A 72089-nucleotide genomic window follows, 5' to 3' on the forward strand; every position below is an offset into this window, starting at 1 on the left:
GCCATTTCCTCCTTCAGGGAACCTTCCTGACCCAGGGATCGAACCCACATCTCTTGTGTCTCCTGCATTGGCAGGTGGGTTCTTTTCCACTAGCGCCACCTGGAAAGCCCCATTATTATTAGCAGCAACTGCAAATAATTGCTGAGAGAGCAGTATGTGCAGTCACTGCCCACAGATCAAGACCCATAAAGATAAACAAGATTAGTACCTTATTGTCAAGGAGGGGAAATAAACAAGCTCCCTGGTCACCCTACTGTGCCTCTCTCTCCATGGGCTCCATGGCCAAGATCTTCAAAGAGAGTATCTCCACTGGCCCAGCAAGAGAGCATGCATAGGCTAATTTAGGGCACCCCATTCCAGCACTCTTACCTGGAAAATCCCATGGATGGAGGAGCCTGGTGGGCTACAGTCCATGGGGTCGCTGAGAGTCAGACACGACTGAGTGACTTCACTTTCACTTTTCACTTTCATGCACTGGAGAAGGAAATGGCAACCCACTCCAGTGTTCTTGCCTGGAGAATCCCAGGGACAGGGGAGCCTGGTGGGCTGCCGTCTATGGGGTCGCACAGAGTTGGACACAACTGAAGTGACTTAGCAGCAGCAGCAGCAGCAACCTATGCATAGGTTAGTTACAGAGGTATTTGTACAGAATTCTCTGTGATCATCCTTTCCCATCCCCAACTCCAAACCTACCCAGGGGCAAAAACAAACAAACAAAAAATATCTTATTCATCTTAGTTCCCCCCAACCCAGTTCCTAGTATGTGTGTCCCAGAGTACTAAATGAGTATTTGTTCCATGGCCCTAAGTTAGTCAAAGCAAGAGACTGATTGATGGGAACAATCCAGAAAGTTCAGTTCAGTTCAGTCGCTCAGTCCTGTCTGACTCTTTGCGACCCCATGAATCACAGCACGCCAGGCCTCCCTGTCCATCACCAGCTCCCAGAGTTTACTCAAACTCATGTCCATCGAGTTGGTGATGCCATCCAACCATCTCATCCTCTGTGGTCCCCTTTTCCTACTGCCCCCAATCCCTCCCAGCATCAGGGTCTTTTCCAATGAGTCAACTCTTGGCATCAGGTGGCCAAAGTATTGGAGTTTCAGCTTTAGCATCAGTCCTTCCAATGAACACCCACGGCTGATCTCCTTTAGGATGGACTGGTTGGATCTCCTTGCAGTCCAACGGACTCTCAAGAGTCTTCTCCAACACCACAGTTCAAAAGCATCAATTCTTCGGCACTCAGCTTTCTTCACAGTCCAACTCTCACATCCATACATGACCACAGGAAAAACCATAGCCTTGACTAGACGGACCTTTGTTGACAAAGTAATATCTTTGCTTTTGAATATGCTATCTAGGTTGGTCATAACTTTCCTTCCAAGGAGTAAGCATCTTTTAATTTCATGGCTGCAATCAACATCTGCAGTGATCTTGGAGCCCCCCAAAATAAAGTCTGACACTGTTTCCACTGTTTCCCCATCTATTTGCCATGGTTGGTAAAGAGGGCTCTGATCTCAGTAACTCACAATGCAAACAGCAGGAAATCCCATGAACCTGAAGGAGTTGTAGACTGACCATGGGCTCAGAGGTTCTGATTCTACAGGCCCCAAAACTACCCCCAAATAAAGAGGCCAGAAGCAGGTCCTTATTTAAACTATCAGGCTTTATGTCTTATGGTCCCTTCCATCCTGGCTCTGACGTACTGAAGTTGGGAATTGGTGACCAAGCCTTCATTTAGGGTCTCCAGTTAAGGCATCAGTGTTTCCAGGAAAAGATGAAGAAATGACCCATTTCCTCCCCAGCTCTTGAATTCCCATCTTTCCCTAGCCTTAGTCTTATAGCTGTTGGCTTGTATGATACAGCAAGAACAGTGATGTCTTCCTACTGGAGTCTCCTCAGTTCTGTGATTTTTCTGATTGCATGGGGAATATTTTATCTTTGCTCTCTCATCGTTTTCTTGGAGTCCAACTTCATTTTTTAAACTAAGGAGGATAGCACACCAAAAAAATTGGCAGTAGATTGACATCATTTTATACCTAGGTTCAGTTTCTTATGATCATGCTTCATCTTTAGAATGTTCTTTTTATTTGGGTAAGAAAGATTTAAAAGACTCTGCGAGAAATTGAATGTGCAAAAAATTTGTGATTCTGTGCATTACACAGAGTGCAACAGAACACCATTTCCTTTGAGTTCATTTTAGAGCCAGGCTTGAGATTGAACATGATCACATCCTTCACGTCTCTGGGTGGCATACTTCATTCAGACCTTTATCACACAGTACAGTATCAATGTCTCCTGATTTTCCAGCACCCCCGCTGATTAAACAGCAAGGATCATTTTTCTTGGCCCTGTAATGATTTTGCAGTAAAGGGCGGAATTGATTTCAGAGCTATGACTCAGGGCCTGGTAAAAAAAATATTGGCCAAGAAGTGGGTATAAGCGGCCACTGGCACTCTGGGGACTTCTATACCTTCAACAGAAATCTAAAAATATGCATGCAATCAAAGCTGCTAATTGAAGGAAAACCATCTAAGTTATTTGACAACTATAGCTTTTTTCTTGGGAATCTTTAAAGGATTAAGTAGCTTGCTGTATTAATACTCTTTCTTCAGCCATTTTGTGGGGAGGAAAGTGGGCTGGTATACAAAATAAGACCTTTTTCTTGCAAGCCTACTATGCACCTGTCACCAAATGGGGGTAAACAAAAGAAGCAAAAGAACCAATTCGTGCCTTCCAGGAGTTTATATCTAGTTCGGGGGAGCTGAAATCAGTTCATTCATGAAGCAGAAGACCCTAAGGTAGTGGTCAAAGAGGCCAGTGTTGATGGGGCTCAAGAATGAAGGTGCTTGTGTTCCTGGAGTGGGGGCACGTAGTGGAGAAGGGGCTTCGCAGAAGCTGAGCACAGGCCATGCTGGGTCACCCAGACCACGGGGTCTTCAGCCATGGGCCTCAAGAGATAGAAGGGAGGCTTGAGAGGGAGGGGTGCTTGAGAGAGCTTCTTCTTTTTAAAAAATTGAAATAAATTGCTTTACAATGTGGTGTCAGTTTCTGCTATACAATGATGTGAATCTGCCATATGCATACATACATCCCCTCCCTCCCCTCTCCCATCCCACCCCTCTAGGTCGTCACAGGGCACCGAGCTGAGCTTCCTATGCTTTGCAGCAGGTTCCCACTAGCTATCCGCTTTCTCCCTGGTAGTATATATGTCAGTCCTGCTCTCCCAGCTGGTCCCACTCTCCCCTCCCCCCCACCATGTCCACAAATCCATCCTCTGCGTCTGCATCCCTACTCCTGCCTTGGAGATAGGTTCATCTATACCATTTCTCTAGATTCCACATATATGTGTTGCTGTGCAATATTTGTTTTGCTCTTTCTCACTTCTTGCTCCGAGTCTCGAGCTTCCAGCTCCAGCTTTCTCCAATCACGTGAAAGGAGCAGATGCTCTTCCACTTTGGGCGGCAACACTGGCTATAACGCAGGTGCCACAAACTGTTCCTCCCCCACATCTCACTGCCCACAGGTGAGGCCCGAGGCATAGCACCCCACAGCCTAGCTCCGGGCTCCCTGCCTAGGGTTCTTTCCGATAGCAATCCCTCTCCATCTTTGCACACTTCAAAACCTGATTCTTGAAACCTAACGTGTCCTTTCTTAAAGATTTATTCATTTATTTTTTTGGCTGTGCTGGGTCTTCATTGCTGTGGGAGGGTTTTCTCTAGTTGCTGCAAGTGGGGGCCACTCTCTAATTGCGGTACACAGGCTTCTTCTTGTGGGGGCTTCTCTTGTTGGGCAGCTTGGGCTCTTGGGTGCATGGGCTCAGTAGCCGCAACATGTGAGTTCAGTAGTTAGGACTCACCAGCTCTAGAGCACAGGCTCAGAAGTTGCTCTGCGGCAGGTGCAATGTTCCCCACCCAGGGATCAAACCCATTTTTTCTGCATTGGCAGGTGGATTCTTTACCACTGAGCCACCAGGGAAGCCTCTAATAATAATGTGCATTCTTAACCCCATGCTTTCACACACACTGTCCCCTCTAGCACCAAGAGAAGTCTTCCTTGTCATCTTTCCTCTTTGAAATCATACCTAGCCTTAAGACTAAGTTTCCATATTCTTCATTTACAAAATCTTCCCTGATTCAACCCCTAAGCCACTGACTGCTGGGCTGAAAATAATCTCACTCCACCAGTGCTTGTAATACCATTTTGTTTGTAGTTTTTATCACGCTCTTCACATTATACCTTGACCTGAATTCTCTGTGAACATCCTTTGGGCCCCACCAAACTCTTGGAGGGGCAAGACAAATGCCTCTTTCATCTCTGCCCGGACCCCAGTTTCCTTGCCTGTTTCTCCTATAGAGCCCCAAATGAACACGTGTTGTATGAAAGTGAAAGTGCTAGTCGCTCAGGCGTGTCCAGTTCTTTGCAACCCCATGGTCTGTAGGCCACCAGGCTCCTCTGTCCATGGGATTTTCCAGGCAAGAATACTGGAGTGGTTTGCCATTTCCTTCTCCAGGGGATCTTCCGGACCAGGAATCGAACCCAGGTCTCCCTCATTGCAGGCAAATTCTTTACTATCTGAACCACCAGGGAAGCTCCAAATATGGGTTGCATGTCCCTAAAGTTAGTCAAGTCAAAAGACTGAGCAGCAGAAAAACAATCCAGAAAGAAGTGGTCAAGGAGGCTCTGATCTTCAGCAAAATATTCAGAAGTGGCCATGCTAAGGTTTCAGGGATTCAGTCTAATCCAAGATGGCTCCCTGCCAGTGATTCTTTTATATAAACAAATGGTGGTTAAATGTAAACAGGGCTTTGAACATACTTTGATTTTTCATTTGAAATTAAATGTTCAACTATCTGGTTTAATGTGGTCCTTCCCCTAGAATGTTACCCCTCTCCTAGGCAGCATGCTCCAGCTCATCTCTGTGCAGACCCAAGCTTGGTGGTGACTCCAACGGGCAGGAAGAAGGCTCTGGTGCCTGTATCTTTCCCCGACCCTGCCAGTTAACTGCTTGATTTAAGTTGTAAAGACAGTTAAAAGAGTTATTTTTTAAGATAGGAGTTTTTTTTTTAAAGGCAAAATGTACGTAGAGTGATTTTTAAGGAATATATAGTAAGATCAGAAAACCTTGCAAGGAATTAATAGAGCAGACTATTTTAGGATACAGCAGTACATTTCAAAAGAAAATTTTAGCTACCTTAGGTGGCACTTTTTCTAAAATTAATCATAAGCTGCTTTCTAAGGCAGAGCACATGGAACTGAATTTAACCTCCTTTGTAAATGACCCATTATCATCACTGAGAACATCAGTGCAACTAGCTAACTGTGCAGAGCGGACCAAAGCAGGCCAGCTTCTTTGACTTCTCATGCAGTGGTCTCAGGGCAGCTGTGATTGGAGCTTTGGAACCCACTGCTAGTTTTTATGATTCTTTTTAGACTCTCAGAGTTCTTGCCATTACTTTTTACTGCTCCTAGTAAGGGCTTTCCTGGTGGCTCAGTGGTAAAGAATTTGCTCACCAGTGCAGGAGATATGGGTTCAATCCCTGGGACAAGAAGGTCCCCTGGAGAAAGAAATGGCAACCCACTCCAGTATTCTTGCCTGGGAAATCCCATGGATAGAGGAGCCTGGCAGGCTACAGTTAATAGGGTTGCAAAAAGAGTCAGACACAACTTAGTGACTAAACAACAATTCCTAGTAAGTCTGCCTGAAATAGGTCTAACTCTCAGGTCTTTCTCTGATCTCACCCCATATGACTGTCTCTGATTGCTTTGTTAGAATGATGTCTGTAATAACCAGAAAGAGGCCGACTGAACGGTTCTTCATTAATCCAAGACACTTTGCAGCGAAACTCTTGGCTACCCTGATATCTTTGTCTGCTTATTGCTTGATGTTCAGCTGTGTTCTCAAGAGATAGGAATTCTAAATAACTGGGTTATAGATAGGAAAATCTTGCTTTGACATCACTAGTCAGTGTAACGTATCTCAGAATAGATAAGAAAGGAAATCCTTTCTCTTCAATAATTTTTGAAGAAATTCATTCAGTACTGGGAAATCTCTTTTCAAAGAAAAATAAAAAAGAGTTTATATGCTGTTCCCTCTGCCTGAAAGTGTCTTCCCTCCTTTTCTACCTAGGAAAATCTTAATTATCTGTTAAGCCTACCTGTCCCCTTATTTTCCAGGGAGAATCAGGGAAGCTTTTCCTTGGTAAAATTATCTTTTCTGCCTTTCATACTCCCAAAGAGTGGAAGCATTTGACCACATAGACTATGAGTTATTTGAGATCAGGAATCATTAATATACTTTGTTCATCTTTGGATGTCCGGATCCTAATGTGGACACTGACATTTAGAGCTTAAAATTATTTGTAAATAAATGTATGTATTTTAGATTATACCATTCCATTTTGTGGCTACCTTAAGGTGTGAGAAAGAGGTGTAGAGAGTTGAGGATGGTGCCAGGAAAAAACAGGTGTGTGAAAGGAACAGGTAAGAAAGTCTGGGAAAGGAGAAGGAGAGAAAAGAAAGAGAATTTATGAATGATGGAGAGGGATATGTTGAAAAGGAGGACATGAGAAGGAAGACAAGACTTGATAGGTTCTTGAGTGTTGGAAAACCCACTTTTACAAGCAGTTCTATTTGTTTAAACCATACATTTCAGTTGTTATTATTGTCCAGTTGCTAAGTCATGTTCAACTCTTTTTGACTCCATGGACTGTAGCATGCCAGCTCCTCTGACTCCACTACCTTCTAGAGTTTGCTCAAATTCATGTCCATTGAGTCAATGATACTATCTCACCATCTCACCTTTTGCCTTCAATCTTTCCCAGCATGAAGGTCTTTCCCAAAGAGTCATCACTTTGCATCAAGTGGCCAAAGTGTTGGAGCTTCAGCTTTAGCATCAGTCCTTTCAATGAATATTCAGGGTTGATTTCTTTTAAAATTGACTGGTTTGCTCTCCTTTCAGTCAAAAGGACTCTCAAGAGTCTTCTTCAGCACCACAGTTAGAAGGCATCAATTCTTCGGCGCTCAACCTTCTTTATGGTCCAACTCTCACATCTGTACATTTCAGATCTTGGTTCTTTTTCTTCACTGTCCTCTGAGACATGAATTAGTTTTCAAAACATTGTTCATAATCTTTCATTTTTCCTAACCTTAATTCTTAAAGCTTCAAGGCTATTCATCCCTCACTCTTACTCTCCTGACTCAGAATTTCACACCTCCTAACTGCTTCCTCTCTTTCAATATCAGAATAACATGATCAGAATACAGAAAACATTTCTGTCATCAGAATATTTCAGACTGGGTGAGAGGGAGAAGTTGCTTAAGGAGTTGGGAGTTATCCTTGATCAGAAGAAATTTATTGTAACCATCACTCAAGGAAATCAATCTCACTTGATTCTTTGGATTATGTTCAGTATTTAACAAACTACCCTTTTACTTGAGGAGAGGTTAGAAAAGACGAGGGTAGATATGAGGATGCAAAGAGCTTATTTCATACAATTTATAAAATCAAAAGGCAAACAGCAGGGAATCACAGAGAGCAAACTGAGATTCAAAAAAGAAAATATCAAACATCTGAATTCCACAATTTCAGAGTAATGTATTCACCATGACCCAATCTCACAATTCATTAGTTTCACCCCAGAGACGGGACTGAATGTCAACTATTTTCCTGACCTGTAAATAATAGGTGCCACTTGCTCTGAAATGAAACTTAGTTAGAACATAATACCAAAGTGAATCAATATGATTGTTAAAAGCTGAAGTACAACAGGCTAGGTCCTGAATCTTTGGGGAGAGAAGATTCTTATTCCCGCTCTTTATGGAAAAAAAAATTGACAGGAAAATTGATAAATTATCTTTTAGCAGCACTAAGTTTGAACCAAAAAATAATCTAACAATGAGAAATAAAAAGTCATATTGTTCAATTATTTATTCAACCTGAGTGAATAACTGGGAACTATGATATTGCGTCTTAGGTTGATGACTACGGGGCATGGTTGGATGTGGCAAGACTGAGTTCTAGACAATGGAATGTGAGTAGAATGTGTGCCTGACCCTAAAAAACCTGCCATGTGCATTTCTCTGGGCTCTTTCTTCACTCCTGCTTGTGGGAATGAAGATGACTATGGTGACCTGAAAGCCACTTATTCAATGAAGCAGAGCCTCTGTCAGCCTGAGCCCCTGAATGACTGCAGGGAGTAGAGCCCCCACCAGCCACCTTGGAACCTGCTCTCTGCTCCGTTACATGAGCAAGAACTAAAGCTCTAGTTCTCTAAGCCAAGATATTTTTCAGTTTAATTTGTTAGAGCATCTCTATTTCACACAGGTGTATATATACATACACATGTAAATACACATAATTACATATACATTATATACATAATTTTATATATATAATTTTTTTCCATAAAGAGCTGCTATATATATATATATATATACACACACACACACACACACACACACAAACGGGGCTTCCCAGGTGACACCGGTAATAAAGAACCTGCCTCCCATTGCAGGAGACATAAGAGACACAGTTCGATCCCTGAGTGGGAAAGATCCCCTGGAGAAGGAAATGGCAACCCACTCCAGTGTTCTTGCCTGGAGAATCCCACGGACAGAGGAGCCTGGTGGGCTATAGTCCATAGGGTTGCAAAGAGCTCTACACGACTGAAGCAACTGAGCACAGCACAGCACAGCATATATACACATATTCACACTCACAGATATATACTATACATTCCACCTTTATTTCATCTTTTAAATTTTTTAATAAAAATAATATGATTTTATTGAAAAAAATATTGTAATACAAATAAGTCAAGAAAGAGGAAGTAAAAATCTGTAATTACTCAATGTAATGAGATCTACTATTATAAACCAGGGGTCATACTTGACCTATCATTTTGGAAGGCACTTTTTTCACTTAGAAAATATCATGAACATCTTCCCTTCTGTGTCATTAAGTAGTATTCTGCCCCATAATTTTTAATGGATGCATGATAAAAGTTACACAGGTCATTGGGAAATCACAGTCGAATGAACAGCAATATTTCTGTCCACAAACTAATGAACCTAGAACATCTCTAGGCAGCGGTTGTTCTCAGAATGCTTAGATCCCGAATTCATAGGTGACTGCTTGGAATATTATATTCGGTTCTAGTACTTGACTATTGAACCATTTGATGTTGTGGTAGAAGTTGAGCTGCTGTAAGAAAAAAAACAAAACATCTTTGTCAGAAGGCAAGAAACATTTGTCATTAGAATACTTCAGATGATGCGGGAGAGAGTAGTTGTTTAAGGGCTATGACTTATCCTCAGTCAGAACAAATTTGGTATCACAGTCCCGCAGATCCAGACCAGCTTGGCAACTCTGCTTTCCCCCACAGGAAAGAGAGAAGTCTGGCCAATTTTTTGATGGAAATTTAGGACTCGCCTCTGCTTACATTCCATTGGCTAGAGCTTAGTTGAATGGCCAAATCTAACTTCAAGGGCATCTGGTTAACAAAGCCCCTACAGCGGGGCCTTTTATTCACCCCAAACTCCACAATAGGGAAGAAGGGGGAGAACAAACTTGGGTTGTGAGGAAAAGCAATCTGCCACATCCTCCAAAGTCAGCACAGAGCAGCGTTTAAGAATCAGAGCCCTAGGGGTTTTCCTGGCAGTCCAGTGGTTAAGACTCCATGTTCCCAGTGTGCGAGGGTTTGGTGCGTGGTCGGGGAACTAACATCCTGTATGTCAAGAGATGCAGCCAAAAAAATAAGAAAAAAAGAATAGGAGCCCTGAAGACTTCTCTGGCCGTCCACTGGTTAAGACTGTGCGCTCCCAACGCGGGCAGCTTGGGTTGAGTCCTTGGTGGGGGAAGTAGAATCCCGCGTGCGAAAAAAAAAAGTGAGGGGAGAGGGAAGAATAGAAGTTCTGTCTCTCTAATAGCTACTCTCACCTTGGCTAATTAATTGCTAGGGACTTAGGACTTTTACTTAACCTCAGTTTGCAAAACAAAGACATTGAAATTCACACACCAGTTAGTTATGGGAATTAAATGATTTAATTTTTATAAAGTGCTTATAAAATGCTGATTGTACTTACTATATATCCAGAACCAGTAGAACATGGCTAGCATATGGTCAGAAGAGAAAAGTGAACATAATAAACCAAGGAAGCCAAACCCTCAACTACATTAAGTATGCGTGCTCAGTCGCTCAGTCATGCCCAACTCTTTTGTGACCCATGGACTGTAGCCCACCGTGCTCCTGTGTCCATGGGACTTTCCAGGCAAGAATACTGGAGTGAGAAGCCATTTCCTTCTCCAGGGGATCTTTCCAACCCAGGAATCAAACCCACGTCTCCTGCACTTGCAGGTAGATCCTTCACCAGTGTGCCACCTGGGAAGCCCTACATTAAATATAGTACAGTGGCTAAAAGCATAACTCAGGCCGCCCAGATTCACCCACTTGGCAGGTTAAGTTACTGCCAGATCTCAGTTTCCTCATCTGTAAAGTAGAGCTCTCCATTAGTATCTACCCTGTAGGGTTGCGGTGATGATTACATGAATTACACAGAAAGTGTGCAGCACAGAGCCTAACAGGTAGCAAGCACTCTGTAAGTTAGCTTCTACTCATGATTAGTGTTGCCCAAGAAAATAAACCAGCATTTTTACAAAATTCACAAATTCACCTGAGTATTTGCAAGTGACTTCCACCTCCATACACACTGACCATCACACGAACTATCACACCATTTCCATTCCTGTTACCCAGTACTAAGGGCTCTGTGCTTCCCAAAATCAATAGATTGGTATTCTGTAGCACAGGATCTGGGAATACATTCATCATGCAAAGCAGACAGGAATAACGTCTATGCCCAATGTCATTTCCTTTTGGAGAGTCTTGGCATGTTCTCATACGTCTTCCTTGGTTCTTGTAATACATGCTCCTGAATGAACAAAAGTGTCTTTTCAGGTAATGAATCTTCCCAAAGAATGTCCCTGTTGATTCTGAGACCTTCAGATTAAAAATTATTCTCAGAAGCCAGAACTGAATTAGGTTTTATCTTTCTTTTCCATTGTTTTTAATCAAAGCATTCTTGCATAATGACATATGCCCCAAAGTCCTTCAGTATGATGGCCACACTTTAGCTGCAATTAAGTTTATCTATCGAAATCATTGATGATTTGTAATCAGAAAGAAAAAAAAATCAAGATGGTTAGAACCTCCCTGCAAGTCAGATTCTATCAATTTACTTAGCCTCTGACAAATACAATTCGTTGTGGACCACTCCCATTTTGCAGGGATTGCTTTTCTAGAAACAGTGGCTTAAGTCAAAATTATGTAAGCTTAAAATTGTTTCTTCACAGACTTAAAGTCATATTAGGGCATTAAATTCCTAATTAAAGGTTTAATATCCAACTTTGTTTTAAAATGAACCTATAGACTATGTTTCATCAATTACAAATTATATACCTAATCTATGCTACAAAATATTTAATGGCATATACCAAATTTTTATCTTCTGTATAATTTCTGCCCTACTTCATTGCATAAATCTAAAGGAGAGGGAATTTCTTCACAGAATTCAGAAAGACTTTATTCTCTAACTTTTAATTTTAAAACAATTTTAGACTTCAAGAAGGGCTTCCCTTTGTGGCTCAGCTGGTAAAGAATCTGCCTGCAATGCAGGAGACCTGGGTTTGATTCCTGGGTTGGGAAGATCCTCTGGAGAAGAGAAAGGCTACCCACTCCAGTGTTCTGGCCTGGAGAATTCCATGGACTGTATGTACAGGGAGTTTCATATCCCCTACACTCAGCTTCCCCAAATTTTATCATTTTACATAACTGTAATAAAATGGTTAAAACTAGAACATTGACACTGGTACAATAAAACTAACAATCCATAGATCTTACTTCAGTTTCACCAGTTGTTCTACCTATGTCCTTTTTCTGGTTCAGGAACCAAGCCAGGACCCCATGTTACAGTTAGCCGTCATGTCTCCTGGTCTACTCAATTTGGAAAAGTCATTCAGACTTTTATGAAAGTATCCAATAGAGTCCGTTATTTTGTAGGATATCTCTCAGTTTAAATTTGTCTGATCTTTCTCATGATTAGTTGAGTTTATGCATTTTGGGGGCAAGAATACAGAAGTTCAACCTTTTTAGTGCATCAGACCAGGAGGTACATGATATCTGCATGTCTTATTGTGGTGATGTTAACTTTGATTACTTGGTTAAAGGGATTTCTGCCAGGTTTATACTTTTAAAAGTTACTATGTGGGGTTTCCCTGGTGGTCCAGTGGTTAAGACTTAGCCTTCCAATGCAAAGGGTGTGGGTTCCATCCCTGGTCGGGCAGCTAAGATCCCACACGCCTTGAAGCCAAGAAACCAAAACAGAAAATAGAAACAATACTGTAACAAATTCAATGAAGACCTTAAAAATAGACCACATCAAAAAAAAAAAGTCTTTAAAAAAATAAATAAAAGTTACTATTTTCCTTTTACATTAAGAATGTCTTGAGAGGGAAATTGTGCAAATATCTGTTTCTCATGATGTCTTCTCTGCTGATTTTACCATCCACTGATGGTACTTGAAACAACTATTACAGAAGTGTTTGCAAAAGAGTGGTTTTTCTATTTCAGTCATTCCTTCTCCATTCTTTAACTGGTAGTCCATAAGGAAGAGCAGTTCTCTCTCTCCCTCTCATTATTTACTCAATTATTTATTAACATCAATATGGATTCTTGGTTATTTGTCTTATTTTATGCATTATAATCAATCACTATCATTATTTATTCTGCTGCGCAAATTGTCCTCAGCTTGGCCCTGAGGAGCTCCAGAAAGGCCTAAAGGTTTCAGCTGTCTCTGACGTGACCTGCAGAGGAGATCGAAGTTCACTTGAGGGCTTTTGAGAAAACCAACCAAGGGATGTGTTTGTCACTCTTTTATGAAAACAATTCTGGGCAAGCATAGGTATTAAAGAGGAAGTTTGGACTCTGTTCAAAATTGCCTGGGGAACAGACATTCATTTATGTTTACTACCATAAATCCAGGAAGTATTAACATGGGTTAATATCCTTTGGAGTTTCTCTGTTCAAATGTACAAAATCACTTTCATCCCTTTTGGGAAGTCAAATTCTCCCATAGATAAAGGAGTGTCCAATAACATTTCTTATTCCTCTCTCCAGTTTATTACAAGCTCCTCCCCAAAGGGAAGGAGAATTGCCAATCTGATTAGAGATTAAATACTAACTGCACTGTATTTAATAGTGGGCCAACTTACTGTGCGATATAAAAGATAGATAGTCATGCTCGGCTTTTTCTCTTGCTGAACCTGTGAGGTAAGCTAGCCTGCAAGGTTTGCTGCTGAAACAGCCCAGTCAAGGCCTCTCTCAGGCCCATTCTATTCTATTCCAAATGAACAGAGACACTGCCCTTCTGTTTTCAAGCGGAAATGAATCCAGAGCCTTGCTGGAGCCTCCCAGTCTAAGCCACACTTGAAAGTACAGCTTTTGACTAGAGAACCCTACTGTGGAGAATGTTGGGTGCTTATTGTGTTGTTGATTAGTCACTAAGTCCTGTCCGACTCTTTTGTGACCCCATGGACTATAGCCCTAACCCTAACCTGCTCCCTACTAGTTTCATTTGGCTGAGAGCTCAACCCACTCTTTAACCTTTTCCCCCATATACACAGGGAAAAAAAAAAAAGACCAAACTCTGACATGTGGGGATTATCCTGACCTCTTACCTTCCACCGAGCTTTGTTTTTTTGGCTGCACTGGGTCTTCGTTGCAAAGTGTGGGCTCTTCCTTGCATTGCGTGAGCTTCTCTAGTTGTGGCACTCAAGCTGAGTTGTCTCTTGGCATGTGGGATTTTAGTTCCCCCACCAGGGATTGAACCTTCGACCTTGCATTGAAAGGCAAATTCTTAACCACTGGACCACCAGGGAAATCCCTCCATTAAACTTTTTAAAGACAGGAACCAAGTCATAATATTTTTTAATAATCCCAGAAATAATTAGCATCTTGCCTTAAAATTTACGATACTAAACTGCATGGAGAGGTTCTAGTTTCAGATAAGATGGAATAAGCACATGCTACCTGTTTCTTTCACTGAATACAGAATGCATGGGGCAGTCATTTGAGGATTCTGTAAAGAGTGGTAGGCAGATTAGGGGAGAAAACCGATTTCAAAGTACCCTCAAATCCACAGTGAATTAATTATATTTCCCTTATATTTCCCCCTACTGTCTCCCCTGGTCTAGGCTAAAGGCAGCCCAAAACCTGGAAGTGGGCATTGATGTGGACAGAGAGAACTCCAGGAGAAACCCTGTAGTTCAGACTCAAGGAGGAGTCAGTCCCAGCAGTGACAGCAGGGCTAGTGAGGACCCACAATGTCTGCTGTCGAGTTGGTGCTGAATTGCCCAATAATGACGGTGATAATAATACATTATACAATGATGGTATTAAAAACACTAGCTAGTATTTACTAAGGTCTTATTATGTGTCAAGAACTCCTCTTGAGTTCATGGCTAACTTCAGCTTCATAAAAATGCCATGATGTAGATAATATCTATTCTGTTTCAGGGATCTGCGAGCTTTCTATTAAAGGGTGAGATAGTAAATATTTCAGGTACTATAACCAAATGATCTCTGTCACAACTACTCAACACCACTGTTACAGTGTGGAAGCAGTCATAGACAGACAATATGTAAACCAATTACATGGCTGTGTTCCAGGTAAACTGTATTAGTAAAAAGAGACAAGAAGATGGGTTTGGCCCAAAAGCCGTAATGTCATATATGTATACATACACGTGTATGTGTGTGTGTGAATAAATATTTATTCTTATCTTTTCTCTTTGTATTAGGGTATGCTGCTGCTAAGTCGCATCAGTCATGTCCGACTCTGTGCGACCCCATAGACGGCAGCCCACCAGGCTCCCCCGTCCCTGGGATTCTCCAGGCAAGAACACTGGAGTGGGTTGCCATTTCCTTCTCCAATGCATGAAAGGGAAAAGTGAAAACGAAGTCGCTCAGTCGTGTCCGACTCTTCGCGACCCCATGGACTGCAGCCTACCAGGCTCCTCCGTCCATGGGATTTTCCAGGCAAGAGTACTGGAGTGGGGTGCCATTGCCTTCTCCGTGTATTGAGGCGTAGTCAGTTAACAATTCTGTGATAGTTTCAGATAAACAGCAAAGGGAGTCATGTATCCATTCTCCACAAACACCCCTCCCATCCAGGCTGCTAAAGCCCATAATTTTCTAAACCCTTTCCCATTTTGAAGATGGGAAAATTGAAACCCAGGGTGGTTAAGTAACTTGCCCAATGTCACAGAACCAAGAAATGGCAGTGGTCGTGTGCGCTCAGTTATATCTGACTCTTTGCGACCCCACCAGGCTCCTCTATCCATGGGATTTTCCAGGCAAGAATATTGGAGTGGGTTGCCATTTCCTTCTCCAGGGGAATCTTCCCAACCCAGGGACTGAACCCAAGTCTCCAGCATCTCCTGCAACACAGGTGGAATTTTACTACTGAGCCACTGGGGAAGCCCATAAAGTGCAAACCTGGTTGAGTCTTAATCAACTATGCTACATTGACATTTTTGAGTTAATGAATGAAATGATGACATAGAGATGGGCCCAAGAGACATCTTTGGTATGAAACTTTTCAGAGCCCGTGAGTAAATGCTGAATGTCAGGACGTGCCAAAGAAGATAAAATTACAAGCCTGAATAGGACTGTACTTGTTTCCCATTGCTGCTCTAACACGTCACCACAAATGCAGTGGCTCAAAACAACACAAATTTATTATCTTAATATTCTGGGGGTCAGAGGTCAAGAATCACTCTCACTAAGCTGAAATGTTGGGAAAGATTGAAGGCAGGAGGAGAAGGGGATGACAGAGGATGAGATGGTTCATCTAACCATGGACATGAGTTTGGATAACTCTGGGAGTTGGTGATGGACAGGGAGGCCTGGCGTGCTGCGGTTCATGGGGTCGCAAAGAGTTGGACACAACTGAATAACTGAACTGAACTGAAGCTGAAATCAAGGTATGCACAGGACCACACTCCTTCTGGAGGTTCTGGAGGATAAGCCACTTCCTTGCCTTTGTTTCTACTTCTAGAGGCTGCTTGTATCCCTTGGTTGTGAACCTTTCCTCCATCTTCAAAACCAGCAGTGTAACATGACTGGCCCTCCTCTCTAATAAAACCCTGGTGACTTCACTGGCCCACCTGGATAGTCCAGGATAATCTCCTCATCTTAGGTTCCTTGATGTAATCACACCTCCAAGTCTCTTTTCCATGCAGGTAACATTCACAAGTATTAGAGATTAGGACATGGAGATCTTTCAGGGGCTGTTTTTTCCACCTATCACAAAGACCTTTGGGACAAACAGCACTGACTCAGCTGCCTTTTTCCTCTAATGTCTGCTCACAACACCTCTGGCAATTTGAGTGAAAGCAGAACTCATAGAAACTGTGCTGTGCCCTCGTGTCTTCGTGCAATAAGTGTGCACAGCACAACCCACTGTCGGAGGAAAAATTAAACACTTTAGGACCTGAGATAAACCAAAAATAAAACAACATGACACTTTATCTGGGTATTTCTGGTCTAACTGAAACTGTTTACCTTGGACTGGAACTTGAACACATGTGCTGGGACTCAAACCCAACCAAAACCCATGGAATCTGTTTTCAGGACCTAATGAAGCTTGGGTTCTTGATGCCTCATTGCAGAAAGAATTCAGTGAGAGACAAAGTGATAGGTAAGAAGTGGATTTATTCAGATTCAGAGAGAAGCACACGCCACAAACAGAGTATGGGCCATCGCAGAGGGCAAATGCAGTGTGATTAGTTTTTATAGGCTGGGTAAAATATGCTAATGAGTGGGAGGGTTATTCCATCTATTTTGGAGAAAGGGTGGAGATTTTCAGGAATTGGGCTACCGCCTACTCCCTGGTCTTTTGATAGTGCCTTGGAACTGTCATGGGTTTCCCCAATAGCTCAATTGGTACAGAATCTGCCTGCAATGCAGGAGACCCCAGTTCAATTCCTGGATAGGGAAGATCCACTGGAGAAGGTATAGGCTACCCACTCCAGGATTCTTGGGCTTCCCAGGTGGCTAAACTGGTAAAGAATCTGCAGGCAGGAGACTTGGGTTCAATCCCTGTGTTGGGAAGATCCCCTGGAGAAGGGAAAGGCTCCCCACTCCAGTATTCTGGCCTAGAGAATTCCATGGACTATATAGTACATGGGTCGCAGAGTCAGACACGACTGAGCGACTTTCACTTTGGAACTGTCATGGCGCCTCTGGGTGTGTCATTTCACTTGCTGATTGAGGATCAAGGTCTAGTCTTGTCTGCCATCTTGGTCCCGTTTGATTCTAATGGGTGTATGTTGTATCCTTGGGCTACGCCATTCTTTCAACAGTGGTGCCCTGCCCCTTTCCTTTCTGTTACATAACTACCAAAATAAGTGAAATCTTAAGCCTTTCTTTAACAGAATGGTGATGTTTCGGTTTTGTTTTTCCTAGCAAAAATGTCAACCCTGACCTGTTGCTGGTCTCTGAAGATATCAGTGTTGGTCTGGGTTTTCTGGGAAGCAGGGGTTGAGATGGAATCACAGATGCAAATATTTACTGAAGGAGATGCTTATAAAGAATAAGGAGACAAGGGAGCAGGAAGAGGCTGAGAGCTATCTATGCCAGGAGAGGAGAAAGAAGACACTGTCAAGATGAAGAAGGGGGCTTCCCTTGTGGCATAGTGGAAAGGAATCTGCCTGGCAATGAGGAGGACATGGGTTCAATCCCTGGTCTGGAAAGATCCTACATGCCTCAGAGCAGCAAAGCCTATGCACCGCAACTACTGATCCAGTGCTCTAGAGCCCATGTTCTGAAACAAGAGAAGCCACAGCAGTGAGAAAATAATTTTTAAAAATACATGTTTAAAAAAAAAAAAGATGATGAAGAGAGCCTTGCATCTCCTTCCTGCTCTTCTGTCTCCCACCGCAGCCTCCCCTTGGCCAAATCGAGTCAGACACCAAAAGGCAAGAAAGCCTGGGAGATGCAGGCTTCAGGGATCAGCCCCTGTGAAACAGAGCTGGACAGGGAAAGGGCAGAGCAACCTAGTCTAGGATACACTCAAGCTCTGTGCCACGGCCGGCTCCCTAGAACCTTCTAACTAGCTTATAAGGAAAGAAACTGTCCTCGAGACAGATAAGGATGCACAGGTTAGAGGTTTCTTTCTCATATGATGTTGCCACATTTTCAATAAACTAGCTTCAGATGGAGTTATGTAGCCTATAAGAGGAACTCTTTGTTTTTCTACAAACTGTTTATCTTCTCTAAATGAACAATGCTTCTTTGAAAATCAGTTGCTCACGACTTCATGGTCATTCTTTCAAAGAACCGATATTGTGCAATGGTTAACTTACCAAATAAACATTGGTAAACATAAACATTTTTCAGGTATCTTTTTAAACTGTAATTATAGTAATTATATTCAAAAAAATTTCACACCTCTTCAGGATTTAAAATAATCTGGGATGTTCAATTCAATACTTTAGCCACCTGACGTGAAGAGCTGCTCATTGGAAAAGACCCTGATGCTGGGAAAGATTGAAGGCAGGAGGAGAAGGGGATGACAGAGGATGAGATGGTTGGATGGCATCACTGACTCAATGGACATGAGTTTGAGTAAACTCTGGGAGTCGGTGATAGGGAGGCCTGACATGCTGCAGTCCATGGGGTCGCAAAGAGTCGAACATGACTGAATGAACTGAACTGGAATATTCAAAATTCCTTAGAATTCTCAAGGACAGTAGGACAAAATATTTGAGTTATACACTTCTTCAAATTTTTAAATGTAGAATCCTTCCACTAAGATTACATTTGCTCCCAAGTAAAGCATATGCCTATAGGAAAACACATTGCAGTCCAGCTCAAAAGACCAAAATACATTTCAATTTCCTGTGAAATTCAAAGTGGGATTGTTTATCAAATGTATGGATTCCTTTGGGAACTGAGGATCCAGATAGATAAGGGAACATTTACCTTAAACAAATACTATCTTCATCTATGTACCAGAAAATGGGTTAACAGCAGTCCGGTCATGGAAGTAGCCATGTCTTATACTGTAAGTAATACATAGTCACAAGGACTTCCCCAGTGGCTCAGAAGGTAAAGAATCCTCAATGCAGGAGGCACAAGAAATGCCGGTTCCATTCCTGGGTCCGGAAGATCTCCTGGAGAAGGGAATGGCAACCCACTCCAGTATTCTTGCCTGGAGAATTCCATGGACAGAGGAGTCTGGTGGGCTACAGTTCATGGGATCACAGAGACCTGAACATGACTGAACGACTATCACTTTCACTTTCACACAGTCGCAAACAAGGTCAGAAGACTACCCGCACCTGTCTATAAGCCAAGTTATAGCTTGGGGCACTGCTGGGAGGATTCACACTCATGTCAACAACTGCAGGTCACCATTCTAGGAGTCCTTTGTCTGGATTTCACTGTCCTCCTTCTCCCCTGGGCCTGCATTTAACTGAACATCCAGACTCCCAGTCATCATAGGAATTTTCAAACTTCTTTCTGGCTCTCCTTCTCAGATTTCTTTTTTAATTTCGTCCCTTTGGTTTGGCCCCTAATCATGACTTCATCGGAGAAGGCGATGGCACCCCACTCCAGTATTCTCACCTGGAGAATCCCGTGGACGGAGGAGCCTGGTAGGCTGCAGTCCATGGGGTTGCTAGGAGTTGGACACAACTGAGCGACTTCACTTTCACTTTTCACTTTCATGCATTGGAGAAGGAAATGGCAACCCACTCCAGTGTTCTTGTCTGGAGAATCCCAGGGACGTGGGAGCCTAGTGGGCTGCGGTCTATGCGGTCGCACAGAGTCGGACACGACTGAAGCAACTTAGCAGCAGCAGCAACAGCATGACTTCATACTCATTTTTTTTTTTTTGATTGAAGTATAGTTGATTCACAATATTGTTTTAGTTTCAGGTTTTCAGAAAAGCAGTTTAGTTTTATTTTTTAGATTATTTTCCATTATAGGTTATTACAAGATATTGAATATAGTTCCCTGTGTTATACAGTAAATCCTTGTTGCTTATCTATTTTATCTGTAGTTGTTCATATCTGTTACACTCATACTCCTAATTAATCCTTCTTTGGTAAACATAAGTTTGTTTTCTTCGTGAATCCGTTTCTGTTTTGTGAATAAATTCATTTGTATTGCTTTTTAGATTCCACATATAAGCGATATCATATAATAGCTGCCTCTGTCTCACTTACTTCACTTAGTTTGATATTCTCTAGGCCAATCCGTGTTTCTGTAAATGCCATTATTTCATCCTCTTTTATGGCTGAGTAATATTCCATTATATATATCACATCTACTTCTGCTTTATTGACTATGCTAAAGCCTTTGACTGTGTGGATCACAACAAACTGTGGAAAATTCTGAAAGAGATGGGAATACCAGACCATCTGACCTGCCTCCTGAGAAATCTGTAAGCAGGTCAAGTAGCAACAGTTAGAACTGGACATGGAACAACAGACTGGTTCCAAATAGGAAAAGGAATACATCAAGGCTGTATATTGTCACCCTGCTTATTTAACTTATATGCAGAGGACACCATGAGAAACGCTGGACTGGATGAAGCACAAGCTGGAATCAAGGTTGCCAGGAGAAATATCAATAACCTCAGATATGCAGGTGACACCACCGTTATGGCAGAAAGTGAAAAGGAACTGAAGAGCCTCTTGATGAAAGTGAAAGAGGAGAGTGAAAATGCTGGCTTAAAACTCAACATTCAGAAAACTAAGATCCAGGCATCTGATCCCATCACTTCATGGCAAATAGATGGTCAAACAGTGGAAACAGTGGCTGACTTTATTTTTTGGGCTCCAAAATCACTGCAGATGGTGACTGTAGCCATGAAATTAAAAGATGCTTGCTCCTTGGAAGAAAGGTTATGACCAACCCAGACAGCATATTAAAAAGCAGAGACATTACTTTGCCAGCAAAGGTCCATCTAGTCAAGGTTATGGTTTTTCCAGTAGTCATGTATGGATGTGAGAGTTGGACTCTAAAGAAAGCCGAACACCGAAGAATTGATGCTTTTGAACTATGGTGTTGGAGAAGACTCTTGAGAGTTCCTTGGACTGCAAGGAGATCCAACCAGTCCATCCTAAAGGAAATCAGTCCTGAATATTCATTGGAAAGACTGATGCTGAAGCTGAAACTCCAAAACTTTGGCCACCTAATGCAAAGAACCGACTCGTTGGAAAAGACCCTGATGCTGGGAAAGATTGAAGGTGGAAGGAGAAGGGAACAACAGGATGAGATGGTTGGATGGCATCACTGACTCAATGGACATGAGTTTGAGTAAACTCTGGAATTGGTGATGGACAAGGAGGCCTGGCATGCTGTGGTCCATGGGGTCGCAAAGAGTCGGATACAACTGAGTGACTGAATTCAACTCAACTCAACTCAACTCAACTCGTATACCACATCTTCCTTTTGATGTGGTATATACATATATATCAGGTTTCCCTGATAGTTCAGTTGCTAAAGAATCCACCTGCAATGCAGGGGACCCCTGTTCGATTCCTGGGTTGGGAAAATCTGCTGGAGATGGGATAGGCTACCCACACCAGTATTCTTGAGCTTCCCTTGTAGCTCAGCTGGTAAAGAATCTGCCTGCAATGCAGGAGACCTGGGTTCAATTCCTGGGTTGGGAAGATCCCCCGGAGAAGGGAAAGGCTACCCACTACAGTATTCTGGCCTGGAAAATTCCATGGACTGTATAATCCATGGGGTCACAAAGAGTTGGACACAACTGAGCAACTTTCACTTTCATACATATATATCTCATGTATCTTTCTGAATTAGAGTTTTCATCTTTTCTGAATATATGCCCAGGAGTGGAGTTTCTGGATCAGGTAGGAGCTCTGTCTTTGGTTTTTTAAGGATGTGGCCTCATACTTTTGACTCACAGTACCAAGTCTGTCTCCTCCCTCTTGTTCCAACACACCTTCTTGTCCCTGAGTGGGCTTCTAGCCCCAACCTTTCCTGGCTTGGCCCACCCTACCCCACTGTCCCCACAACAGGATACCTTATATTTACACAAGTATTAATAACCTTGCCTGGTTGACCAGGCCAACCCCTTAGTAGTGACTACTTAAAATCTACTTTTGGAAAGTATTCTGAGGCCAAGCTGTAGTACATACTATGATTGATTGGCAAGATCTGCCATGGGCAGGGTACTTTTTATATTAACTATGATGACAGAGAGAGCTTCTAAAGTTTGAATGCTTGCTGTACATCAGGCCCTGGGCTTAATAGAGCACTTACATGCTTTCTTATTTAATCCTCATGAAGAAAAGGAGGCTCTTGTAGTTAGCAACTTCCCAGAATCACATAGTTAGTAAGGGAAAGGCCTGAGACTTGAACTCAGGTTTGTTTCATCAAGAACCCTTGCTTTTTGATCAAACACTTCTTGATATTCTGAAAAAAGACATAAGAGAACAAGCGCCCATTCCTGTGGATTGTACACTCGTTAGGTGTATGATCATCGGTAAGCCATGTGCTTGTCTATTAAAATATACCTGTTCAGACCTATAAGGAAACTGGAAAAAAAGCAGAAGCTATGAAACTGAACCACTGTGGTGGGCCATCAAATAGATGAGTGCAATGGAAAGATCAAGCAAGAAAGATCTAGAGAAGACAGTAACATATGCTATTTTAAACATGGTGTTGAGAACAAAGCATTCATCTTACTCCCTCGATCACTGTACCCTGTGTTGCACACACTAAGGCCCTGCAACTTGAAGTCTCCCACTTGGGATTTTTGTTGGAGAAAAATTCAGCAAAAGGAGCTTCAACATGCAGCTATCTGTTCCCCAGCCAAGGATTTGTCTTTGCGTGCATGTTCAGTCATGTCCAACTCTTGGTGACCCCGTGGACTGTGAAGTCTACCAGGCTCCTCTGTCCACAGGATTCCCCAGGCAAGAATACTGGAGTGGGTTGCCATTTCCTCCTCCAGGGAAATCTTCCCAACCCAGATATTGAACTTGCATCTCCTGTGGCTTCTGCCTTGGCAGGTTAGCAGCTGAACAACAACTCAAAACTTTCCAGCCACTGAAAGCTGGGGGGCCCTCCCAATACAAAAGCCCCATTTCTTGTCTGTAGGTTAAAGACTTCAGCTTTCTAGACTTTCCCTGAGTTCCAAAGGGTATATTCAAACAGTTATTAATTGGGAAATAAGGGGATGCAGAAACAAAGGAAAAGCTGTGCAACAATAGAGCAGCAATAAAACAGAGTCCTGGTTCCTCCTCAAGGGATCCACATACAAATATGTCTTCGAATTTTTCTAAAGGAACTAAGGCCCTCGCCCGGAGGGAGGATGGTAACTTCAGGCTGAGGACAAGATTCCTGGAGCACCACCCCACTATTTCACCACCAACCAATCCAAAGAAAATTACACACCCTACAACCCTCACCCCAAATTTTGCCTTTAAAAATTCTTCCGCCTAAACCATCAAGGAATTCAGATCTTTTGATCTTGAACTGCCTGTACTCCTTGCTTGACCCCACAATAAACATTGTGCTTTCCTTCACCGCAACCTGTTGTGAGTGAATTGACTTTGCTGCCTAGTGAACAAGCAGACCCCAGTTCAGTCTGGTAACAGCACCGTGTGACTACACCCAAGCAAAGGGATCTCAAGGAGCCCAGAAAGGGTGGAAGGGATGCCAAGTATGGGTCTGGCTCCACTCACCAAACTGGGTGCTCCAGGCTCAGCTCTGTCAATCTTGGAGAAAGAATGGGACGGTTTTCTAATTCTTACCCAGAGGGCACACATTTTTTGAATTCAGGTAATAGCTATTTGCCTGCTTGTAGTTTTTTCTTGGCCTCACCAGACCAGATTTTGTCTATTCTGTAGTTCCTTAGACCTTTCTCTGGGAGTGGAATGAGCTAGAGATGGAATTTGTTTATGTTGTTGTTCAGTCACCAAGTCGTGTCCGACTTCACGACTACATGGACTGCAGCACACCAGGCTTCTCTGTCCCTCACCATCTCCAGGAGTTTGCCCAAGTTCATTTCTAATCAATCAGTGATGCCATCCAAACATCTCATCCTGTGTCACCCTCTTCTCCTTCTGCCTTCAATCTTCCCCAGCATCAGGATCTTTTCCAACGAGTCAGCTGTTTGCATCAGGTGGCCATAAACAACGTTTATGTTGTTACTTTGATTATTTATCAACAGCCTCAGAAAAGAACTTGGTAGACTCTCTGGAAAGCCTATTGATATCTCTGAAAAATACATTGAATGGTTATCAGTAGATCAAAAAGATATGTTGGTAAATCTCTAAAAGAATTACAGAGAAACAAAAGAAAATGTTGAGTATTGGTTTATTTGCTCAAAACCATAAAATTCTAGAGAGAAAACCATTCTCCACTGCAGAGATAGGCTTTAGTGCCTAACAGCCTCCCTACCAGCAGGGGAGACTGGAAAACAATTTCACAAAGAACTCTACAGTATTCCAGGCTCTGAGCACGAGGAATGCAGAAAGTCAACAGTCAGTCTTACAGAGGTCTCCACAGTGGACATCCAATGACTACATGAACCAATGACCCAGGTTCTATTTCTGTCTTTTAAAACATTAAACCATATTGCTTTGTTCAAGGCAACGTTTAGTGATTTTGATTGATTCAATTCCTACTCTTGTAATAGCCAGATGAAGGCTAATTACTCAATAAATATTAGTTGCCTTAAGCTGTCAAATTCCAATAATATTTCATCATTTTCAAAGGCACTCAGATATAGTGCTGAAATGTTAAAAAGAGACAGAGGGATCAGCATATTTATTTGATTAAAAATAAACTACCTTGTTCACTTTCTTTGCTGGTTTCTTTATCTCATCACTGTAGCAACACAGAAGAGTTTGGGAGCAACTCAACTGCATCCCACTGCACCCATCTCCCCAGTCCTACACAAAATGGTACTGGCAACCAAACGTCCCTACATCAAAGCAGGAGCAACTCTGGTTCTGCAGGGAGGAATCTCAGAAGCCACACTCAACACACACGGGACACAAGTGACAGGCTGGCATGAGCTCCTCAGATTTCCACTGGGCTAATTCAGCTTTAGCTATTTTACTAACACGTGGACAGCCCACTACCTCGGGGGCTCATGCTCTTAGTTCACTTTGCTGGATTCCAAATCCTTGGCCATGGCTGGAAAGCTTACACCATGGATGTTGTCCTGGATACTGCACCTAAAAGGACTTCAGTGACTTTGCAATGTTGTTTTCCTCTCTGAAGGGAATCATTTGTTCATACAACAGATACTTTTAAAGCATCCAGTAATGTACCTCAAACTATTCTAGGCTTTGGAGACATAGCAGTAAGCAAGACAGACACAGTCATAGTAGAAGGGGGAGTAAGATAATATACAAATATAACATGTGGCAATGATAAAATGAGCATGGAGCAATGTAAGAGAGTGAAGGGAGGAGGTACCATTTTCGAAAGGGTTAAAAAGCAAGACCTCTTTGACAATGTGACATCTGAGCAGAGAACTGAAGGAGTGAGAGAGTAAACTATAAGGCTCTTGGAGGGCAAAAAAGCGTGTCTTACAGAGAAAAGGAGATGCAAAGGTCCTAGAACAAAAGTGGGCTTGGTGTGGTCAAGGGACAATCGGGAGACCAATATGATCAGAGAGACCAGCAGCGATCTGTAGGAGAGATCAAAGAGGTAATAGGGGCTGGGGGGCTGAGGCTTTTGCTCTGGAGTAGATGGGAAGCCAATGGAAAATGTTGAAAAGACATAACCTTTGATTTTAAAAGAATCTTTAGGTTTTAAAAGGCTGCTGTGCTGAGAATAGACTAAGACAAGGAGCTGGGAGGAGCCAAGAGTAACATCAGAAAGAAGAGTTAGGGGACACTGCAATAACCCAGGGAAGAGATCATGGTGGCTGCAGTCAGGGTATCAGTTGAGGTGAAGAAGTGGTCAAATTCTGAATTTGTTTGAAAGATGGTACCAATTGGATTTGGCCAATGGATTTGATGTGAGATGAAGAAAGAATTAAAGTTGACCTTGAGTGCCTGAGCAACTGGAAGGATAGAGATAGATGAGGTTTGTAGGCGGAAATCAGAAGTTAAATATCGTACATATTACATGTGAAACACCCATTAATCTTTTAAGAGGAGGTGTTGAATAGAGGAAGTGAGAAAATGGTGTGCTGGAAGGCATTGTTTCAAGGAGGAAGGAAGATTGTTTTCAAAAGCTGCTAAGAGAGTAAGTAAAATAAGGACTGAGAATTGACCTGCAGATTTGGCAATTTGTGGGTCGATCGATAACAGTCTTTAGAAGAACTGTTCCAGTGAAGTAATGGGGCAAAAACCTGATTGAGATAAATTCAAAGGAGGATGAGAAGAAATGAAAGTATCAATAGGAACAGTGAGTGGAGGCAATTCTGTCAAACATTATTAATGGGAGAGAGAAACATAGCTGTAGTTGGAGAGGGATGGGGAAGTTATAGGGCAATTATTTTGATGGAAGACACTATAACTTCTTTGAATGCTAATCAGAATGATCCAGGACTTCCCTGATGGTCTAGTGGCTAAGACTCCATGCTCCTAACTCAGGGGGCCTGGGTTCAATCCTTAGTCAGGAAACTAGATCCCACATGTCGCAACTAAGATTTGGAACAGCCAAATAAATAAATAAGCTTTTTTTTTTTTTTTTTAATGGGAATGAGGGCTTTCCTGGTGGTTCAGTGGTGAAGAATCCACCTGCCAATGCAGGAGACACAGGTTTGATCCCTTTCGTCCAGGAAGATCCCACATGCTGAGCAGCAACTAAGCCCATGCTCCACAAATACTGAGCCTGTGCTCTAGAGCCTGGGAGCCACAACTAATGAAGCCCACACACCTAGAGCCCGTGCTCCACAGGAAGAGAAGCCACTGCAGTGAGAAGCCTGCACACCACGACTAGAGAGTAGCCCCCGCTAGCCACAACTAGAGAAAAGCCTGCACCGCATCGAAGACCCAGCACGGCCAAAAACAATAAATACATAATTTAAAAAAAAAGAAATTTTAACATTGAGAATTATCCAGTGGTAAGGGGAAATTTGATGATACATGAGAGAAATACCCCTGAAGAGGAAGGAGGGGAGGAGGTCTGTGTGCAGGTAGCTAGGTTGGCCTAGATAGGAGTTCCAGCTGGGCTCTTATCTTCCCACTCTAAGAATAGATAAACATCTCTTATTGAAATTCTTTGATTCTTTTCCTTCACCCACCCACACCCAAGCAGGTTTTTCTTATCTGCCCACAGCAACTCCAATATGTAACCTACTTTCCCCCTATTTCCTAACTAACTGACATTGCCGATTTTCCTTGATTTCAATAAATTTTTCTCTATCACAAGCCCTTTGCTTCACTGGATTATTCAGTCAACAAACACACCCTTCTAGCTCTCCAGTTCTCACCATCCTTAAGTTGTGGAAAATAACTACCATCCTAGAATTCTACATCCAGTGAAATTACCTATCAATAACAAAGTCAACATGAAGACATTATATAAACAAAAACAGAAAGAGTCAGCCACTAGCAGGACCTCAAGGAAGGAAATGCTAAGGTATTATTGTTGTTCAGTCATTAGGTCATGTTCAGCTCTTTGCAGCCCCATGGACTGCAGCAACCAGGTTCTTCTGTCCTTCACTATCTCCTGGAGTTTGCTCAGATTCATGTCCAGTGAGTCAGTGATGCTGCCTAACCATCTCATCCTCTGCTGTCTCCTTCTCCTTTTGCCCTCAATCTTCCCTAGCATCAGGGTCTTTTCCAATGAGTAGGCTCTTCACATAATGTGGCCAAAGTATTGGAGCTTCAGCATCAGTCCTTCCAATGAATATTCAGGGTTGACTTCCTTTAGGATTGACTGGTTTGATCTCCTCAGTCCAAGCTTAAGGATGTACTTCAGGCCAAAAGAAAGTGATTGCAAATGGAAGAAAAGAAGTGCATTGAAAATAATAAATATGTACATAAATGTAAATTAAGATCATATGAAACAACAATAATACTTATATAGTAATAATTACTATATTAATAATACTAATAATACTATATTATTAATGTTTAAAACAAAGTAAGAATTAGATATTTAACATTTATACCATATTGGTGAGGAATGTGAACAAATGCAGTGTAAGAATCAGAAGTCTTCATGTTATCTGGAAAGAAAGTTAAGCTATTAAATTTAGAATGATCAGTTAGGGCCCACGGTATAATTTCTGGGGGAGTGAAAACCAGTGCAAGAATAAAAATGAAGGTGTGACTGTTAAGCTAGTCTATTACTTCAAGTTCATGGAGAAGCAGATACCACAAGAGGATTAGGAAAACAAGAGGTTTGCTGGAGAAAAAGTCTGTGAAAGAGAACAAGCCTGAAGTCAGAGACAGCAGAAAAAACCTTAGACAGACTCGGATGCAGATCTGACATCCATGAGGGACGGGGGAAGGAAGAAGGATTGAGTAGGATCTGAGCTACTACTGGGGGAGAATGTTCCAGGAAAAGGAGGAACAAATGCAAAGGCAGAAAGGAAAGCTTATGAAGCATTTGTCATCGTCATTCAGTTGCTCAGTCGTGTCTGACTGTTTACAACCCCATGGACTGCAGCACGCCAAGCTTCCCTGTCCATCACCAACTCCCAGAGCTTGCTCCAACTCGTGTCCATTGCGTCGGTGATGCCATCCAGCCATCTCATCCTCTGGGGTCCCCTTCTCCTCCTGCCCCCAATCTTTCCCAGCATCATGTCTTTTTTTTTTTTCCTAGTGAGTCAGCTCTTCTCATCAAGTGGCCAAAGTATGATGTATTCAGCAACCTACAAAAGGTTCAGTGTAACAGGAATATTATGCAAGGAGCTCCAAATAGCAAGACAGCAGGAGATGGAACAGCCTGATAAGGGTACAGTCCCAAGGACCTTACATGCCAACCCAGGAAGAAGTATGAATTTTAACTTGAAAGTGATAGGAAGTCATTGGATGACATTTTCTAAGAAAATGGCTTCTGTTCAACAGGTATTGGAACACCTACTACACACGAGGCACCCTGGCTGCCTCGGAACAAGACAGGTGCAGACCTCACCTTCCAATCAGGATTGGCAAAGGAGGTCATAGGCTTCTGGGGAGGGCCAGTCAGCGGACAGCAATGTGGGGAATTAGGGTTATGAAAATGAATCAGTACAAGTAAACAAAGGATAAGACTCAAAATGTAATACCAGGCCAATGGCAGAGTTCCATCGTGTCTCTGTGGGGCCCAGACTAGGGAGAGGCAAGCAAGATACCCAGGGGTCAAAATTTAATGAGGCATTTACTTCTAGTCTCATGCAAGTGTGGGGTTCACACCCGATGCCACCTTATTTTTTTCTTTTAAATAATGGCTTTATTGGGAATTCCCTGGTGGTCCAGTAGTTAGGACTCAGTGTTTTCACTGCTGACAGTGTGGGTTCAAACCCTCTTTAGGGAATTAAGATCCTGTAAGATTTTCAGCCAAAACAAAACAAAAGAAAAAAGTGGGGGGGGGGAGTACTAGCTTTATTAAGATATAATTCAGTACCCTAAAGTTCATCCTCTTAAACTACAAACTTTAATTCTCAGTATTATTCACAGAGTTTTGTCTCCACTACCGTTCACTCCAGAACATTTTCATTACCCTAAAAGAAATCTCATACCAACCAACCCTCAAATCTCTGTCAACCACTAATCTATTGTCTGTTTCCATGAATTTGCAGACTTGGACAGTTCATATAGATGGAATCAGACAATCTATCTGGCTTCCTTCAGCTGGCCTTCTGTTTTCAAGGTTCAACCATGCTGCCGCATGTATTGGCACATACATGTGTCTTTCCTCTTTCTTGCTCAATAATGTTTCATTGCATGGATCTACCTTTTCTTTATCCATTCATCCATTAACACTTCCATTGTCTCTACTTTGGGGCTGTTAAGAATTCTAGTGCTGTGAACATTCACATACAGGCTTTCGTGTGTACATTTATTTTCAGGTCTCTTGGGTATGTACATAGAATCATATACTAATTCTATCTTTAACCTTTTAAAGAACTACTGAAGTGTTTTCTGGGCTTCCCTGGTGGCTCAAATAGTAAATTGCAGGCTCCTGCCTGCAGTGCAGGAGACCTGGGTTCAATCCCTGATTTTGGAAGATTCCCCTGAAGAAGGAAATGGCAACCCACTCCAGTACTCTTGCCTGGAGAATCCCCATGGACAGAGGAGCCTGACAGGCTACAGTCCATGGGGTCACAAAGAGACACAACTGAGAGACTAACTTTCACTTTCAAAGTGTTTTCTAGGGCTGCTGTATCACTTTGCATTCCCATCAGCAATATATGAGAGTTCCAATTGCTCTACATCCTGACCAACATTTATTTTTCCTTCCTTTTCATTATAGCCAAGCTAGCTGGTGTAAAGTATTATCTCATTATGGTTTTGGTTTGCATTTCCCTAATGACTAATGATGTTGAGCATATTTTCATGTGCATCTTTTCAACACACTCATCACCCAACCGTCACCTTAGAATCTAAAGAAATGAGGAAGACAAAAACATCTCCTCAATAATGTAAGAGACTCTGGGCATACCTGTCCTGTGTCATTCCTATACCCAGGAGGTGCTTAACTAATTCCTCCTAGCAAGAGAAGTTCAGGATGTACACATTTTACCAATAGGTAATCAAGCATCCTAGGTTTCAATCACAGACTCATGCTTACATCAAAATCACCATAAGATATCATTTCCCTTATCAGGAGAAGACTTGGGGTTTCCTCAAAAACAACTTGCCTAGAAAGACCCATAGAAAGTATGACTCCTTAACCTCATTATTGAACTTAGAGCTAAACCACATTTCACTCTTCTCCAGACACAGGAGAATAAATTCAAGCATTTGTTTTTGTTTGTCTGGGTTGAGCTGAAATGTCAAATATTCTCTATGCAGACAAAAACACTTGCCAGACTATCAGGCTGGCACAGCTAAACTTAAATGTTCACGTGTGATTTATTCAGTAGTAGAGTAAATTACACAGCTTGTTTATATCAGCCTTGTCAACAGCAAAATGAAGCCACATACCAAAAAACCATATTGATAGAGGTTGCTGCTATGACACAGGACTGAAATCTGACTGAAAGATATCAAGAAACACCATCTGTGTTATGATTTATGACAATGCTAAAAAAAAAAGTTGTAAGACTGCTTTGGAAATACTAAATGCATTAAGGGCTAAATGCAGCACTTGGTACTACATTTTATAATTTGAATACATTTTAAGTATATCTGTCTTTGAAATGCACTGCAGTTTCAGGGGAAAAAAAACATTTTTCTTAAGTCTGATTTGTTTTGAATAAGGATAATCATGGGAAAGTTAGACATCAGCTTATTAAAACTTAAGCCAACACTAAGAACAGTTTAATTACAGAGAATCCTTGCAATTAGACCCTGTAGGAAACTTCTCTCTGACTAAAATGTTTCCATATTTTGTTCCTTATTTTTAAGGCGAACTTCATCAGCCATGAATCTACTATGAATCACTGAATTGGAACAAATGTATCTTAAGTTATAAAGAATGAGAGCCTTTCTCTATTAGTGTGGTATCAATTAAATTTGAATTTTGCCTTTTAAAAGAGTTTTCTCACAGTAAGTTTCAAGATTTTATAAGGAATCAGTAGAATGTCAAATGGCTGCAAATTACACAATAAGAACACAAATAAATCTATGTTTAAATGAAATTCCAAGTTGCATTTTTCTTTATTATTTTTCCTTCTAATTAAACCATTCAATTCTACCTTTTTTCCAGCCTTCAAGACTTCTGTCATTGGGATATACATTCCAGTTCTTATAAGCAATAAGCACAATCCTTTAAAGGCTTTTGTTTTATAACACTGGATTTCTGAGTAAATAGTTACCTCTACTAAAGTGATAATTATTGCTAATGGTTTGTAAATAAATGTTTCTTCAATTCTCTCATTGCTTTGCTGTCTCAGAGTATTACTCACTCAGGGTAATAAGAAAATCGTAAGAAAGAGAGTCAAACAGGGGTCTGAACAGTTGTCCCATAACTTCGAACATATCCTTCCATTCTCTGCTTTGTAGTGCCCATGCCAGGACCTTGCAAACCACATTTCTGCTTTGCCACCTGGTTCCCTGTCAGACTCACCATAAGGCAGCACTAGAGGGAGACCGCAAGGCTGGAGGAAGAAGAAAGGACTTGCACTTCCTGTTTGCTTCCTCTTTGCTTCTTGTCTGTTTCCGGCTCCTGTGACTATCATCCTACATCCCGGCAGCTTCAGTCGCTTCCCGTCCCAGTAGTTCAATGAGTTTGCAATTTTTCCAACACTCACAGACAAACCTCATTACACTCCCTTAGAGGCACGAGCACCAACTGGCTAGTGTCCCCACCTCAGGAGTCTGGGCCCCACCTCCACAGGGCTTCTCCTTCAGGTTCAGAGACGTCACAGACAAACTGTGTCCCCTTCCCAGTGGTGTGAGCTCCTACTCACAGCTGGGGGGGCGGTGGGAGGCGTCTCCTCCAAATTTTTGAGTTTTAATAACTCCAGGTTCTTCCCTTTGATTGCCCAGCCACAAAGATGGAAACTGTCCCCCCAGTTGCTGTCTTCATGATGTATTAGTGTTCTCGTTCTACCTCTTCTGTTACCTAGTTATAAAAATTTTCTTTTAAGATTATTTTGGGACTTTCCTGGTGGTCCAGTGGTTCAGAATCTGCCTTGCAATGCAGGGGATGTGGGTTCGATCCCTGGTGGGGACACTAAGATCCCACATGCCTCGGAGCAACTAAGCCTGTGTGCTCTGGAACCCCTGTACTACAACTAGAGAGAGTCCAGGGGCAGCAACTGAAGATTCCACATGACACAACAGAGATCCCTCGTGCTGCCTCTAAGGTGTGACACAGCCATAAATAAATATTTTTTTAAGTTTTTTTTTTAATGTGGACCATTTTTAAAGTCTTGATTGAGTTTGTTACATTTTGTTTCTGTTTTATGTTTTGGTTTTTTTGGCTGAGAGCCATGTGGAATCTTAGCTCCCGTGACCAGGGCTCAAACCCACACCACCTCCATTGGAAGGCAGTCGTAATCACTGGACCACCAGGGAAGTCCCACATAATTATCAATTTAATACCTAATCACTCTTTATATTAAATTATCTCTGTTAAAATAACTTGTATAAAGTCTGTCTCCTGAGACATCAACTACACATGAATTAATACCAGAAATTTCTAAGGGAAATTATTAAAACTATGATTTAGGGGACTGATTTGGTTGTGTCCTTGAGCTTGAATGTAGTGCCTAGAGTGAATACTAGTGATTCATGCATTGGTAGTACAGTTAATCAAATTATACCTGTGGTTGGTTATGATAAGTTCTCAATGGATGAAGTACTTTGGAGACACAAATGATTGCTTCACTTGATTGTTATGTTGACTACAAGGATTGTGGCATTGAATGGATTCTTCTGAGTGCAAAGGGAGCAGTTACAGAAAGAAAATTACGACTCCAGGTCTCTACACACTCCAGCTTGTCACAGATTATCAGGTAATTTCTGTTCTATCCCTGAAAGAATCTCTTATATCTGGTTCAGTTCAGTTCAGTCGCTCAGTCATGTCCGACTCTTTGCGACCCCATGAATCGCAGCACACCAGGCCTCCCTGTCCATCACCAACTCCCAGAGTTGACTCAGACTCACATCCATCGAGTCAGTGATGCCATCCAGCCATCTCATCCTCTGTCATCCCCTTCTCCTCCTGCCCCCAGTCCCTCCCAGCATCAGAGTCTTTTCCAGTGAGTCAACTCTTCGCATGAGGTGGCCAAAGTACTGGAGTTTCAGCTTTAGCATCATTCCTTCCAAAGAAATCCCAGGGCTGATCTCCTTCAGAATGGACTGGTTGGATCTCCTTGCAGTCCAAGGGACTCTCAAGAGTCTTCTCCAACACTACAGTTCAAAAGCATCAATTCTTTGGCGCTCAGCCTTCTTCACAGTCCAACTCTCATATCCATACATGACCACAGGAAAAACCATAGCCTTGACTAGACAAACCTTTGTTGGCAAAGTAATATCTCTGCTTTTGAATATGCTATCTAGGTTGGACCTAACTTTCCTTCCAAGGGGTAAGCGTCTTTTAATTTAACGGCTGCAGTCACCATCTGCAGCGATTTTGGAGCCCAAAAAAATAAAGTCTGACACTGTTTCCACTGTTTCCCCATCTATTTCCCATGAAGTGATGGGACCGGATGCCATGATCTTCATTTTCTGAATGTCGAGCTTTAAGCCAACTTTTCACTCTCCACTTTCACTTTCATCAAGAGGCTTTTTAGTTCCTCTCCACTTTCTGCCATAAGGGTGGTGTCATCTTTATATCTGAGGTTATTGATATTTCTCCCGGCAATCTTGATTCCAGCTTGTGTTTCTTCCACTCCCGCGTTTCTCATGATGACTCTGCATATAAGTTAAATAAGCAGGGTGACAATATACAGCCTTGACATACTCCTTTTCCTATTTGGAACCAGTCTGCTGTTCCATGTCCAGTTCTAACTGTTGCTTCCTGACCTGTATATAAATTTCTCCAGAGGCAGATCAGGTGGTCTGGTATTCCCATCTCTTGAAGAATTTTCCACAGTTTATTGTGATCCACACAGTCAAAGGCTTTGGCATAGTCAATAAAGCAGAAATAGATGTTTTTCTGGCACTCTCTTGCTTTTTCAATGATCAGTGGATGTTGGCAATTTGATCTCTGGTTCCTCTGCCTTTTCTAAATCCAGCTTGAACATCTGGAAGTTCACAGTTCACGTATTGCTAAAGCCTGGCTTGGAGAATTTTGAGCATTACTTTACTAGCATGTGAGATGAGTGCAATTGTGTGGTAGTTTGAGCATTCTTTGGCATTGCCTTTCTTTGGGACTGGAATGAAAACTGACCTTTTCCAGTCCTGTGGCCACTGCTGAGTTTTCCAAATTTGCTGGCATATTGAGTGCAGCACTTTCACAGCATCATCTTTCAGGATTTGAAATAGCTCAATGGAATTCCATCACCTCCCCTAGCTTTGTTCGTAGTGATGCTTTCTAAGGCCCACTTGACTTCACATTCCAGGATGTCTGGCTCTAGGTCAGTGATCACACCATCGTGATTATCTGGGTCGTGAAGATCTTTTTTGTACAGTTCTTCTGTGTATTCTTGCCACCTCTTCTTGATATCTTCTGCTTCTGTTAGGTCCATACCATTTCTGTCCTTTATCGAGCCCATCTTTGCATGAAATGTTCCCTTGGTATCTCTAATTTTCTTGAAGAGATCTCTAGTGTTTCCTATTCTGTTGTTTTCCTCTGGTAGCCACAGGCAAATATCTTTGAAAACTGAATGCAAAATTTAACAATACAGGTTGCAGAATTACAATGTAAATTGAATTCACAGTCTGCCTAAGTCTCTAATGTAAAAGTAAAGGAATTGATTGGATAAGAATAAGACGAGGTTTGGAATGGAGATGTCTGCTTGGGTTCAGAAGATGAGAATTTTAACCAGCTCCCCCACACAGGCCCTGCCACCATCACCATTACTAAATCACTTCGAGATTCTCTCACCAGTAGAAGGAGCCTGCCCTACATGTCTAAAGTGAAGCGAAAGTTGCTCAGTCAGGTCGGACTCTTTGCGACTCCATAGACTATATGGTCCATGGAATTCTCCAGGCCAGAATACTGGAGTGTGACTCCTTTCCCTTCTCCAGGGAATCTTCCCAACCCAGGGATCGAACCCAGGTCTCCCGCACTGAAGGCAATTCTTTACCAGCTGAGCCACAAGGGAAGCCCCTTCCTGTCTACGGAGACTCTCTATTCCTTGCTTGAATACCCCATAATAACATCATCTGAGGCAGTTGCCTTATAAAGTGCCACTCATCCTCCTGACGAATTTGCCTCAATGTTCCTTGTTGTCACCAGGTACCTACAAGGTTAGGTCTCATCGTGTTCAAAAGGGGAAAGTACATAGGGTGATTCAGGAGAAAATGGCTTAAAGAAGTGCAAGCGTTGTTGATTGTGCTGACATAGACATGGAGAAAATGTGTGAGAATGTAAACCAGAAGGTGAAAGATGAACCCCATGAAAATTCAGGCACCCATCTCCTCAGTAAAGTTTCCGGATTCCCATGAACTAGAACATGCTGAGAAATCTATCCAGGCCAAAAAGAAAAACAAGTTGCTGCACCTTCTACCACCAACCACTAAAAAAGTGGCACGACACGTGGTGGGCTTTTATTTTCGATTTTGGAGGCAATTTATACCACTTTTTTTTTTCTTTTTCTGGCTGCACCAGATCTTAGTTCCTGCAAACTAACACAACACTGAAAATCAACTGTACTTCAGTAAAAATAAAAGCAAAAACAAAAACAATAAAAAGGAAAAAAATGTTTTTAATTTTCAGCAAACCAGAAAATATAATTTAGAAATAGAAGCAAGCTCGAAACTTAAGAATAAATGTAATACATATCTATAAGAACTTTATGAAAAAAACTTTAGACTGTTATTAAATATAATGTTCTTTAAAAAGACCTAAAGAAATAGTTCCCCCAAGCACAATTTTAAGACAGGGGTGTTTTTTTTTTTGGAGGGGAAAGGAGCATGGTTCTATGAATCTTTGCCCTGGAGGACTGCTGGGATTTCCATCAACTTGGGGAGATATAAATAACCTAGCTTGATAAAAGTTATAGTCTGTAAACAATATTTAAAGTCCTTACTGCTCCAACCAAGCCTTTGGCAGCCCCTCGAGGAATGTATACTATGCTCTTGCCATAGAAGCAGAAGTTCTGGGGTCCATATGGTTTCTGCAATTAACAATATTGGGAGGAGTGATTCATCTGCATGATGGGCCCTCTCCTTCCCTCTTCTACTCCTTTTAAAGGTAAAAGATCTCCCTAATAAAAAAGGCAAGGGAGGTAATTATGCAAGTAATCACAATATTGATAAATTAGAAATCAACTTGAACCATAAGTACGGTAATAATGATTGCCAACACATATGGAGCTCTCACTGTGTGCCAGAAGCACTTTACAAGTATTATCTCACTGAGTCATCACAATAACTCTAGGAGTAGGTAATAATATCCTCTTCTTTTTATAGAGGCAGAGACTAAAATATAGAGGGTTAGTTAACCCCAAAGTCACATCTAGTGTATTGGTTTCTTAGGGCTTCCATAACAAATTATCACAAACTTGTTGGCTCAAAACAACACAAATTTTTTTTGTTGAGTCTAGAAATCAAGATGTTGGCAGAGACGATTCCCTCTGGAAGTTCTGAGGCAGAATCCCTCCCATGCCTCTCTCTTAGCTTCTCTGCAGCCCTTGGTGTTCTTGGTCTTGGGACTGCAGAACTCCTGTCCCTGCTTCCATCTTCATGTAGCCTTCTTATGTATCTCTGTCTTTTCTCCTTTTCTGCTTCTAATAAGGATAATTGTCATTAGATTTAGGGCAATGCAGGAGAACCAGGTTCGATCCTTGGGTCGGGATGATCCCCTGGAGAAGGAAATGGTTACCCACTCCAGTATTCTTTCATGGACAGAGGAGCCTGGTGGGCTACAGTCCATGGGGTCGCAAAGAGTTGGACGTGACTAAGCAACTAACACTTTCACTTTCTAATCCAGGATGATCTCGTCTTAAGAGCCTTACCTTAATTACATCTGAAAGACTTATTCCAAATAAGGTCACTTCCTGAAGTTTCTGGTTGACATAACCCAGTACAATTAGTAAATAGTAGAATCAGGGACTTATATACAGTCCCGTTTAAGATCTCAGTCTCTTATCCATTATTTTATACTTCTTTTTTTTTTTACCAAGTATTACATATAGTAGATGCTCAATAAAAGCTTCATGGCTGGACAAGAAGTAAAGAATAAATAAGATACTTAGTCTTAGAGTTTGTTGTACTGGAATTTAATCTCTGGTCACTTCTCAGAAGACTGATTCTGATTAATCACACTGTGTATAGTTACTAGTCCTTCTACAAAGATATCACTAACTTGCCACTTCCTCCTTGTCATTATCCAGTTCCTCTTTGATCCTTCACAATCTGTTCTTTTAAAAGCAGAAACCAAAGGCAAATTACAAATTCACTCAGGAAAGAATTAAAGAGAGAGGTGTGGTCAGTGCGCCCCACTAATGAGGTAAAATGGTCAGTACCAGGCTTTATTCCCACTGATCAAAAGGCAAAATGAGCAGTCACAGGCCTCTCTCGGCGTCTCTGTTTTTGACTCTCGAGTAAACACTGGACTGTAACACTAATCCACTTCTAATATTTTCCAAGAACTAGAGAACAGAGTTCCTAGAACAAAAAAGGTAACCGGGTCATGGGGTGTTCTTGGGCTTTACTGTGATTTGAGCCTCAGGATGTTTCTGAGGTGGTTAATCTCTCATGTCTGTGTCCCAGAAGTGGAAAAAAGACGAGAAAGAAAAAACAAGAATTCCATCCTAAGTATCTTTTTAATTGAAAAATGTGGTCATGTGAATGATTAATAAAATGTTTGAGATGAGGTTACCAGTGAAGGCTATCAGCTCTTTCTTTTTGAGATGACTTCTCAAATCTATGAAAAGAAAGATTTAGGTTCAGAATCATTAACCATGTGAGGTCATCTCAGTATTTGTACACTGAGGAGGCATGTTGTATTCCCACAGTCAGTAAAACCATTTCAAAGTCAATTTAGTGCATATAGGTTATTGTGAGCTATCTTTCTAATTATGATATGTCAAGTGCAATCATGTTCTTAGAGGATGACAACGGAAAATTATTTTGGGGGCTGTGTGGTATGGAATTAAATTCTTCTCAAATTGTCTGATTGCCTCCTCACCCCTACAAAAGCAGGGCTGGGGAAGGAAATTGAGAGACACAGTTAGGAACTGGTGGATTGGTTGGTTGCTTGCTTGCTTGCTTTTATCCATGATGTCAAGCTTTCTAGAAACTTTCTATTTCCAATCTCCCCAGAAAGAATTGGTTTAACCAAAAAATTCATTTGGGTATTTTTTCATAGAAAAATCTGAACAAACTTTTTGACCAAGCCAATAGACAGTGTTTGGAGAAGGAAATGGCAACCCACTCCAGTATTATCACCTGGAGAATTCCATGGACAGAGGAGCCCACAGGCTACATTCCGTGGAACTGCAAGAATAGTACTGACTTAGCGACCAAACGGCCAACCACCAACAGACACTGTTATCTTACTGAGAAATGATGTCTTACAGTGATAACTTATTAAGTCAATGTCTTTATGCTTCTTTAAGACATGTTATCCACATTTTAAAATTAAAAAGTAAAGCCATGGAGCTCACAATTCCACCACTCCATAGCACATGTTTGCTATCCACAACTAATATTTGATGTATCCTGAGCAAGCCCTGGATCTCAGATACACCAAGAACTTGACTTCTTTCTCCTTCTCACCCCAATCTTCCTTGAATGGTCTAGGACTCATGGTTGAACTTCAGCTTGCATTATCCCAGTTCCAAAATTTTGTCCACCTTTGACACAAAGCTCAGTGGTCTTAGGATGGTTTATGTCCGGTTTCACCCAGATCCAACATTCCTACTTCATCTCTATGTTGTTTTTGTTTAGTTGTTAAGTCATGTCTGACTCTTTGCAACCTCATGGACTGTAGCCTGCCAGGCTCCTCTGTCCACGGGATTTGCTAGGCAAGAATACTGGAGTGGGTAGCCATTTTCTTCTCCAGGGATCTTCCTGACCCAGAGATAGAACCCACGTCTTCTGTATCTCCTGCATTGGCAAGCGAATTCTTTACCACTAAGCCACCTGAGAAGCCCTTCATCTCTCTGAAAGCATTTGTTAATGATGCAGGTACACCATTACTTTGACTTCCAGGAGACTTCTATATTCTAATTTTCTCCTGCCTCTCTGACTACTCTTCTTCGTTCTCCTCCTTTGAATTTCTTTCCCAAGTCAACAACTTTTAACACTGATGTTCCTCTGGATTCTTTCCAGAGCTTCTGGCCTTTGCAGCCTCCCGCCCCAGGCAATTTCACCCAATGCTATGGTTTAAACCAGACGTCAGCAAGCTATAGCTCCTGGGCCCAATCTGACCTTTGCCCTTTTTTTTATAAAGTATTATTGAAACACAGCCACGTTCATTTACTTATGTATTGTCTATGGCTGTTTTTGTGCTACCACAACAGCACTGAGTCGTTAGACCTCAGGAAGGGAATATTGGTGGAGGAACAATTTTAACAGGAATGAAAGGTAGCAAGAGTATAGGTTTAACTTTGCAGTCTTTTCAGTTGTGTGCCAGTAGGACAGCAGTTTACATCAAGAAAAAGTCAGAATACGGAAACTCGAGGGGTAAGTGTGAGAAACCAGATTTGGGAGTCATCACAGTTTACACAAGACCTGAGTCCTGAACTAGGAATGAGATCTACTGGCAGGCATGTGGAAAGTATATTCAGCAACCCCAGGCAAAGGAGGCCAAGAGAAATGAATATCTTCTTTGGTGTAACCCTAACTCACTAATTTGGTAAATGCTGATACTGCTTAAGAAAAGAGAGAAGTTAATCCACAGAAGAAGACAACAGATCTGTGCCCCAAGTGCCCCATGCCAGAGATCAAATGCTCGAAATCTTTGTTGCTGCAGTAGCTGCTGTCGCTTTAGGCAGCCAACCTTGTAACTTTAGATAGTTTGATAGAAAGATAAGCAATTCCCTGGCAAATTTAATCCATGCAAGCCACCAGTTCAGATCAATCTTAGCATTCATTCTCAGTGACAAATTCTTTTATCTGAATATCCTGGCTAACTATTCCTATACTCACTAGACTTTTTTCATTAAAGGATTTTTGTGTGTTGACACATATAGTTATATTTCAAATAAAACATATTACTTATGTTTACATGTAATGGATTTATTTTTTTAAGTAAACTTTTCATTTTGGAGTGATTTTACATTGACAGAAAAGTTATAAAGATAGTACATGGTTCCTATACACCCCTCACTCAGTTAACCCTGATGTTAACATGTGACATTGTTATTATTGTTTAGTTGTGTCTGACTCTATTGTGACCTCATGGACTGTAGCCCGCCAGGCTCCTCTGTCCATGGGATTTCCCAGGCAAGAATACTGGAGTGGGTTGCCATTTCCTTCTCCAGGGGATCTTCCGAATCCAGGGACCAAATCCACATATCCTGCATTGGCAGCTGTATTCTTTACCACTGAGCCACCAGGGAACCCCCAACATATGACATTACAGTATAACATTTGCCAAAACTAAGAAACCAAGATTGGTACGTTACTATTAACTACATTCCAGACTTTATTTGGATGTCATCAGTTTCCCTACTCAGATCCTTTTTTTAAAATTTTCTTAATTTTTGGCAGTGCCACACAGCATATGGGATCTTAGTTCTCTGACCAGGGATTGAACCTGTGCCCCCTGCAGTGGAAGCTCAGAGTCTAAACCACTGGACTACCAGAGAAGTCCTTCAACTCAGGTCATTTACCTGCCCCAGAATCTCAAGCAAGTCACCACTTGGCATTCAATCATGTCTCCATTGTCTTTTCTGCTCTAGAACAGTTTCCCAGTCTTTTGCTTTCTTTCCTAACCCTGACAGTTTTGCTGAGTATTGATCAGGCATTTTGCAGAATGTGCCTCCATTTGCATTTATACGATGTTTTCTCATGATTAAATCAGGGTTATGGATCTTGGGGAAGAATACCTCATAGACTAGGTGCCCTTCTCATCACATCGTATCACTGGGCACACGATCTCAACATGACTTATTGCTGGTGATGCTGACCTGGATCATTGGCTAAGATAGGGTTGCCAGATATCTCTATAAAGTTACTATTTTTTTCCTTTGCATACTCTATTCTTTGGCAACAAGTCGCTAAGTTCAGTCCACACTCAAACTTCACGTTGTGGAGAGGGGAATATCTACTTATAGTATTTGAAATTCTTCATTAAGGAAGACTTGTCTCTTCTCTCCTATTTATTTGTTTATTCAATTACTTTTTAAGTTTTACTGATTTCTTTATTTTTGGTTGTGCTGGGTCTTCACTGCTGCGTGGGCTTTCTCTTGTTGCGCAGAGTGGGGGCTCCTTTTTGTGGTGCTTGGGCTTCTCATTGCCATGGCTTCTCTTGTTGTAGAGCACGGGCTCTAGGCAAGACAGCTTCAGCAGTTGCGGCACTTGAGCTCAGTAGTTGCGGTTCCCAGGCTCTAGAGCACATGCTCAGGAGTTGTGGCACCTGCGCTTAAGCTTCCCTGCATTGGAAGGCAGATTCTTTACCACTGAGCAACCAGGGAAGTCTCTGTTTATGCAATCATTTATTTATATCAGTGTGAACCAACACATATTTATTTTATATTTGGATTGTGATCTAATGCTGTGCTGTTCCCTTTGCCGTTCTAATTGTTCCAGGTCATTGGTAGCTCCTTTAGGTTGGCTCCCGTGTCCCTTTAATATGTCTTCATCTTTTATTTTTTTAGCACTTCCAGGCTTTCTTGCACTACAGATGCCCCAAGCTCATCTTGTATTTTCTCTGCTAGAATCACCCACTTCTTAGCCATTTAGAATAAAGGAAACAGTTTGGCAGTAGCTTCAAGCATTAAACATATAGTTATCATATGACCCAGAAGTTTCCTTTGTAAGAGAATGGAAACATATGTTTACATAAATACCTGTATGTAAATGTTCATAGCAGCATTATTCACCATAGCCCCAAAGTGGAACAATACAAATGCCCATCAACTGATGAATGGGTAAACCAAATGGAATACCCTGTGGAATAATATTCAGGCATAAAAAGCAAAGAAATACTGATATATGCTCTAACATGTCTAAACCTTTAAAACATTATGCTAAGTGAAAGAAATTAATCACAAAAGGCCACATACTATCTGATTCCATTTATATGAAATGTGCAGAATAGTCCAATTCACAGACACAGAGAGTAGGTAAGTAGTTGCCAAGGGCTAGGGAGAGAGGGAACAGTAAGTGACAGCTAGAAGTTATGGGGTTTCATCAAGGGGTGATAAAAATTTCTAAAGTTAGTGGTGAGAGTGGCATAATTCTGTGAATATTCTAAGAACTACTGAATTGTGTACTTTTTTTGATTTATTATTATTATTTTTTAAATTTTATTTTATTTTTAAACTTTACAATATTGTATTGGTTTTGCCAAATATCAAAATGAATCCGCCACAGGTATACATGTGCTCCCCATCCTGAACCCTCCTCCCTCCTTCCTCCCCATAATTGTGTACTTTAAAAGGATCAGTTTTATGAAACGTGGATTACATCCAATAAAGCTACTGTTGAAACAAAAAACTTTATATGATTGTCCTTCGGACACCTAAAAGCCTTCATCAATATACAAATATGGTAAGATTTTTCAAGTAAATAAATCTTTAAAATACTGAATGAGCACGGCAATAATAATGGCAATTTTTTTTTTTAACTGATTTGGCAGTGTGGGGTCTTAGTTTCAGCACTTGGGATTTGTAGTTGCAGCATATGGGATCCAGTTCCCCGACTAGGAATCAAACCCGGGCCCCCTGCATTGGGAGCACAGAGTCTTAGCCACTGGACAGCCAGGGAAGTCCCAATAATGGTTACTTTTAACTGAATACTCACTATATCTGGAGAAGGAAATAGCTATCCAATCCAGAATTCTTGCCTGGAAAAATACGTGAACAGAGGAGCCTGGCAGGCTGCAGTCCATGCGGTTACAAAGAGCCGGACACAACTGAGCATTCGTGTGTGCAAGTCAAGACTAGATCCTTGAATGCATATCATTTTCAGCACCATAAATGTCCCCACTGGCTAGCAAATAGTTCCAATGAGGTGAACTGAGTTGCCTGAGGTCAATGAATACCTGGAAAAGCCAGGATTTAAATCCAAATCTGCCTGCTGCCAATGCTGAGCTCATTCTGCTGGTCCTTGGTGGCTCCCAGAGTAAAGGGGGCTATTGAATCTTACATGTGATGATTCTAACCATTATTTTAATGAAAATTAGCCATATACAAATATGCTTGCATTTAAAGGGGGCAGGGAAAATTGAACTACTCAACTTTCAACTTGGCGTAGACTCTTGAAAAAGCCCATATCAGAGCTTAGCATCTTCTGATTTTAGACTTTTCAATTTTAAGGTGTTAGTGCATCTCTCAAATTGCTAATAGTCCTAACATCTGTAGGTAGGCAGAACGCAATATTTTTAACCTTCTGACTCTTTTCTAGGACCACAGGGGACGCAGGAACTTTATGCAAAACAGAAACAATCAGTGTACACAGGTTGGACAAGACTGTTGACTCTGACATAAACTGCTCTTTAAAAAACTTTTGTTATGTGCATTCCATTTGCTTTTTTGTTTGCTCTGTTTTGGTTTTTAGGCCTCCCAGCATGTGGGATCCTAGTTCCTGAACCAGGGATCAACCCACACCCCCTGCATTGGAAGTGTGAAGTCTTAACCACTGGACCACCAGGGAAGCCCCTGACATAAACTGCTTTTAATCTTCCTTGATTTGTTTCTAACTTTATCTCAGGATTTCTCTATCCTATAATTTGGTCTTGTCCCAAATTCTCAGAGTTTGATGTGAATGCAAATTTTTAATGACTAGAACTTTTTCTCCTCTGTCTCGTGCCAATTTCCTCTTTTATTTGATGCTTTATCTCTCTATGTCTATTTCTTCCAAGTTTCTCCATTTGAGAATTAGCATCAAACCTCTTCTCTGTGTTGAAAGAAAGTGAAAGTGTTAGTTGCTTCAGTCGTGCCCAGCTCTTTGTGACCCTATGGACTGTAGCCTGCCAGGCTCTTCTGTCCATGGGATTCTCCAGGCAAGAATACTGGAGTGGGTTGCCATTCCCTTCTCCAGATCTTCCCCACCCAGGGATTGAACCTGGGTCTCCTTCATTGCAGGCAGATTCTTAACCATCTGAGCCACCAGGGAAGACTCTTATTTGTGTTGTCACGTTAAATGTCATATGAATGCTACAAAAAAATAAAGTTTAGACTGTATCTCTAAATATATATTTATAGGTTGGGTTTTTTGTGGGGGAGGGGTGGAGCATGTTAGCATTTTCTACATGGTCTTACAGAGTGCGGAAGGGAGTATGTGTGTGGTTGGAAGAAAATAGAAAGGAAATAATAGCTTCCCCACCCAACCTCACACTCCCAACACTTACCCTGTTTTGTCTCCTTAGACCTCAACACCATCTGACATAATATTCGTTTGTTTCTCTCTCCCCACATTCAAATGAAAATCCCAGAAGGGCAGAGTGGTTTGTTTCCAGTTATATCCCCAGTCTAAAATGGAGCTCGGGCTATTGAAGGCTCACAATAATCATTTGTCATATAAACAAATGACTTAGTAACAAAAATACAAAAGAAACAATTACCTTAAGGAGAATGACAGGCCTTTTTTTCCTCTAAAATTTTCTCTACAGTTATGATATCGTATTTAACAACCAATCAAAAATGAAAGGAAAAAAAAATGCTTCTTATTCAACCTGAAAATGTTAAGTTCAAATGCTGACAAGCTTTGTGAGACTAGCTGACCGGTCTGAAACATGAGAGGAGGGTAAAGATTAAATGATTTATCTCAGGGAGAGGAGCAAGCATGGGGGCCCCTGAGCAGGATGACAGAAGGAAAGAGAAGTTCATTTGACAAGACCATGGAATACATTTTTCCTTCTTTTATTTTTTTCCTCTTTCTCTTCCTTTGATGCATAGCTGATTCATTTGTCTTCAAATTAATTGCAATAATCGAAAAGATCCTAATTAGAGCAAACTCTGTTTAAGCAGGGCGAGTAGATTATAACCCAGTTTGAAGGCATGTGGCCTTTGGCTGGGGGAAGAAGTGATTCTGAATGGCTGAGCAAGTCAGGCCACATGCTCAGAGCCAATTAGATTTGCCGAATGTCCAAAATGTAGCAATTTCTAGTTTAAAAATGAGCTTCCCCCCCTCCCCACTAAAGAGCCTTACTGCCATTTAAAGACAAACTCCTTATTATTATGAGAGTTTTTTTTTTTTTAGTAACTATAACCTGTCATTCACCAAAATGACACCTTAAAAAAGTCAATTTCAAGAATCACCTTGGCTGTCACTCAGTCTCATAAATCTTTCCAAATCCCTTTAGAGCCTGCCTCACACAATTTAGGATGTAAGTCAGCTACACCTGTTGCCTATAAAATATGGTTTATTACAACAAATACAACTGTAAACCTATACGCCCCAATGCTGTTTTATGGCAAAAAGCAAGCACTCTTGACTCTTGTATTTGATGCTGAGTGGTTGTCTTGAATAACACACAACATTTAATCTCTCTCAACATGGCTGTTCTTGATGCACATAGATCATAAGCTGGACTTTTGTGAATCATGGCTTCCCTAAGATAAACCATATTGCCTATGAAATGATTAAAAGGTAAACAAGTCCATCGTGTGATCTCTTGAAAAGCCTTGCATTTTTCTCAAATAAGAATACAGTATGTCTTTGACATAAGTTTCCTGACCAGATTACAAATCTAGTAATTATATCCTGATGCTATAAATCTACCCCCCTTTCATTTCAGATGAATGAATTATATTCATCTCATCTTAAATGCTAGGGAGATTTGCTCTGCACAGTTAAATTGCTGCCATCCTTCTCCCCAGAGAGTAATAATAATTTACATTTGTATAACTTGTCACAATTTGCAAATTCCTTGCACATAGCTTTCTGTCTTTTAATTTATCATAGAATACCTCTGAGCCAGGTCTTATTAGCTCCAATTTTACAGAAGAGAGAATTGAGGCTAAGAAGAGAGTGTTAGTCACTCAGTCATATCCAGTTCTTTGCAACCCTATGGACTGAATAATGGAGTAGGTTGCCATGCCCTTCTCCAAGGGATCTTCCTGACTCCAGGATCTCCTGCATTGCAGGCAGATTCTTTAGCGTCTGAGCCTCCAGGGAAGCCCAAGAAGAGTTAAGTAAGTTGCAAAAAGTCAGACAATGATCTTTCTCATGCATTTCGGCCTCAGGCAGTGCTATCTTTTATCAGTAACTTCAGCCCTGTCTGAGTTCTGACCAAGGTAGAGGGTATACAAACATTAGGAACCTCAGGCACTGATCAATAGAGGTTTGAAGCTGGTCTTGGTGCACACCAGAGTCAGCCAATCCTGGGCATTCTGATGCCCGGGGACCTGCTACTCTTCCCTGCCTCTGCTTCAGCTCCATCCCAGAACCTGGTTCCCATCTCAGTTCTCCCCCTGGTACTGGAGTTACAGTGAGAGCCCACTCCCGCTCGTCTTGGCTTAAAACTTGACAATATGCCAAACTCATGCCAGCTTCATCTCTTTAGGAATTGAATCCAGTACCCTTAACTGCTGCTGGAAACTTGCCCTAATCCATCTATCTTGTCTGTGTGTGAGCTCAGTGGTCTCAGACTCTTTGTGACCCCATGGACTATAGCCTGCCAGGGATAGGGCTATAGTCCTATGGGCTATAATCCTCTGTCCATGGGATTTTCCAGGCAAGAATACTGGAGTGGGTTGCCATGTCCTCCTCTGGGAGATCTTCCCACCCCAGGGATCAAACTTGCATCTCCTATGTATCCTGCATTGGCAGGCAGATTCTTTTAATACTGAGCCACCTGGGAAGCCCTAACCCATAGAATTCCCCTAAAACTACAATATGTTAAGGCCAACACTGACCTGCAAAGAATGAACCACTCTCTGGAGAATGTCATCCAAGAGCTCCAGATACCAGATAAGACATGAGCCCTGTGAAGACTATGGAAAGAGACCAGTCACTAACATAGCTCCTGGAAAGAAAGTCCTACTGTACAAAATTGCACACATTTGTTTTATTTAAGAATTGATTATCAAAACCCAAATTTGCTCTCAGTTGTTTCTTAGCAAGTAGTAAAACACCATGTTCTTGAGAGATCACCACCTCTTCTTGGGATCCTTCAGACATGCACATATAGAACAGGAAAATCCTGAGTCAGTTGGGATTAGGTTCAGCTTTAGTATTAGAAAACTCATATTAATAGTAGCCAAAACGTGAAATACTTTATTCTAAAGTTCTGAATTGATACTAACTACAGAGTTGGTATGAAATCCATAAAGTTCTAAGGAACATAAGTTCCGTCCAGCTTTCTGCTCTGCCAACCATAACATATGGGCTTTATTGACCTGGGTCAAAATGGCTGTTTGAGCTCCAGCCAATGCTTCCATATTCCAGCAGCTAGCTAAAGGGAAAGGATCAAGAAGAGAACACCACAAGCCTTTGAAGATTTCCCAGGAGTCACATATGACACTTCTGCTTAAATCCCATTGGCTATATTTTAGTTACATGCCTACACCTAACTGCAAGAGAGGTCAAGATTTAGCGTTGAGTCTAGGTAACTGTCGGAGAAGGCAATGGCACCCCACTCCAGTACTCTTGCCTGGAAAATCCATGGACAGAGGAGCCTGGTAGGCTGCAGTCCATGGGGTCGCTAAGAGTCGGACACAACTGTGCGACTTCACTTTGACTTTTCACTTTCATGCATTGGAGAAGGAAATGGCAACCCACTCCAATGTTCTTGCCTGGAGAATCCCAGGGACGGGGAAGCCTGGTGGGCTGCCGTCTCTGGGGTCGCACAGAGTTGGACACGACTGAAGCAACTTAGCAGCAGCAGTAGCAGCTAGGTAACTGCATGTCTCTCTGACAATTTTCCTAACAGAAAATTAGAATTCTGTTAATAAGTAATAAGGATTCCCTGGTGGCTCAACTGGTAAAGAATCTGCCTGCAGTGTGGGAGACCTGGTAATGAATGTGTTCAGTTTGTGAAAATTCAGCATTTATACTTAAAATATATGCATTTAAGATGTATACTATACAGCAGAAATGAACACAACATTGTAAAGCAATTATACTCTAATAAAAAAATTTAAATATATATTATGCTTCAATAAAAAGAGTTTCTCTTAATGTTTAAAAATATTTCCAGACGATTCTGTTGCATGTCAAGCTATGGAAGCACAGAAAACAAGCTTAATCAAAACTTGACTATAACTAGTTTCTGGAGTCAGAACCTTTATCTATGCTATTTCTCCTGGCTTAACTGCCATTATTTTTCACACCAATTTTACTGAGGCACTCATTTATTCACATATTGACAACTGAATGTAGGTTTGAAACAGATGGTAGGAGAATGTGAGTTGGAATATTCTTCTGCATTTTTTGGGAAGATCTGAGTCCATGCTACCAATTTTCAGCCTCTAGGAAGCATTCGAGGATATGTCTTGTTTATATTTTTATTGATTTCCATTCATTTTCTCCTCTCTCTACTGGCTTCTCCTCTGTGTGGGCTACCTTTCACTTGGAGAAAGACTGGCCATTGTCACAAAAAGCAGTAGAAGTAGAGGCTTCCCTGGAAGTCCAGCGGTTAAGACACCATGCTTCCGTTGCAAGAGACACAGGTTCAATCCCCAGCTGGCAAACTAAGATCCCAAGTGCCAATGTGGTACGGCAAAAAAAAGGTAGAAGTAAAGAAGAGGTCAGATGGACAGGAAAATGAGTTGTGAAAGAAGAGATTCTATCTACCTAAGCCAATCTTGCTCTGCACATATGAGAGATGAATGCAGGCCTTCTTGCCCCCGTGAAATGACAGGAAAATCACCAGGGCACGGCATGCCATCAACAATTCTGGGCTCCATTCCTATTTGAAGTGTCAAGGCATTGTACAAAGACATGACCCAACATAGGCCTGTCTTGAAGTTAAAAATATTAGAAAATTCCCTGTAAGAACCAGCATGCTGAGCAAAAACTACCTCACAGTCCACCAAGCCTTGCTTTTCCCACAAAAAAATATGGGTGGAGATGTTTTGAAATACTTGCCTATCTTATCAACTCCAAATAAAACTTTCTGCTGCAGTCATAACAATTTTTACCTTAGATCCATTTTGAAATGTTTGCTGATGATGCAAACACTCCTGTTGGAAATGTGCTTGCCTTTAAGACAATGCCAAATGAAACAATTTTTTGTGCATATAGAACATTTTATTTTGAAAACCCTTGCTGATGTATGCAGGGTCTGTGCAATGTCAAGAAACATGTTTAATCAAACATCCCTGATAGAGCAGCTTAGTACCATTAGCCTCATCATACAGATAAGAACACTGGGATCTAAATAGGTTAACTAGGGGTTGCAGAATGCTCCGTAACAGCAGAGTGCTCTAAAAATACTGTGCATACAGAAAGAAAAATGTGATCTCTCATAGGAAAGAGACCAGGGAAAACAGCTCAGAGGCAAGGAGAAGTTATATTTTTGTTTTGAAAGCTTTCATAGCTAATGTCAAAGAATACATTGTTCTCCTGAACCATGTACAATTTTCTCATCCAATATTTTGGGGAATTATGGCACTTCATCTCCAGAATTCAAGCAAATTAGATGCATATCTGTGGCTTTCCTCTATGGAGTGCAAAGCATAGTAAGAAAAGTCTGGCTATGTTATTGCTATCAATATCATGCATTACCAGCACATTGCTGATGGCACCATATTCCATACACACCTAATAAATAAATTGCAGGAACATATCAATTCTTGTTTCTTCATTCATCCAACATTGATTGGGTGGCAGCTTTGGATCAATCAATGAGTTAAGCCTGGAGATTCAACAACAAATAAGATAACCCCTACTTTCTAATAGGGACTTTCCTGGTGACTCAGTGGTAGAGAACCCATCTGCCAATGCAGGAGATACAGGTTCAATCCCTGATCTCAGGAGATCCCCTGGAGAAGGAAATGGCACCCTCTCTAGTATTCTTGCCTGAGAAGCCCATGGACAGAGGAGCCTGGCAGGCTACAGTTCACGAGGTCATGAAGAGTCAGACACGAAATAGCAACTAAACAACAAGTCTCTAGTAGCTTAGCATGTAGGAGAGAGAAACAAAACATAATCAAATAATTGGAAGATAAAATGATTAGTTAAATTAGAAATACATACCAAGTAACCAGAAAGTACAGAGAAAAGTACAATCTTCTCTGGTTAGAGAAAACAGCAAAAGAATTAGGGGCTGTGACATTGAAACACTAACACAAAACAAGGCAAACAAGGTCAAAGGCATTGCACATAGATTAGAGGTATACATGGAAGGGCAGAGAAGTACAAAGGGCATACTATGGGAAGAGATGCGAAAAGTGAAAGTTTGATCACTCAGTCGTGTCCGACTCTTTGCAACCCCATGGACCAGGCTCCTCTGTCCATAGGATTTTCCAGGCAAGAGTACTGGAGTGGATTACCATTTTCTTCTCCAGAGGATCTTCCTGACACAGGAATTGAACCCAGGTCTCCCACATTGTAGGCAGATGCTTTACCATCTGAGCCACCAGGGAAGAAATGGGAAATGAAGATAAAAGATCAAATGAAGAGCTACACCATTCAAGGAGCCAATGAACATTGTAAAGAGGAAAGGGACACCATCACACTTGTATCTTAAAAAGACAAATTTGAGTATAGGAAGACAGACTGAAGAGGGACATACTGTAGGTAATGGGGCCCATGAGGAAATCCTGGGTCTGTGCAGTGATTCATGACAGAGGTGATGAAAACTCAAAGCTTCTCAGTGGCAGTGAGGGTAGAGAACAGAGAATGGATTCAAAAAATGGTTGGATGGTAGAATCCACACGACTCGGAAACCAATGCTAGAGGCAATGACTTGGGTTTTATGGGATGCTGGTATCATTATCTGAGTTAGGATTATGGGGAAAAGAGCAGGTTTGGGAGAAGATAATCACTTGGGATTTTATGTATACATGATTTTCTTCCTGAGTGAACAGAGTACAGGAAATATACCTGAACCCTTTATTGATTGTCTTGCATTAACGTACAAACATTGTCCTGAAATGAAGAGTTCTCCAAGTCCATCAGAAATGTATATGACTTTGGCAGTGCTTGTTTTGAAGTTTCCTTTTTGCTTGCCTTGAGAGAGAGGCTTCCTTCCTGGCCCCCAAATATAAGCTTTGCAGAGCTATTTCAGAATATATTTATTGAATATAAAGCCTGATAGAAGTCAACATAGCAAAGGTGCATGCGAAATGGGAATTGAAAGAGACAATTCAAGACAAGCCTTTCTGTCCTTGTGTTCCCAGCTTCTAGTAGAGGATACAGCCCATGGACCATGCTAATGAAATTTGAATCTCATTATCATCCACTAAGATCTGTAATAAGTCAGTGTGGGAGGTCCTGGCTTTGACCATTAGAAGCAATTAATGACACAGATTTGGAGATACTGTTATTCAGGAAATGCTTCAAAAAGAAAGATTCATAACACACTGACCTTGTGAGTGACATCGGCCATGGAAAAGTTTAAGCACAAGCGTCCTTGGGTAACCGCAATTGTGTTTAATAATCTGACCCAGAAGTCGCCATGGCACCCATGTTTCTGCCTAATGGAAAAGTTGCTTCAGTTTAGACCCCAATTAAGAAATTATTCTCCCCATCCCCATGACACAACAGATCACAGCAGCTGGCCAGAACAATTAGATTAAAGATAGAAAAGGTATAGAGCCACAAAGAGAAGAAAATTATTCCCAGGTAATGAATAATAAGTAGTGGAAGGCATTTTATAGATCACAGTAAAGAGAGTAACTTAATTTACACATTATTAAAATAAGATTTATACTCTGAACAATCACATAAGAATTGAGATTTTTGGCAAATAATGAATTTGATTTTAAAAGAGTCATTTTAATCTCTCATTTGACTATAATTTTAAGATTGTATAGCATACATGACTAAAGACTTCTGTCTCTCAGAACTATTCAAAGCCTGCTCTAATTAGGGGACTGTAGGACTCACCTGTTTACCTTCATAGGCATGATACATATACAAGGATGCAAATGTGGTCTTTCTGTTCTTCAGTAAATTCCCTTTTCTCCCACAAATTTGGATGTGTCAGTTTGTTGAATGCTCTATAAAAACTTCGACCAGCTTCCCTTCTCAAACCATCAATCTGGATTTCTCAGTTCATCATTTTGTTCTTGTTCAAAGGCTTCCCGGATGGTTCAGATGGTAATGAATCTGCCTGCAATGCACAAGACCTGGGTTTGATCTCTGGGTTGGGAAGATCCCCTGGAGAAGGGAATGGTCACCCACTCCAGTATTCTTGCCTGGAGAATTCCATGGACAGAGGAGCCTGGCGGGCAACAGTCCATGGGGTCACAAAGAGTGCGATACAACTGAATGACTAACACCAAAGAACAAAAGGATTCAGGTACAATTAGACATTTACCGATTATTGTCATATTATTTACCTTGTGGAGAAATCTGTCAAGAATCACATGAATCTGTAAACATTTTTTTACCTTTACTTGCATTCCTTTGAGAAACAAGAGTTGATTACAGACAGTGCAACACAAACGCAAGTTCAGTTATTGATCCTCATAGATGGTCTGTACTATAATATTTATGGTCAAATGGGAAACACCCTTGCAGTGCAGACAGAACAATTCAACTCTTATTTCAATTATTTGAAGGCATGGTCTCCATTTTCCTCTAGTAATCCTAGTGATATTTTCATTTTGTTTTGTTTTATTCTACTTGTTCACTTGTTTATTTTACTTAACTATTTCTGATGCCTGATTATCTTCAGGAAAAAAAAGAGACTTTCATATAAGTCCCTGAAACTAACACTATCTTTAAAATATGTCCTCCAAAGGGTAATTGACTCATATTTCCTGATTCCAGGCAAAACATTAATCCATGTAGTAACTTGAATTACATGGTGAGTTCATCAGAAAGCTATTTTGTTTAAAAAAAGAAATATTCCATGGGAGCATTACTGAGATTTTTCTTGGCCAAAATTATTTGTCATGCTCAATGGGTTAAAACTTTCAGGAATTCAATCATATATTTTTCATGGGCCTAAGAGGGCTCACTCTTTCTTGAAGAAAGCTTTTCCTCTGAAAGTTGCCTGCGATATTAAATTATTATCTTCACCAGCTTTTCCTGTAGCTTGTCTGAATCACCCAACTAAAAAGTGTAACAAATGCATTTCAGGTTAACTGATGTTTCTAGATAACTGAGCTCTTACTATTATAAATGATTAATAATTTTTTCAACATAGATTCCATGTATTGAATGTGACTTTAAAAATGCCTTTTCAAAATAGCTTGTCCTGTTTCAAATGAATAATGTCATTGCAGACCACCTCAAGGATTGTGGCTGCAGTTCAAAGGAGGTTTCTTCAAACATAAATGCTTTATGTTTCATTATTTGGTTCTCTATTACAGCCATTCACATTTCTGTCTGTTTTAAATAATCTTACGATAGACATTAGCCCACAGCTTTTTACTTTATGAATACATGCAAACTGATTTCAATATTTTTAGTTCAATGTTTTATTTGGAGGAAGAAGTAACTGTGGACTGTTCTTAATAAGCATCAATTAAAGAAGAAATTATCTTTCCTGGAAAAGTGGAGTGTGGTAGAAGCAAATGGTCATTATCCTCATTTCAAACTATTCCTAGGAATGTTTTCACCTGAGTATTTTGGTCAGTGGGATTAAGGGGAAGAAAGGAATGTATCAAGACTTTGTCCAAGAGAAATAGGATCCGAGTCATTTCGTCTGCAAATGGAGTCAGTTTACAGCCAGGTCAGCCTCCAGACAGAAGTGCTCTGCCATCCACACCTTTGTTCTCTTACAAGGCAGAAACTTGTGTTCAACAGGAGGAGGGGGTGTCTGGAGATACCCTAACAAAAAGAAGTCATTTACTGCTCAGCGTTTACATAAAGCATGTAGCTTTTCAGTAAGTCTCTTTGCTCTCACTGAGCTGTGGCAGATACTGAAATTACATGAATCTATTATTTCCTGTGACAAGATACTGATATCGTTATGATTTTGAGATTGAAATTGCCCTCTCAAAAATACTGTTTGGATTTGGTCAACATGAAATGATGTCTATCCCTTGTTCCCTATCAAAAACATTGTGCTAAAAAAAAAACAAAACACTGTGTTAAATCCCACATTTAAAAGTTTCCAAAACAGTATATTTAGGACCTTTGGATCACAAGTGTTTGTTTCTAATGTGTTAAACTTTCCATCTTAACGTTTATCCAGTCATTCATCCATTCAACAGTACTTATATGTATAGTTCTGTGTTGGTGCCATAAGGCGTTCAAAAGAAGCATGAGGAAAGGCACACTCCTATTAAATATTTAAGTGACATAAGACAAAAATTTAGCAATAAACTGAGTGGTGAAAGGAATTCAAAAGAGAAAACTATGTGTGTGGGCAGGAGTGGTCTAGAGTAGCTTCATTGTAGAGTCATCTTAAAGCCAAGATTTTGAACTAAGATCATGGCATCTGGTCCCATGACTTCATGGCAAATAGATGGGGAAACAGTGGAAACAGTGGCTGACTTTATTTTTTTGGGCTCCAAAATCACTACAGATGGTGACTGCAGCCATGAAATTAAAAGACGCTTATTCCTTGGAAGGAAAGTTATGACCAACCTAGACAGCATATCAAAAAGCAGAGACATTACTTTGCCAACAAAGGTCCATCTAGTCAAGGCTATGGTTTTTCCAGTAGTCACGTATGGATGTGAGAGTTGGACCATAAAGAAAGCTGAGTGCCGAAGAATTGATGCTTTTGAACTGTGGTATTGGAGAAGACTCTTGAGAGTCCCTTAGACTGCAAGGAGATCCAACCAGTCCATCCTAAAGGAGATCAGTCCTGAGTGTTCATTGGAAGGACTGATGCTGACGCTGAAACTCCAGTACTTTGGCCACCTGATGCGAAGAGCTGACTCATTTGAAAAGACCCTGATGCTGGGAAAGATTGAGGGCAGGAGGAGAGAGGGATGACAGAGGATGAGATGGTTGGCTGGCATTACTGACACAATGGACACGAGTTTGAATAAGCTCTGGGAGTTGGTGATGGACAGGGAGGCCTGGTGTGCTGCAGTCCATGGGGTCGCAAAGAGTCAGATACGACTGAGCGACTGAACTGAATTGAAGAAGTTGCTCCCTTCCACTGCTTTCCTTTCAATACCCCTGCCTCCAGGTACCCGTTCCCTGCTGTCACCTTCCTCATGCCTCCCTCCATCACATATAAATCCAGCACCAGTGGGTGCAGAGAAGCCCATTATGAACTTCTTCAAAGCAGATTGCATGAGATCTTTCCTCCCTATTCTTTTCCTATAATTCATCCAGTCTTACTATACATTAGACTATCTTCCACAGTGGGTATTGTTTTCTGCTACACAACTTTCCCACATATCCCATGCCTTCATGACTAATTCAAAGAAATGGTTTGACCATGATAATATTGAACACCAGAGTGAACAGGTTGGTGGTAGTAATATTTTGACAAGAAAGTCAATCTAAGCAGCCACAGCTTTCGCCAACACAACTGGCCACACTTGGCGCTAGTGGTAAAGAGCCTTCCTGCCAATTCAGGAGATGTAATAGACCTAGGTTTGATCCCTGGGTCGGGAAGATCCCCTGGAGGAGAGCATGGCAACCCACTCTGGTGTTTTTGCCTGGAGAATCCCATGGACAGAGGAGGATGGTGGGCTACCGTCCATAGGATCACAAAGAGTCAAACAAAACTGAAGCGACTTAGCACGCAGCATGCATGTATGCATTTTGACTATCTCTGTGTTAAACTGGCTTCCCTGAGAAGAGGGATAGATGAGGTGTGAACTGCAAAAACTTCACTTAGAGAGTGCTTTCAGGACATTGTCCTATAAGGGAGTGAAAAACGAAGTTAAAAGCAAAGGAGCTGACCTGCAAAGTTGTTGCAACTGAGTCCTCAGTTCAGTTCAGTCAGTTCAGTCGCTCAGTCGTGTCCGACTCTGTGACTCCATGAATCGCAGCACGCCAGGCCTCCCTGTCCATCACCAACTCCCGGAGGTCACTCAGACTCACGTCCATCGAGTCAGTGATGTCATCCAGCCATCTCATCCTCTGTCGTCCCCTTCTCCTCCTGCCCCCAATCCCTTCCAGCATCAGAGTCTTTTCCAATAAGTCAACTCTTCACATGAGGTGGCCAAAGTACTGGAGTTTCAGCTTCAGCATCATTCCCTCCAAAGAAATCCCAGGGCTGATCTCCTTCAGAATGGACTGGTTGGATCTCCTTGCAGTCCAAGGGACTGTCAAGAGTCTTCTCCAACACCACAGTTCAAAAGCATCAATTCTTCGGCGCTCAGCCTTCTTCACAGTCCAACTCTCACATCCATACATGACCACAGGAAAAACCATAGCCTTGACTAGATGAACCTTTATTGGCCACTCAGCCAACCCTTTAAAGGGCTCTAGGGCTGGGTGTGGTTCCATACTGAGGCGTGGGGGCTGGTCCTTTTCTCTCTATATCCTCCAGTCATCGTCACAAGCTGCTGCTTAGTGAGAGCAGATCCTTGGGGGCAGTTCCAGTGAGAAATACAGAGTGAGCTGAAAGCAGCCAGTGTGCTCAGCAGCCGGGGGATGAGAGTATTATTCCTGAAGAGAGAATCTGATAGGGGACCAAAGTATGAGGGCAAGATTGGGAGAGTATCTATTAGTATTAGGTAACCCTTGGCTCCCAAATTATTTTTAAGAGTAGGTTTCCCACATTTACAGGGTGAATGCTAACATTACTCCCTTATATATTTTGTGATCAGTAAGTTTGATGACTCATGATGACTGTCTCCATCACCTTAATAGAGCTCCCAGGTGACAGGAACATGGTTCAAGAGACCCTCGTCTAAATGATGTCATCAGGTTCCTGATGATCCTTCTGGAATCGTTCAGTGAGCTCTTCGATTTTAGACTGCTGTAACAACCGCCTGACTACTAGCAAATGCATTCAGGCTTTTAAATTCATACATACAGAAAGAAGCTATATTTTTGACTGAAACTCTTTATTTTGCAATGGGGCAAGAAATTTGGTCTCTACACGTGCTCAGTCGCTCAGTAGTGTCCAACTCCTTTGCAACCCCATGGACTGTAGCCCAGTTGACTCCTCTATCAGTGGAATTTTTCAGACAAGAATGCTGGAATGGGTCACCATTTCCTCCTCCTGGGTCTTTATGGAATCAATTCATTTACACATGTGGAAGCAAAATAGTCCTCTGAGATACCACGATTTTGCAAACGCTTGATTTCTCAAGTAATTAAAAATGGGATTTCATGCTTTCAATTTAGTATGCAGTTCAAATTTTAATTTATTACACTGTACTTCTAACAGGGATTCTCATGAAGAGGACAAAGTTCCTTATTTTAGAACACATAATTTAATGTGGTGCCATTTCATTTGAAATATTCAGACTCAACCTTCTACCAAAACTAGCTGGTGTTGAATTCAAAACACATCCCTCTGGGCTAAAAATTATATCCTCTAATTATCTGGTCTAAATTTATGATGTTCTCTATTGAGTCTCTAATCTGTTTAGACATACCCTTTTCTGAATCATTGTACTTGTGACAGATATTCAGATTGTTATTTGGAACTCCTTAACGTCATTTTGAAATTCAATTTATATCCCTCGAAATATCATTTCTATCAAATCATGAGCTCTTTGGCCAGTTTAAAGCTGGATGACTTTGGAATTATAACTCAAGAGGTTGAAAGCTATGGGAGATTGCTGGGTAAGCATCCAAGTCAAAACTGACTTCACACAAAGGGTCTGATATTCAATTAATTTAACTGGCAAGTTAAGGCTGTTATTGAAGCATTGGACTTTACTTCCATCACCAGTTACATCCACAGCTGGGTATTGTTTTTGCTTTGGCTTCATCTCTTCATTCTTTCTGGAATTATTTCTTCACTGATCACTGATCTCCAGTAGCATATTGGGCACCTACGGACCTGGAGAGTTCATCTTTCAGTGTCCTATCTTTTTGCCTTTTCATACTGTACTGTTCATACATTCTCAAGGCAAGAACACTGAAGTGGTTTGCCATTCCCTCCTCCAGAGGACTATGTTTTGTCAGAACTCTCCACCATGACCAGTCTGTCTTGGGTGACCCTACATGGCATGGCTCATAGTTTCATTGAGTTAGACAGGGCTGTGGTCCATGTGATCAGATTGGTTAGTTTTCTGTGATTGCGGTTTTAGTACTTCAACAGTACATCAACCATGAACTTCCAGATGTTCAAGCTCGATTTAGAAAAGACAGAGGAACCAGAGATCAAATTGCCAACATCCACTGGATCATCAAACAAGCAAGAGAGTTCCAGAAAAACATCTGTTTCTACTTTATTGACTATGCCAAAGCCTCTGACTGTGTGGATCACAATAAACTGTGGAAAATTCTGAAAGAGATGGGAATATCAGACCACCTGACCTGCCTCCTGAGAAATCTGTTTGCAGGTCAAGAAGCAACAGTTAGAACTGGACATGGAACAACAGACTGGTTCCAAATCAGGAAAGGAGTACGTCAAGGCCGTATAATGTCACCCTGCTTATTTAACTTATATGCAGAGTACATCATGAGAAATGCTGGACTGGATGAAGCACAAGCTGAAATCAAGATTGCCAGGAGAAATATCAATAACCTCAGATATGCAGATGACACCACCCTCACAGCAGAAAGTGAAGAGGAACTGAAGAGCCTCTTGATGAAAGTCTTTCACTCCTCTTTCAGGAGAGTGAACAAGTTGGCTTAAAACTCAACATTCAGAAAACTAACTGGTCCCGTCACTTCATGGCAGATAGAAGGGGAAACAATGGAAACAGTGATAGACTTTATTTTGGGGGGCTCCAAAATCACTACAGATTGTGATTGCAGCCATGAAATTGAAAGACGCTTGCTCCTTGGAAGTTATGACCAACCCAGACAGCATATTAGAAAGTAGAGACATTACTTGCCAACAAAGGTCCATCTAGAAAGCTATGGTTTTTCTAGTAGTCATGTATGGGTGTGAGAATTGGACTATAAAGAAAGCTGAGCGCTGAAGCACTGATGCTTTTGAACTGTGGTGTTGGAGAAGACTCTTGACAGTCCCTTGGACTGCAAGGAGATCCAACCAGTCCATGCTAAAGGAATTCAGTCCTGAATATTCATTGGAAGGACTGATGCTGAAGCTGAAACTCCAATACTTTAGCCACCTGATACGAAGTGCTGACTCATTTGAAAAGACCCTGCTGCTGGGAAAGATTGAAGGCGGGAGGAGAAGGGGGCAACAGAGGATGAGATGGTTGCATGGCATCACCGACTCAATGGACATGATTTTGAGTGAGCTCTGGGAGTTGGTGATGGACAGGGAGGCCTGGTGTGCTTCAGTCCATGGGGTTGCAAAGAGTCAGACCCGACTGAGTGAGTGAACTGAGATGAAGACTATTGTTAATTCCCTGAAAAGGGTAAAAACTTCCCAGTAACTAATCTCTAGAAGTATATGACTCTTTTAGGAACACCTAGACAAATTTACATCACCATATTGCAGTTAAAGGGCCTGCACAATGCTTTATGAGACCCCAAGCTAAACAGCCGCATGTTCTTGTATTATTCACTCAACTGGGGGGAGAGGGGCAAGCAGTACCACGTACGAGCATATTGTTAAACCTCATTAGCAGAAGCAACCTGACTTCTCGAAGATACAAACAAACATGCAGGGAAGCCCTGTAATAAACTGTGTTTATTAGAGCTAAGAGGAAAATTAGAGGTTAGATTCCTGTCTCTCTCCACGTGTAGATTTGACTGAAATGTAGCAGCGGGGGTAGTGGGGACTCTTAGGAAAGATTAGATGGTTTGGAAATAATTTATCCTTCCCAGTTTAATTGGAAATACTAATAAGGACAGGTCCTTTTGTCTTTTCCTTTGAGCTCTTAAAAGACAGGATGTTCATAATAATGCTTAATACCTAAATAATACCTTTCTTCTTCAAAGAGTTTTAAATACAGTAACTACCTGCTAGAATCTGTACCCAGCAGGCCAGGGGAGCCTCTTACCTCCAACCTCATCTAACTGCTGAATGGCACTTGTTAAAGTGCAGTGAGAGTGGGAAATAGGTAGGAAATAATTGATCTACAATCACCCCATACCATAAAATCATAGAGTGACTGGTTAAAATCCTGAACCCTTTTATATCCTTTCAAACCTACTGTATTTTCAAATAAACATTTAGGATTTTTTTTTTCTTTTTACAAAAGGAACATGTGCTTATTGCAAAAAACTTAAGAAGCTCAAGCAAGGGGAAAAAAAAGCTTAGTGAATTGCTAATTCACTTTATATGTTGTGATGGTTGGCCTCATGACCCTTTTTTGTCCCTTTTTTGTTTTTAAAAAGTGCAAATGGGCTTCCCAGGTGACTCAGTGGTAAAGAATCCGCCTGCCAACGCAGGAGGCACAAGAGATGTGGGTTCCATCCCTGGGTCAGGAAGATCCCCTGGAGTAGGAAATGGCAACCTGCTCCAGTATTCTTGCCTGGAAAATTCCATGGACAGAGGAGCCCGGCAGGCTACAATCCAGAGTCAGACAAAACCGAGAGACTGAGCACACACAGGCACGCACGCACACACACACACACACACACACACACACACGCATATAATGAATCACAATAAAAGACTGAAGGTTTAAACCTGAAAGCAGTTGCAGTGTAACTAGAGAAAACAATGAGTATGTACATTAATGAGAAAGAGCAAGGTACATTTAAATCAAGCAACTTGATTTTTTTTTTGTATGTAATTTTAAGCCAGCTATTCTTAAACAAGATGCTTTGGTTTCAATTTCAACAGCCAAAACATTTACTGGAATGTGTTAACCAGGTTTTGCTAATTTTTTTCCCCTCTGAATCTTCCTTGTTCCTTATTCATGTAGTTATTCATTCAGCAATTAAGTACTGAGACTATCATGTGTGAACAGCTTGTGCCAGGAGCTGCAAAAGGTATTTAAGCCAAGAAAAAACTGAGAATCTGACTTCTTGTTCCCTAAATTGGATTCATCTAATTTTTAACATTATAAGTAAATAATACTAACATAAGAAAGAAAGATTTGAGTAAGTATTTAGAAAATAAAAACCTTTAAAGGTCTCGGATTTCTCTTGTTTTGTTTTAAATGTAATATTTTACAACAGATTCTAGATCAGGCTGATTAAAGGATTTATTTTTCATACTACATACTTGCTGCTGCTGCTGCTAAGTCGCTTCAGTTGTGTCCAGCTCTGTGCGACCCCATAGACGGCAGCCCACCAGGCTCCCCCATCCCTGGGATTCTCCAGGCAAGAACACTGGAGTGGGTTGCCCTTTCCTCCTCCAATGCATGAAAGGGAAAAGGGAAAGTGAAGTCGCTCAGTCGTGTCCAGCTCTTAGCGACCCCATGGACTGTAGCCCACCAGGCTCCTCCGTCCATGGGACTTTCCAGGCAAGAGTACTGGAGTGGGGTGCCATTGCCTTCTCCAACTACATACTTGAGCCTTATCTAAACTACATAGACCTGTGTCCTCTGTTGAGAAACTACCTACAGTGCTTCATATATAACACTTCATGGAATGTGAATTTCACTGCTAAGAGAAACATTATATAAATTATAGGGTAGGAAATTTTTTAAGGGTAAAAAAATTTTACTTAACTCTTATTAAGTAAAGAACTTCTAGTTCAATGAGCTCCTTTGGAATAGGGAAGGTGTTCTATTGTGTGCCTGTAAGATTTCCTGCCTACCTTCAAGGACCAACAGGATGATGCTCTTTCCAGGCACTTTCTAGATCATGCTGGCCTATGTGATTGTCTTCTATCCTTGAAATTCTGTGGCACTTATTATACGTGTGTTGTACATAAGATATGCATATAAGACAGAAATCTTATTGGTTATCTTGCTGCTTGAATATATTTGCCCTCTCAAGCCGGATTATAAGTCCTTGGAGGAAATGTTGTGATGGCTAATGTTACTAAAACAAACCAAAAAAACCTCATTATTTCTGGGTGTGTCTGTGAAGGTATCTCTGGAAGACATTATCATCGTGGTCCAGGCATGAGTTGGAAAAGAATTTCCAGACATGAGGCAGAATGAAAGAAGAATAAAGTTTATTAGAGTGGGGAGGGGCGAGTCACTGCCAGCACAGCAGGCTGGCTTCCTGACAGTCAGGGAGAGCCGACAGTGAACAGGGGTTCTTGATTCATTTTTATACCCTGGTGTAAGGAGTGGGAAAGGGGTCTTATGGGTCATTTGCTGAATCAATGAGGTAGGTATGTTGGGTGGGGGGTGAAGAGTAAGGCAAATACCTTCTCCCTATATGAGGAAAGGGTGGGGAAGGTTATACTGGTCAGAAGGACCTAAAATTCATTAATAGTTACATCATTGAGGATGGGAAGGAAGGTCAATAAGAGTCTGGTTTTTCTGTTCCTGGCATTCCAAGACCCTCCTGGGTTTTATCTGCTCTTTTGTTCTTGGGTCATCACAAACATCATTTGAATCAGTAGACTGAATAAGGAAGATCACTGTCACCCATGTGAGTGGATGATGAAATGATGAAAGCCGTTCAGTCACGTTAGACTCTTTGCAACCCCATGGACTGTAGCCTGCCAGGCGCCTCTGTCCATGGGATTTTAAAGGCAAGAATAATGGAGTAGGTTGCCATTTCCTACTCCAGGAGGGGTCTTCCAGACCCATGGATCGAACCCGAGTCTCTTGTGTCTCTTGCAATTGGCAGGCGGATTCTTTACCACTGTGCCACCTGCAGGCAAATTTGTTCTCCCTTTGCTAAAGCTGGCACTTCTGTTTTCTCCTGTCCTAACACACCTGGTGCTCCTGGTTCTGGGACTTTTTGATTCAGACCAAGAGCCGCACCATCAGTTGCCCTGGTTCTCAGACCTTCAGACCAGGCCTGAATGACACCCAGGCTTTCAGTTCTTCTGCTTGCAGACACAGATCATGGAACTTCTCGCCCTCTCTAACCATGGGAGCCAATTCCTATAATACATCTGTTCTTATATCTATACATCCACATATATCCTGTTGGTTCTGTTTCTCTGGAGAACCCTGCCTCATACAGCTGTATCCCTTACATTTCATTGTATTTTCCCAGAGTACCTCCCAAACCACTGTTGCTATGTAACTGCAGGAGATTCTGTTTACATAAAATCCTAAAAAGCTGCAACACTGTAGCCCTGGAGATTTTCGCAGTGATGATTGTATATGCTAGTACATGTTCTCTTTAGAACTACTCTAGCGAATTCCCTGGTGGTCCGGAGGTTAGGACTCCTTGTTTCCACTGCAGGGGGCACAGGTTCAATCCCTGGCTGGGGAACTAAGATCCCACATGCCATGCAGCACAGTCAAAAATAAACAATGAAAAAATTTTAAATAAACAAACAAAAAAAGAACTACTTTAAATCCTGTCTACTTTATCCAATGTCCCCATTCTTCTTCTTAAACATACTGATCACTTAGTAGCTTCCTGTGTTTAACTATAGAAAGATTTTAAGACGGCTGCTTGTAAAACAGGTGGGACAGGACAAAAAGCAACCCTGGCACAATGCCCTCAGTCCCAAGCAGGGCCAGGACACTGTAGAGGAGAGTCACCCTTAGACAGTAAGTCTCCAGCCTTTGAAGTGGATTCCGGGGTAGGTAAGACCACTATCCCAAGAGAAGAGAATAGTGAGAGCTCAAGATCTTCTCTTTTTCTCTAACAAAAATCATTTTATTATCTATCACCATGTTGTAGGTCAGGGATCAGCCAGGTGATTCTTCTTTGCCATGTGGAGTTGATAGGGTCCAAGATGACTTCTATCACCACCTGGTGCCTTGGTGACAATGGCTAGAAGCCTGGGCTCAAGTAGGGCATGGACCTATATGTGGCCTTTCCATCACAGTGGTCCAGCCAGACTTTCAGTGGCAGCTCAGGGCTCCCAGGGTCCTCCTGGAGCCCAAGTACAAGAGCCCAAATCCTTTCTGATGACTTAAAAGCTTGTCCTTTGCTTCATCCCTACAGTTGTTGTTTAATTAACTAATACTCTTAGGAAAGATGTTTTGTTTTTAAGACTACGAATGTTCTTACTATTATATCTAACTTTTTAAAAGTTGTGTTATTATTTTTGGTATTAAAAGTTCATACATCCACAGTCATGTAAGAGATGCAAGAAAAATATAAAATTACAAGAAATGAAATAAACATAATCTAAAATCCCACCACTGTCAATTATTGGGGGCTTTGGTAAACATCTAAATAGCTACGTATTTGTATACATATATACTTATTGAATATACACACACCATATATGACTATAAACATGACATTGATTTTATAAATGCCACTTTAGGACTTCCCTGGTAGTCCAGTGGTAAGAATCTGCATGCCAATGAGGGGGACATGGGTTCGATCCCTGGTCCAGGAAGATGCCACATGCCACGGGGCAACTAAGCCCAAGGGCCACAACTACTGAGCCTGTGGCCTACAGCCTGGGCGCCACAACAAGAGAAGCCACTACATTGAGAAGCCCCTGCACCTCAACTAGAGAGAAGCCCCTACTCTCTGCAGCTGGAGAAAGCCTGACCATGCCAGCAAAGACCCAGCCCCGAAAAAATGCCACTTTATAAATTAGTCATGGAGAAAGCAGATGGAATATATATTTGATCTCTGCTGCTGCTGCTGCTAAGTTGCTTCAGTCGTGTCTGACTCTGTGTGACCCCATAGACGGCAGCCCACCAGGCTCCCCCGTCCCTGGGATTCTCCAGGCAAGAACACTGGAGTGGGTTGCCATTTCCTTCTCCAATACATGAAAGTGAAAAGTGAAAGTGAAGTTGCTCAGTCGTGCTCGACTCTTAGCAACCCTGTGGACTGCAGCCTGCCAAGGCTCCTCTGTCCATGGGATTTCCCAGGCAGGAGTACTGGAGTGGGGTGCCATTGCCTTCTCCATTTGATCTCTATAGTGGTCAAATAAACAACCAAGTAATAGCAAGGAGATCCAACCAGTCCATTCTAAAGGAGATCAGTCCTGGGTGTTCTTTGGAAGGAAGGATGCTAAAGCTGAAACTCCAGTACTTTGGCCACCTCATGCAAAGAGTTGACTCATTTGAAAAGACTATGATGCTGGGAAGGATTGGGGGCAGGAGGAGAAGGGGATGACAGAGGATGAGATGGCTGGATGGCATCACCAACTTGATGGATGTGAGTTTGAGTGAACTCCGGGAGTTGGTGATGGACAGGGAGGCCTGGCGTGCTGCGATTCATGGGGTTGTGAAGAGTCAGACCTGACTGAGCGACTGAACTGAACTGAACTGAATAACAAGTTCTTTCAGTGTCCTGCTGCGCTAACATAGGTTCACAGGAATGCAACCTTACTCATTGATGAGGCTAGGTAACTATCAGCCAAATGTTTGCATTTTACTGCAGAAACCCCCCAAAAAATGGAAGGTGGGGAAAAGAAGGAGGGGTGGGAGGAGGAAGGAAGGGGGGGAAACAAGAGAGAAAGGGAAGAATAACTTGAATAAATTGGGGTTTTATTTTTCTCTAGCTGCAAGAAATCGAGAAATAGAAATTCTAGGGCTGGTCAGCAGTTTCATGATGTAATCAGTGTCCAGGTTCCTGTATCCTTCACTCAACCATGCTTCTCTGCTCATCACTTTGGGCTCCCAAGATGGCCACTTCACTTCCCAACAATGTGTCCATGTTCCTGATGGAAGGAAGCTGAAGGTCTAAAGGGAAAGGGCAAAAATGTTCAAACCAGCTAAACCTGTCCTCCTTCTAAGGGTTTTCCTGGAGGTCTTGCTCAATAATTTATGTTCCCATCTCAGCATTGGGAACAGGATTGTCCTCTTCTGCAAGGAAGATTGGGAAATATGAGTTTTTGTTTTGTCTTGGCGGCTTGCTTGTAAGAAGGGGCATTCTCACTTTAGGAAGGCAACTATCTCTGCCACAATAACTAATATGTGGTATTTTCAATACACGTTGGTGAATGTGTATGTACATATTCCCAAGAAACTTGATCGAAGAAAGGAAAAGATGAAATGGATAAAACTTTTTTTTGCCAGTGAAGTTTCATTTGGGGCAAAATGAGGACTACAGCCCTGGAGGCAGCACCTCAGACAGCTCTGTGAAGCTGGCTCCTAGGAGGCAGTGGGATATCAATATATGTGATTTTGGTGAAGGAGGAGTTCACATAATTAAGCACTTATCTTACAAAGGTTTTCTGCTAGTCACAAACAGCTGATGTCACCATGAAGGGATTTAGTGCTCTTCTAGATATGAGGAGATGCAAGGATTGGGATCATGAAATCAGTTCCTGAAAATATCTAACTATCTAAAGACCTGTTCCACCAGTTTTCCTGGAGCACAAAGTGCCCCAAAATGAATAAAACTTTCGTATAGATAGAGAAGTCTGAAAGTTTGAGATTGATTTTAGAATAAAGTCTATGAGAATTTTCAATGAAAAGAGAATTTCTTCATTTTCAGTTCAAGTTAACGAATATCTAAGATATGAGAAGGAAAAAACCCATGATGGATAAAAATATTTTCCTTCCCTCAAGGATCTTAGCCTAGTGACACAGGTGTTCACATAATTTAATATAAAAACCCCTTTTGCATGAGAAATGTATAAAGGAATATGTGAGGGGTGGGAGAACTTTGGAAAGGAATAAAGATAGGGTCTCCCTGTGCAGTAGGCTTAACAGATAAGTAAAAGTACATCAAGGGGATGGAATAAGAGAAGGACTTTTCAGGGCAATGGAGTGGGAAAATGCAATGTATACCAGGTTCCGACTGGTCCCTTTAAAATATCGTGTAAGAAGTGTAGCCCGGGTTGCGCAGAGTTTGGTCTATGAATCACTCATATCACCAATATGATACTCCAACCCCTAGTGATTCTGATTCTACTAACTCAGTGTTTCTGAACTTACTCTTCAGAATTCTTAGGCACACCAAAGTTTGAGAACCCTAGGTCTAGCTTGATGGAAGAGAAACTGGGTCAAAGAGACTATTATCTTATCAGTACCTTCTTGTATTCCTATCTTGTACAGTCTAACTATATTTCTGAGTTATGTTGACTTCTGACTCCTTCTTGGACACTCCCTCACTGAGGTCTTGGTTCTGAACCCCTACCATGGAGCCAATGTAGGCCAAATAATTTGAAGATGTTAAAGCCCTGGGTCTGAGATTTTATCCACTTTTTGGGTGAAAAACCCCTTTGGTAATCTAGTGAAGATATGGCACTCACTTCTAAAAATAATGTTTTAAAATAAAATAAAATTAAATTAAATTAAACACATAAAACAAAGTACATCAATTATGTTGAAAAATAGTTATCAACATATTGAAAGAAGGAAGTAAATTTGCCCTACCATTATATACTTTTCTTAATGTTCTATATAACAGGCAAATGTATATAAATTATATGCAGAGAGATATAAGTTATATAGGTTATACAGTGATAAATAGATGGGGTCTATAAGTTCTCACGTTATAGACCAATGTGAAGGTTATTGTTGCTGGGCTTGAACAGAGCGTTAATGGTGGTCTTTGACAAAGCAACAAAGTATGTTGTATCAAGTGTGAAAGTCTATGTATTTTTTTTTGGAGTCCACAGATCTCCTGAAATCACATGAGCTTCTGCGGACCCAACATGAAGAACCACTATCCAGGAGATTAACTAGTTGAGTTGGCCTCAAATAGGGCAGTACTGCCCTTATGATGTATGTGAGAAATGTGAGGAGGCAATTTGAGTTATCACAGTAATTGGGAAGATACTATTGGTCATTAGAAGACAGGCGGGCCAGGAATGCTGGATGGTCAGCTCTATGCTGAGGAAGTCCCATTCAACAAAATACTGTTCTGTCCTGAATGACTCTCTAATGTTCTACCATATATACATAGAGATGAAAATCCTCTCTATAATCTTCTGAACCTAAGACCTATCTCCATTTTTACATAGGAACACAAAAATTGTTCATAAGATAAGTCATATCTGACTCTTTGTGACCCAATGGACTGCAGCATGCCAGGCTATTCTGTTCCCTACTATCTCCTGGGATTTGCTCAAATTCATGTCCATTGAGTTAGTGATGCTATCTAACCGTCTCATCCTCTGTTGCCCCCTTCACCTTTTGCTTTCAATTTTTCCCAGCATCAGGTTTTTTTCCAGTGAGTCATCTCTTTGAATTAGGTGGGCAAAGAATTAGAACTTCAGCTTCAGCAACAGTCCTTCCAACGAATATTCAGGGTTGATTTCCTTTAGGATCTACTGGTTTGATCTCCCTACTGTCCAAGGGTCTCTCAAGAGTCTTCTCCAGCTGCTGCTGCTGCTAAGTCACTTCAGTCGTGTCCGACTCTGTGCAACCCCATAGACAGCAGCCCATCAGGCTCCCCAATCCCGGGGATTCTCCAAGCAAGAACACTGGAGTGGGTTGCCATTTCTTTCTCCAATGCATGAAAGTGAAAAGTCAAAGTGAAGTCGCTCAGTCGCGTCTGACTCTTAGCGACTCCATGGACTGCAGCCTACCAGGCTCCTCCACCCATGGGATTTTCCAGGCCAGAGTACTGGAGTGGGGTGCCATTGCCTTCTCCATCTTCTCCAGTACCACAATTCAAAAGCATCATAAAAATAATATATGTTGAATTACCCAGAAAAACAACTATGATGCAAATTCAGAGAGGGCCCATTGTAATTTGTGTCATTTAAAACTTTGTACTAAAGATTTTTCACTATTTTGGAAAACTATGTCACCAATAGCAAGGCCATTGAAGAAATCTGAGTCCCAATAAACAACACATCTGCACCCTGTAGCTATCATAGTCATATGATTCTATGTATGGATGTGCACACATATTTAGCCTCTTTATTTAAATGTCAAATATGAAGTAAAATATAAAATAAGCAGTAAATAACATAAAAAAGAAAATGTAAAATTAAAATGTGAAATAAAAATACTGATAATATTGAGTTAAATATTGCTTTCCTTCCCTTAAATCCAAACTTAAACATGATAAGTGTATGTAAGCATGTGATTACTTCATCATGCCTTCTAGTGGTTGTATTCAAACTTTTATTTACATTAAAAAAATAGTGCTTTTTAAGAATTCGTTTATTTTTGCTGCACTGGGTCTTCGTTGCTGTGCACAGGGTTACTCTAGTTGTGGCCAACCGGTGCTGCTTTTCCTTGCGATTCTAGGGCTTCGCACTGTAGTGGCTTCTTTTGTTGCTGAGCACGGGCTCTAGGCACCCGGTATTCAATAGCTGTGGCATGTGGGCTCAGTAGCTGTGGCTCTTCTGCCCTAGGGCACTGGCTCAGTAGCTGTGGCACATGGGCTTTGTTGCTCCGCACCCTGTGGGATCTTCCCAGAGCGGGGATTAAACTCATGTCCCCTGCATTGGCAGGCAGATTCTTAACTACCAAGGAAGACCTCCAAGGAAGCACATTATTTTTTATAATTTCCTTTCCTTTTACTAAGCAGTTGTGACATTATATTGATTGCTTAAAATTTTTATGTATTGCTGTTATATTATCTATGTATTTTATTTCATGAAGTAAAGAAGGCACTACAAAATACTAATTACAAAAAGATGTATCTAGGTCAGATATGGTTAAGAATCATTTGATCCTGACCAAAATTTTCACCAAAAGAGCTATTAGAGTACATGCTTCATTCCACTAGAAGAAAAATGAACTTACAGGGAAAGTCTAGGATATGAGATGTAACATGGAGAACAGAAATAGCTAAAAATATGCCAGTAAATATGAATAACAGTATAAATTAATGCACAAATATGTATTTTGCTCAATTAAGAAATACACTAAAACTTTAGATATAGCCCCAAAAAAAGTAACAAAATCGGAGCACTGAGAAAGCAGAGGAGTTGTATTTACTAAAGAGTAGGAGATCCAACCAGTCCATTCTGAAGGAGATCAGCCCTGGGATTTCTTTGGAAGGAATAATGCTGAAGCTGAAACTCCAGTACTTTGGCCACCTCATGCGAAGAGTTGACTCATTGGAAAAGACTCTGATGCTAGGAGGGATTGGGGGCAGGAGGAGAAGGGGACGACAGAGGATGAGATGGCTGGATGGCATCACTGACTCGATGGACGTGAGTCTCAGTGAACTCTGGGAGTTGGTGATGGACAGGGAGGCCTGGCGTGCTGAGATTCATGGGGTCGCAAAGAGTCGGACACGACTGAGCAACTGAACCGAACTGAACTGAAAGTTTGCCAAGGTGGCACTAATGGTAAAGAACAGCCTGCCAATGCAGGAGACATAAGAGACATGGGTTCGATCCCTGGGTTGGAGAGATCCCCTGGGGGAGGGCATGACAACCCACTTCATTACTCTTGCCTAGAGAATCCCATGGACACAGGAGCCTGGTAGCCTACAGTCCATAGGGTCCCAAAGAGTCGGACACAACTGAAACAACTTAGCACGCACACAAGGTCTGCCAAAATGGGAACTGTGCTCAGCGAGAGGACAGAAACAGAAACAAATAAATAAATCCACTCAAGAACAGAAAAATAATCTGCAATTTCCAAGCCAGCAGAGAAAATTATGGGGCACATGAAAAACTTTGTTTAACCCATTAGAGAGCAGAAAAGGAGAAAGCAAAGAAAAATACAATTTAAAAAATACAACTAGTGTGTAGAAATATGTCTAAATAGATGAGTAATCACGATAAATATTAAAAAATTACATTCACCTATAAAATGATAGAGATAATCAGAATGTATAAAAATATAGGCTCTAGATGTTTATACAAGACACAAATAAAACAACTGCACAGAAAGACAAAAAAATAGAGAGAAAAATGATGTATGCTAAATCAGACAAATAGAAAAGCATTTGATAGCAAAAGTAAAATGAGCCAAAAGAGAATTTAAGGCAAAGGTATTAATAAGATAAAAGAGACATTGAATAATAAGAATGATCCACCAAGAAAATATAACAACCTTCAACGTGTAGTGTGAAAGTGTTAGTCACTTCAGTCATGACCCTCTGGATTGTAGCCCACCAGGCTCTTCTGTCCATGAAATTCTCTAGGCAAGAATACTAGTGGATTGCCATGCCTTCCTCCAAGGGAAGCGTGGATCTTCTATCCTTCTATCCTGACCCAGAGATAGAAGCCAGGTCTCCTGCATTGAAGGAGGATTCCTTACCATCTGAGCCAACAGAGA

This window comes from Bos indicus x Bos taurus, chromosome 12 (assembly GCF_003369695.1).
Source record: "Bos indicus x Bos taurus breed Angus x Brahman F1 hybrid chromosome 12, Bos_hybrid_MaternalHap_v2.0, whole genome shotgun sequence".
Classification (NCBI taxonomy): domain Eukaryota; kingdom Metazoa; phylum Chordata; class Mammalia; order Artiodactyla; family Bovidae; genus Bos; species Bos indicus x Bos taurus.